The sequence below is a fragment of the Sceloporus occidentalis genome, unplaced genomic scaffold (genome assembly GCF_023333645.1).
Source record: "Sceloporus occidentalis isolate IW3139 unplaced genomic scaffold, rSceOcc1.0.p SCAF_149, whole genome shotgun sequence".
NCBI lineage: Eukaryota > Metazoa > Chordata > Lepidosauria > Squamata > Phrynosomatidae > Sceloporus > Sceloporus occidentalis.
Genome location: NW_028317129.1, coordinates 1,539,268 through 1,608,305, shown reverse-complemented (window position 1 = coordinate 1,608,305; position 69,038 = coordinate 1,539,268). Strand labels below are relative to the sequence as shown.

General features: G+C 43.7%; 2 protein-coding genes across 4 annotated transcripts; one reads left to right on the top strand and one right to left on the bottom strand.

The window, feature by feature from the left end:
* Window positions 1–8,528: 8,528 nt before the first annotated feature.
* On the top strand, window positions 8,529–38,118 carry LOC149280693 (H(+)/Cl(-) exchange transporter 3-like). Of its 3 annotated transcripts, none has more exons than XM_089500167.1 (12): window positions 8,529–8,688; window positions 21,225–21,382; window positions 23,497–23,596; window positions 24,390–24,577; window positions 25,198–25,320; window positions 27,356–27,562; window positions 28,238–28,318; window positions 28,408–28,953; window positions 29,411–29,597; window positions 32,720–33,118; window positions 33,289–33,505; window positions 38,028–38,118. In XM_089500167.1, the coding sequence occupies exons 1-12, from the start codon at window positions 8,529–8,531 to the stop codon at window positions 38,116–38,118; spliced, it is 2,457 nt and encodes an 818-aa protein (XP_089356293.1). The 3 variants fall into 3 exon arrangements, with proteins under 3 accessions (XP_089356293.1, XP_089356295.1, XP_089356294.1); XM_089500168.1 differs by lacking the exon at window positions 8,529–8,688 and adding an exon at window positions 15,926–16,004; XM_089500169.1 differs by lacking the exon at window positions 28,238–28,318.
* Window positions 38,119–46,050: 7,932 nt separating this feature from the next.
* Window positions 46,051–50,535, bottom strand: LOC149280692 (histone PARylation factor 1-like). Its single transcript, XM_089500161.1, has 8 exons — window positions 50,494–50,535; window positions 49,344–49,509; window positions 48,912–49,092; window positions 48,420–48,518; window positions 48,076–48,226; window positions 47,559–47,646; window positions 47,098–47,270; window positions 46,051–46,182 (listed from the first exon to the last, which is right to left on the bottom strand). The coding sequence occupies exons 1-8, from the start codon at window positions 50,533–50,535 to the stop codon at window positions 46,051–46,053; spliced, it is 1,032 nt and encodes a 343-aa protein (XP_089356287.1).
* Window positions 50,536–69,038: the final 18,503 nt, after the last annotated feature.

Here is a 69,038-nt window from a genome sequence, read left to right as displayed (position 1 = left end):
CCGCATAGGCCCAGTCAGTCCGGTCCTGACTGGGCCTATTTTAAGGTAGGGGCCTGGAGCTGCAGTTTCATCAGCCCCTAAATCAATCCGGCCCTGCCGCGGGCCCGGTCGCAGTTGCTGCTTGCTCCGGCAACAAGGTAAGTAGGGTGAGGGAGGGGGGTGCAGTGAGAAGGGGCAGAGGGGGTACATATTGAGAAGTGGGGAAGGGGGTACATAGTGAAAAGGGGGTACATAGTGAGAAGGGGTAGATAAGATGGGGAGAGGGGGTAGTGTGAATGCGTATGAGAATGAATGAATACATGTGTGGATGAATTGTGTGAATGCGTATAACAATTAATGAATTCATGTGTGGATGAATTGCTTGAATGATTTGTGAGACTGCATTAATGAATGTGTTAATGATTTGTGTGAATGAGTAAATGCAAAGATGGTACATGAAGGGTGGGCTTTAACAATAAATAAATTAAAATGGGCTGCTCAGGCTTAAATGCCCGGGCCTATTTTTTGTCCCAGTCCGGGCCTGCTCCCCATCATGTGAACAGCACGCAGATATCATTTATTTACACGTTGCCGATCATGTATACATTTCAGGCTGTTTTGTGTGAACGGGGCGGCTGCGGTGTCCTGTCCTGAAACATGTAAAATGAAATCCTCAATGTAAGCCCCTGTAGATCTCACATACGATGTATGTACATATATATACGTACGTATTTAATACCGTTTAATTTAGAGATGTCTGGGCTTAAAAACAGTTATATTAGTACAGTATATTATTTGTCATTTACTAAAATATAATATAATATAAAGTTTAAAATTAACTGACTTCGTCAGTATAATTTAACTTTTTATGTCAATCAAAACAACTTTTTTTTAATGTCAAACACTATGTTTAGGATAATGTAATCACAGCAGAGATGCCGAACAGCCAGACTGACAGCTCTGGCCGTAACACTCGTGATAATGCGCTAGTGTGTGATAGTCAGACGTGACAGTCAGCTGCTCATAATAATGGGTCCTTCCCTAGTAACGCCCCCTACTCCCTAGCAACAGCTTCAGCACCTACCCGGAAGCAGTCCCCGAATGCGCGCCTCCTCCGCAAGCAGGTAGGCAACAGCCCTCACTTTCGTAATATATTTTCAAAGTGAGGCTGCGCCCTCCACTAAACCCAAGCGAATTTCTAGCGTAGTACGGGTCTGCTGAGCGGAGCTGCCATTATACCCCTCCTCTGCCGCCTAGTGCCCCAAGAGAGGAGAGGGAGGATGCAGAGTCGCCTCCCCGGGGATCAAGCCGTGCGTCGGGCCACTCGGGACAGGTAGGAGGAAATGCTGGGGCCTGGATAATACCTGGGATGTACTGCATGCCATGAGGGATGTTTGTACACAATAAGATGGGGGAGGGGGAGTATGGGAGATGGAGTTGGGAGGAGAATTTGAGCTTCTGTCCCTCCCCTCCATCCACTTGTCACCCCATGTCTAGAGAGGAGCAGTTGGTCGCAGCCTACTCAAGGCTTGTATATTTTCTTTGCGTGTTATCGCCATAATATAAATAACTTTTTCTACAGGGAGTGTAATTCAGTGCTACAGCAAATAACATATCTGGGGCTTATTCACTAAATGGAGATTTCAACTCCTTGACTTGATTACGTACCCCCCATTTAAATATAAACTGGTTTAATTTAGATTCCCAGACATTATACATTTATTTCATTTGAAACCATAGAAACATAGTAAAATACATTTTTGTTTCAGCAATTTTCTTAAAATTTCTTCCACGTGGTAGGTGCCACCGATGAACCAGTTAATGCTCAACAAGATCCCCTGATTAGAGGTATATCCCACATACATATATTATAAAGGGCCACATCCATCTCTTACATAGCACCCTATAGGGGGTAATATTTTTAATACTTTGGGGTTTGGGGGTAGTGGATGTGGGGTTATAACGGTAATGTTAGGGCAGTTGGCCGTAAGGGGCTTCTTTTCCAGTCCGTACATCCCAGGTACAAGGGCATATTGAATTGTACAAGACACCATATTGTCTACAAGAATAAGGAAAAATATAACTTTAGCCGTTTCTGTAATATTTGGCATGGACTTGTCTTCATCGCACTATTCAGCATTTCGCGTCACAATTCTTTTCTGAGCGCTACGTCTGTGACATCCATTGCTGCGCATATTGTCAGGGATCAGGCTTTTTCCTGCATGCTGACCCGCTGATCACACTACAGATCAGCTGGCAGCATCTGTAGTTGGCACTGTAAGGGTTAAATGTGGAAGGTGCTAATAATGCACTAACCAGGTAACTAAGGCAGTGGTAAAGCACCTGCTGGATTGTGTATGGCTGCGCATAGCCATTGAACACTAGCAATTCATTAAAGCGCTGTGAAAAAGTATTTGCCCCTTCCTGATTTCTTCTATTGTTGCATTTTTGTCACATTTGAATGTTTTAGACCTTCTAACTAATTTTTAACCCCTTTGTGACAATGGCTGAATTTATTTTTTGTACCCTTCGTGACAATGGCTTTTTTTTTTTTTTTAACCTTTTTTAATTTTCTTCTTTCCAATTTTCTGAACCCACACAAGTTATATATTTTTATTTTTTTTGCTGGACAAGGATGGCTTTCTTTAGATGTCATTATGTTGATTGCATCATATAATTAAATATTAAAAAAAATTCTTACTTGAAAAATCTTTTACTCATTTATACAAGCTAATGAGAAAACCTGCTAAATATATTTTATTTGTCCTGAGTTTAGAGATACCCAATGTTTTTATGTTGTTTTGCTTTTTTCTTCGGGTATGAATTTACAGGTCCCGGTATATGTCAGACACCATAATATGTGTTCAGCAGCATCTCCCGAGTACAGTGACGTGCATGGGTTTGTCAGGTACTTTGGAAGAGCCGGTGTTCTCAGGAGGGTCTGGAGAATAAAGTCATGACTTGCTAGGCATGTCAATTTTGTTACACCCCCAGTCATGATTACTGCCAGCTCATTTCAATTTAGACATCAATTAAATAGACCCTGTCTCACAAAGTGAAAACAGGTCCCGAAAGGCATCACATGATGCTGCGGTCTAAACAAATTCAAGAACATTTGGGAAACGGTTGACATCTATCAGCATGGAAAGGGTTGCAAAGCCATTTTTAAAGCAACAGTAATGAATCTTCCCATGAGTCGCCGTCCTACCAAAACTCCTCACAAAACAACCCAGACTAACATGTGAAGAACTGCAGGCCTCACCTGCCGCACATTTGCCAAAAATTACACTTTGAGGATAACATTCTGTGAACTGATGAGTCAAAAGTGGAACTTTGTGTAAGACGTGGGTCTTGTTACATCTGGTGTAAAGCCAACACCTCAATAAGATCAGACCAGCAGTCAACAAAATTGTGGTAGTGCGGTGGTCTGGTTCCTTTTCTGCTTCAGGACCTGGGAGACTTAGAAACCATTAGAAAATCCATAAGGAGAAGGCCTGCCTGGCAATCGGTTTGTGACCTGGTGCTCCAGCCCAGTTGGGTTATCCAGCAGGACAATGATCCGAAGCAAACAAGCAAGTCTCCCTCTCAATGGTCTTGAAGTGGCCGAGTCACAGAGATGCCGTGGCATGACCTTAAAACTGCAGTTCATCCTTGAAAACCCTCCAATGTGGCTGAATTAAAACAATCCTGCCAAGAAGAGCAGCCAATATTCCTCCACAGCCATGTTGCCGGTTATCGGTACAGCTAGTTATTAGCTTTAGGGGCAATTACTCTAACACAGTGATTAACGGTTTACTTTCAACAAATGAAATAATCACGTAAAAGCTGCATTTTGGGTTAACTCGTTTGTTTTTTTTTGTTGTGTATCAAAGTTAGTTGGGTGACTTGAGACTTTTGAATGTGAAAAATTCGGAAAAGTAGAATAAATCGGGAAGTGGTTAATGCTTTTTCACAGCGCTGTACAACCTCATTAGTCCTCTGTAAAGCTACAGTCACCGGGTGGGTAATTTAAACGTGATATGGCGGCTGCGCATGTGACTTATGACAAGTAAAAAGGTAAATAATATTTAACGTTTTTAAAATGAAAGAATAGGATTGGTGATCATCTATAAATTGACTGTCCCCCTTAAGATTTAAAATGTTTTATTTTTACTTGAAATTCGGTGCAAACTCCTAAATTCTAGTTTGCTTTAAAAAGATACATGTATCCGTTCTATTGAGCTAATTCTAAATGAATCACGGGTTCAGGTAATCCACGCAGCTAAAGAGCTTAATCCTTGTATTGGAAACGGCAGAGAAACGGTCTCTGCTAGTGGTAAATATTCTCCCGGCGTTCTTCGTTTCCCGCGATCCCGCTAATGCCCTGTATCGCCAGCCGTACAAAACTTAAAGAGGTCCTTTGTCTTCTGCAATGACACGGCTGTTCATATGATCTTCAAGTCTCGCCTGCATCATAAGACCGAAGAGCAGCTTTGCCTCTGCGCTGTCTTTTCACTCGAAAGCCGGAGAAACTAGTCGCCCGACACTGAGAGAGGACCGGGATACGCAAGGGAAGCTTATTTAAAATGTAATTCTATATAGAATTGTTGATCCACGTCTGTAATGTTTAAGCTTTGGATAACGGCTGAAATCTCTACAGAAAGGAGAATTATACTTATGCTGCTTATCGTGCTATGCAATGTTTGGTTACTATCATAGCAGCGACCAGCCTTTTCTCTGTGCTTCCTGCAAATAAATGAAAGGGATACGCGTTGGATTATCGAAGAGTAGCGGAGTACAAGGCTGCAAATGGGTGTAAAGTATGATATTTTAAGACTAAGTGAAAAATACATTGCACAGGGTTTGAGTGAAACATTTGTTGTTCGCAAGGAAATCACTAGTAGGTTTTAACATTTTCTGTGTCGGGTTACTTCAAATGAAACACTTATTTTTTCCTACATTTTTCCTGATTTTTGGGAACTGTGTTAACAGTACTGGAAAAAATGTGTAAAAGTGAGGCACGTTGGCTTTCTGTTCGTGCCGGACTGCTTCCATCAACCAGTTATTTAATAAAACAACAAAACAAATAGCGTTATCTGTATACATGATTATAGGAGATGATTAAACAGCCAACATCTGTTGGGAAATGCATTAATGTATTTAAGTTTTAATGATGTCCCAAGCAGTAGCGTACCTAGCGGGGGGCGGTCCGCACCGGGTGCCGCTCATCGGGGGGGGTGCCAACTTGCCGGCACCCCTCCGGAGACGGACAGCAATGTCCGCCGCTGGAGGAGCAGGCTCGCAAGGGAGCGGTATCGGAGGTCTTTTACAGACCTCCGGCTCCCTTGAGTGATTTTAAGCCGGGTTCAACCCTTGAACCCGGCTTAAAATCACTCAAGGGAGCCGGAGGTCTGTTAAAGACCTCCGATATCGCTCCCTTGCGATCTGCGCGGCAACAGCTGCTGTGCGCCGGGATTTGTTGTCAGATCCCGGCGCACAACACTGAAGCCGCGCCCACTGAACCGGAAGAAGACAGAAGAACTGAAGAAGAGGAGCGAAGAGGAGGAAAAGAAGCTGTAAGGAGAAAAGAGGAAAGGTAGGAAAGCATTCAGTGAGTGAGAGTGGATTGGTGTGTGTGTGTGCGGATTGGTGTGTGTGCGGATTGGTAAGTGTGTGAGAGTGATGGGTGTTATGCTGTACCATTTCCAATGTATTTTTCATTATATAATTATGCTCTAGTACATCATAACTCCCATCACTCTATACTGTTCCATACAGTGGCAGAGCTGGGAGACAGAGGCCTTGCACCCCCACCGCAGGACACCTGAAAGGTAAGTGAAGTTCAAAGGGGGAGAGGGTAGATCGTTAGGAGGGGGTAGATAGGGAGAAGGGAGTGAGGCAGGGGGATAGAGGGTAGATAGGGAGAAGGGAGTGAGACGGGGTAGGTAGGACAAAAGGGAGTGAGAAGGGGTAGATAGGGCAATCATACTCCTATCATGCCAAGTCTGCGAGTACATCCTGGAATCTGGCTATGCCTGGGCATGACAGGAATGTGATTGCTGTTAACAATTATATATATATATATATATTAATATTGTTGTTTAATTATTTTGGTGTGTTACTTACTTTAAATAAAAGTGTTAGATTTTTTTTTTATGGTGTGGGGGGGTCATATTCGGTTTCGGCCAGGTAAATGCTGCATTTTCGGTTTCAGTCCAGAATTCGTTTTGGTGCATCCCTACTACTAATGAAGTGGTAGGCCTACACCACATCAATGTTTGGCTTGGTATATAGTGATAGGAGTTATGCTGCACTATTGTCAATGTCTGGCTCAATGTATAGTGATAGGGATTACGCTGTACCACCGTCAATGTGTGCCTCAGTATATAGTGATAGGTGTTATGTTGTACCACTGTCATTGTCTGCCTCAGTATATAGTGGTAGGTGTTATGCTGTACCACCATCAATGTCTGCCTCTGTATTAGGGCTGCAACTAACGATTTTTTTAATAATCGATTAGTTGGCCGATTATTTTTTCGATTAATCGGATAAAAAAAATAAAAAAAAAATTCAATTTAAAATAATGTAATAAAAAACGTACAATTTACACTTTCATCTCTTTATCACAATGGCCTCTCTCTATTCACCTTCTTATTTTACTGACATAATAATAAAAGCTACAAGAACCCAAACACAGTGTTTCTCAAACTAGGTTTTAATACAAAGTTATTAGTAAATATTAATTCATATGTTAACTATTTTTCATATTTAATAAAAACTATGAGAAAAAAGCCTTGTTTAAATTTTTTTTATTTACCAAACTGCCCCCGGTTATGCACATCTGACCCCCAGCTTGCCACTCTGCCCCCATATATGCCTTATACCTCTTATAGACAGTGATATGCAACTGAGCCCCCTGATATACCTTTTACCCCCAGATATGTTTTATGCCCCCCTGATATGCCTTATACCCCCTATATGCCCTGAAATTCATAATACCCCCCATACACCACTCTGGCTCCTCCCCCTCCCATACACCACTCTGGCTCCTCCCCCTCCCATACACCACTCTGGCTCCTCCCCCTCCCATACACCACTCTGGCTCCTCCCCCTCCCATACACCACTCTGGCTCCTCCCACCTCCCATACACCACTTTGGCTCCCCCCCTCCCATACTCCACTCTGCCTCCTCCCCCCTCCCATATACCACTTTGCCCCCTCCCATACTCCACTCTGGCTCCTCCCCCTCCCATACACCACTCTGCCTCCTCCCCCTCCCATACATCCCTTTGCCTCCCCCCCCTCCCATACACCCCTCTGACTCCTCCCCCTCCTATACACCGCTCTGCCTCTCTACCCGGCTCCGTTACTGACAGGAACTTTCACTGCAGCTTCATAGAAGCCTCAGCGTAAGTGAAGGTGAGTAACGGAGGCTGTCTGTGCGATGCAGACCCCCACCGGCTGACAGAGAGGATGATCCTCTGTCAGCCGGTGGGGGTGTAAACGATGCGCACAGACAGCCTCCGTTACTGCCCTTCACTTACGCTGAGGCTTCTATGAAGTCAGTAACGGAACCGGGTAGAGAGGCAGAGTGATGTATGGGAGGGGGGAGCAGTCAGAGGGGTGTATGGGAGGGGGGAGAGACGGAAGTGAGAGACCGGCCGACAGTGAGGGGAATCCAGGTCCCCTGCAGCGTTGCGGGGGATCTGGATTCTAGTGTTATAATCCGATCTCTGTTTGAAGTCGGATTATAATTTTTCTAATCGATAAAAATTGATTCGATTAATCGATAATGAAAATCGTTGACAACGATTTTCATCATCGATTATTATCGATTTTATCGATTAGTTGTTTCAGCCCTACTCTGTAAATAATGATAACAGTAAGTGTTATGCTGTACCACCTTCAGTGTCTGCGCCGGTATATAATGGTAGAAGCTATGCAGTTTTAAAGTGTGTGTGTGTGGGGGGGGTGCCACATACAGGATCCGCCCCAGGTGCCAAATACTCTTGGTACGCCCCTGGTCCCAAGGGAATCCCCCCCCCCCTTTATACATAGGTCCACTTTCCTCGAAGAGCCTCACTGAGGCACTGCCACTCAGCAGCACAGTGTGTGTGCAAGCCGGCCGCCTAATAAAATTAAAGCGCCCGGCGTGCACACACGGCGGCCTTGCCACCTCGCCTCGAGGCCTCACTGCGTGAACGTTGGTCTGCCAGCCCACTGCGGGACGCACATTGAATTCCGGCAGGCCGCACGTTGGACGCTCCTGACCTAAGCGCCAGGACAAAATTCTCCGTCGCCCTGGCGCCTGGGATTTGTTGAGCCCTGAGTAGAGCTGATTAAGAAGTATTATTGGAAATCCAAGATCATCAACCATTCATGCATGCGGTGCCATAATGTACGAATATGCAAATTCACTATTGGGTCCGTCAACTCTGAGTAGAAACCCTTCCCCAAAAAATTCACTGGGGACGTAGAGTGAATTCAACAGCCGTATTCTTCTTGCCTTTTTCTTCTCATTCATGTTAATGAACGTTTGAATTCAATCACACAGGTCATCAAGCAGCTAAATGGAGTCTGAGCAGCTATTTCAGCACAGTTATTATCGGAACAGTTACAACAGTATTACCAGCGCAAGCAGTGATGAAGAGCTTCTAGATGGAGCCGGGGGAATGATGGACTTCCATACACTGGAAGATGACCACTTGTTGGATGGTGATGCGTCAATGGGTGAGCCTGCTTTTATAATTCGCCCTTATGGAAAGGGTTTTGTTTCCAAGACGTGTACCCGTCAAATGTTCATCTCAGCCCGGATAGGCGTATGGATGTTCTGGCAGAAAGTCCAAGTACTGAGTCCTTTTCAGCAGGAATAATGGGCAGATTACACTGACCAAATATTTTGCTTCTAAGTTCGAGTTGTTCTGGAAAATGTGTTAGGTTTGCAAAAATACTTCAAAGCTTCATAACTGTGAAACATACAATAATATGTATAAAATAAAAATAGTATTTGCCAATATATGTAATTGTTTTCTGATATATAACTTAGCGTTGATCTCCCGGAGGCAGAGCTCTGTGGCTGGCGCATGTAATCAATTTTTTGTCCTGAAGGTCTCTGCTTGTCCTAACAAATGCTGCCTGAACCTATTTAGTTAACAATAGAGGGGAGAAAATATAATTAATTGTGCAGATACCTAGAACAGGACGTTTAAGATGGCTAGTAACGTGCTATGCACAATTCTGGTACTTACTACCATCATCCCTAAACCGAACCTGGGGGCTCTCTGGTTCCCAGGCATCACCAGAATCCGCGGGGTCCCGCCACAGCCCACTCCCTGCCCATTTCCCCTTTAAATGGGGATGTTGCCCTCAGACGTCAGCAGGCAGTCCAAGCCGCGTCCAGCGAGGGTAGGCTGTAGGTAGCCGGAGGCCGCAGGGTCCCGGGCATGTCCCTAAGTACATGTTTGTGTAGGCAAAATGCAGCACTATGGAGCTTGACTCTGTCGGAAATATTTTAGTTACGTGGATGTGTGATAGAAAATGTAAGTTTGAATACAGAGTTAGAGCAGGTGAAATATGTTAAATATTGCGCATCTGAAACCATGTTCTAATGTACTTATAAGAACGTTTCGGAGGCACCTTAGCCATATTATTGTCTGGAAGGTATTGGACGAAGGTACCGGGATGGACTTTGTGTTCACGGTTTCATGCCTTGTAACCGACAAATGTTTTTCTTCTGCTGACGGACACGTCCTGCTGCTGATGTGGCCTTCTAACAGTGCAGATACCGGGTACGGCTTCTCTTCCTGCTCGCTGAGCTTTTAGCCGTGTGTTATTAGGCTAGATGGCTTTAGAGATGGAATTTGTTTAATGTTTTGTAATTCAAGCGATGCCCCAGCCATCATATCTACTTTAATGCGATATAGACTTGCGCGTTCAGATTTGTGCAAATTGACCAAGTCTTGAAATATTCTGCGATTCGTACGCCCCCCCACCCCCCAAATTGGACACAGAGCAGAAAGCTCTGAATTTCCACATTTGCTCTCATTCAGGTTCGCTGTAACAGTCTCTAAATTATTCTCTACCTTCTCTGCCGACCACTTCCGCTATCTGCCTCCGATCGGGGAGGACGTCACCACAGAGCCGCCATTTTGGCGGATGTTTCCGGGTTATGTCCGCGGAGATGTGGGCGACGAAAGATGATTAAGGGTTGAAGGGAGAAAATATCAGAAGATGTGGAAGTGGTCGGCAGAGAAGGTAGGGAAAAATGTAGAGTGTGTGAATGAGAATGAGGGCAACGAATCTCATTCCCGAATTAATAATGCCCCTGAATAGGCAAGGAATGAAAAATGTTGCTCGAAATGGAATGGCCTGAAAAACTTGTGTGAATTTGCCGATTTGCGCATGTTTAATGCATAGGATACGTGTGATACATCCATATATTAATGCATAGGTGCTTGGGGCCAGCACCCACGAATGCGCCTGGTGGATTCATCTAAGGCCTGTTTAGTTTGTGGCCGGTAACATTGGATTTCTGAATATTGAATACGTTTAGCGTGCGCCCATTATTATTATCGTTATTATTATTATTATCACAGACTGTGTGCATTAGAAATACAACGTTCCCATTTAAGCAAATTAACCCCTTAACGACAATTGCCGGTCCTGGCACGACACGGAAAAGCATGTGCTTTACGACAATTGACGTGCCAGGACCGGCACGTCTTTAAACGGGTGCAGAAAGCGATCTGTTTTCGCTTTCTGCACCCAAAAAACGTTGCTGAATGCCTCGACCTCGAGGCATTCAGCAACGCCGCTATCGGAACGAAGGGGCCATCTCTGGCCCCTCCACGGGGCGTCAACATCCGCCATACTTTGTATGGCGGCGGACGCCCGTATTAAAAGCGTTTAGGAGGCGATCGACGATCGCCTCCTAAACTTAAATGGTGTCGCTGGAATGCCTCGATCAGGAGGCATCCAGCGACACCAAACACTTACCTTTCGATGGGCTGTGACCGCTCCGGAGAGCGGTCACAGCCGCAGCTGCCGATGATCTTCGCCATCAAGCAAGATGGCCGCTGCCCTGTAACAGGAACAAACAAATTTTAAAAGTTCGCTAGACAGTCCAGACCATCTAGAGAACTTTGGCTCCACTTGCAGGTTGAATACAGGTACTGCATTCACCATGCAAGTCAATGGAAGCCAGCTTTCTAATCACAGTGTGATTAGTAAAAATAAATTAAAAAATAAAATAAAATTTATAATAATTAGAAAAAAAATAGTAAAAAACTAGTAAAATGTAAAAATCATTTCCCACTGATGTCACTATCAGGGGAACCTCCAAGTTGAAAAAAAATGTTAAAAATATATATATATAAAAAATATATTTTTGTGAGCAAGTCCTAAAATTAGCATATTAGCTTAAAACAATTCTCGCATGGAAAGAGTTAAAATACTGGCATATTAAATGCCCGTGAGGTGTCTACTTTTAAAAAAGGTATGATTTGATGGGGTAAATTGAATTGGCCGGGTTCAACAAGGTCCCAATTAACACGGGGGGAAGGATGGCCACACATCTAATTTCCAATTAGAAAAATGCACACGTACCAAATGTGGCCTTTTAGTTCCCACAAAAATGACAAACCCATGCATGTGGGGTACCACTGTACTCAGGAGATGTTGCTGAACACATTATGGGGTGTCGTGTGACAGCGGCATATACCAGGAGCTGTAAATTCATACATAAAGTAGGTGTGTGTGGGAAAAATACACACACAAAAATACTACTGCAAACTTTGAAAACATGCTGGTGGTAAAATGTGTGCATGCAAAGAGTTAAAATACCAGCATTTAAAATACCCTGTGGTGTCTAGTTTTGAAAAATATATGGTTTTGTTGGGCACACTGAAATGGCCCGGCTCAAAGATGTACCAAATAGGGCATGGGCAGTGGATCCCCAAATGCCAAAGTTCAACATTGAAAAATGCGCATGCCCCAAATGTGGCCCTTTTGCCCCCAAACAGCCAGGCAAAATCATTCATGTGAGGTATCGCTGTACTCAGGAGATGTTGCTGAACACATATTGGGGTGTTTTATGATAGTGACATAAACGAGAACCTTTTAATTCATACCTGAAGTAAAATGTGTGTGAAAAAACAAATGCAAAAAAATAACTACCACAAAGTTTGATAAAGGCTGATGGTAGAATTAGTGCTTGGAAAGGGTTAAAATACTAGCATTTGGAATACCCTGGGCTGTCTAGTTTTCAAAAATATATGATTTGATGGGGTAAATTGCATTGGCCGGGTTCAAAGATACCCTAAATGGCACATGGGGGGAAGAATTACCAGATTTGGAAAAAATGGCTTTGAAATAGCAAAACGCTACCTGTACTTATTGCCCCATAATGGGTAGAAAAAAGCAAAAAAACATAAAAACATTGGGTATTTCTAAACTCAGGACAAATAGTAGAATCTATTTAGCAGGTTTTTTCATTACCTTTTATAGATGAGTAAAAGATTTTTCAACTAAAAGTTAGAAAGTCATTTTTTTCTAAATTTTTCACCATATTTTATACTTTTTTTAGTAGTAAATAATATGATACAATCAAAACAATGTCATCTAAAGAAAGCCCTTCTTGTCCTGGAAAAAACAATATCTAATGTGTGTGGGTTCAGTAAACGGGAAAGAAGAAAATTACAACTAAACACGAGCAGCGCAGAAATGTTAAAACGGCCATTGTCACGAAGGGTACAAAAAGTAAAATCAGCTTTTGTTTGCACTACCCCTCAAAGGTTTGGGGTCGCTTAGAAATCTCCTTGTTTTGTAGGAAAAGCAAATTGTAGCGATAGATGATGAAGCCGTAGATCGCAGCGCGGTGTCTGCACGGAATCCCTTTCTCGCCCCGTTTCTTTGTGTAAATAGGTGCGGTTGTTTTCCAGCGGCTCACATCCTGCTTTGCTGACAGTTCTGCGTTTTCCATCCTTACGTACACCTTGAATGTTTTCCGCTGACTGTGTTTCTTGTCTCGGTTAAACTCCCTCCCTCCTGTTCTGTACAGCCAGGGGCCGCGGTGGTACATTTTACGGAGTATTTAGAATGTGGAGCTCCCACCTTTTTATGTGTCTTATTTGTATTGTCGGCAGGATATGTATCAAGGTGGATCTGGTAGGTCCCTTAGCTACCCATCCCCCCCATGTTGTGTGTTGCGTCCCCTAGGCTGACCTTGCACACTAAGGTACCCCCTTTTGACACCATTTGTGGCATACGTGTTTACGTGATTATGTTGTGCGCTCTGGTGTGGTAATTCTTGGAACACCGTTAGAACCCCTCCTGATTCAAGCAAATTACAAACGAATGATTTCTCTGCAGGACATCTGAAATGCTTCCCATAACTGCATTAGAAGAAACTTGTTGCTAATATTGTCATTTTACATCCGTATGAATGGACTGCGTCGTCATCATTACAAGCGACATAAAAACTTTAATACTCGTGCTATATATAAAAAAAAAAAAAAAAAAAAAGTATAAATAAGATTTGCTTTTTGTTACATCGGGTAATGCTGTCATGACATCACAATAAGTTCATCTGGATAGTGTGTTGTCATCCAGTTCCATTCTTCCCTGGAAAAAGACCTTGGGTGTTCATCATTCAGCACCAGAAACAAAAACTGTGCCGTTCTGTTACTGCATGTATGTACTAGTGAATGTGAATATTTATTACCGTATTTGCTCGATTATAAGACGACCCCCCAAAATCTGAATATCCATTTATGAATTTAAGACGACCCTATAGGAAAAGAGTTTTACCAGTAAATGTTAATTCATGTAAACTTTATGAACAATTGTTTTGTTAATAAAAGCTACAATTGAGAAAAATATATTTTTTTTATTTCCTTTTTTTTCAACCTGCCCCCTCCCAGTTATGCACATCTGCCCCCAGGCTTGCCACTCTGCCCCAGAAATGCCTTATACCCCATATATGCCATTTAACCCTCTAAATGCCACTGTGCCCCATTATACACCTTTTAACCCTCTATATGCCACTGTGCCCCATGATATGCCTTTTGACCCCCCATGTGCCACTCTGCCTCCAGAAATGCCTTATATCCCGATATGCCACTCTGGCATTTAGGGGGTTAAAAGGCATATTATGGGGTAGAGTGGCATATAGGGAGGTATAGGGCATTTCTGGAGGCAGAGTGGCATTAAGGGGGTTAAAAGGCATTTCACAGAGCACTCTGCTTCCAGAAATGCCTTATGCCCCCCATTTAACACTCCCCCTCCCTCCTCCAAACTTACCGTTGCTTCTGAGTCCCCCGATGCTTAGTCCGGGCAGCGTGTATTCGCGTAGACAACTTCCGCTCTACGCGAATCGCGTAGAGCTCTACACGCTGCCCGGACTAAGCACAGGGGACTCAGAAGCACCGGTAAGTTGAGGGGGGGGCATAGCACAGGAGGATCCAGGTCCCCCTCATCCGAGTCCCCGGTGCTTAGTCCGGGCAGCGTGTAGAGCTCTACGCGAACCAATAAGTGGTGGTGGGGGGAGGGGCATAACACAGGAGGATCCAGGTCCCCTGTATTGCTGCAGGGGATCTGGATCTTAGTCTCATAGTCAGACCTATTTGAGGTCTGATTATAAGACTACCCCGATTATAAGACGAGGGGTATTTTTCAGAGCATTTGCTCTGGAAAAAACCTCGTCTTATAATTGAGCAAATACGGTATATTCCAGTGACTTAATGTTTTTTTTTCTGTTTTAATAAAAGATCTGAAATGCCAGCATTACCAATGTGCCTGCAAAATGTTTAACTAGTAAACGGTGGGTGGGATTTTTATATATAATTTAAACATGCATGGGGCAGGCATAAAGCAGGACAAAGACTTTACATCAGGAAGCTCGGACAGACTAGATGAGCCGAATGGTTCTTCTCTGTCGTCAAAGTCGATGTTTCCGTTTAGTAAATCATGATGCAGGGGATGAAAATTTTGGCTAAGACTCCATCTTTTTCTCACGCATTATATTAAGGAAAGATTGATATCTGGACCAGATAAGCCAAGAAGAAAAAAAAAACCCATATCTAATTGAAATCGGACACCCTCTGGCCACATGGACATAAAAGACGCGAGGTGTTAATAAACCAGCAACCCCAGAACGCTGGCTGCTTCTGGCTATAGTTTAAGTGACCTCCGTCACCCAGCTGTAATGTGTGTGTATGTGTGTGTATATTATATATCCCCCCCCCCCCCCCGAAGCAAAGAATAAACTGTTAAAAACCCACTGTAAATTTTCACGAATAGAATTGCATGCATACCAACATAACGTGATTTTGTATCATTGTTCTCAAATATTCAAGTAAATTCCTTCTAGGACACAATGTTTTACCAACCATCCTACGAAAACTTTCAATCTATACGGTTTTGGGCAATAATCCAAACATTAACCCGCTTGGTATTTTTTATTATTAATATGAAATGTACATAATCCTACAGTTAACAGTAACCGTTTCTCGCTTGTTTAACTTGTAAGTGTATTTTGCATACTGGTCAGTATAGAGGGGAAACGTGTAGAGGAATTTATTAAGTGTATGTGTGTATATGTATGTATATGTGTGCGTGTGTTTAAGCCGGCACATAGTGTTGCCTGCACTGCTTCGAGCAGCGTAAGGTATGTCATGTATTTGGCGGGGGCTTCGGTCTGTATAGCGTGCGAGTCATGTTTAAAGCCTGGTAGCCGGTTGTGCTGTTCCCCTGACTCGCAGCTAGTCTGCAGCCAAGAGCCGGCGTCGGTGCGATCGCCTCCTCTGATGACATCACGGAGTGTGGAGGAAGGCAGTCGCTGCAGGGAGGCAGCAGCACTCACTGCTAGCTCTCATCAAACATGGCAGCTTCCCAGGCTGCAGCTGCTGCATGAGCCATGCCCTGGTGTCTCTCCTAATCGAGCTGCCCCGTTCCCCATCGCTGCCCCTTCATGGATAAACCAGCGGATCCCTATTTACCCTACGATGGGGGAGGAGACGGCATTCCTCTGCGGGAGCTGCATAAAAGAGGTTTGTAAAGGGGCTTTATTCCATTACGTTACCTAACGTGGGCTCGCTGCAACACGCAGGTCGTGATCTCCCTTATCCTCTTCAGACGCCGCATCTCAATGGGTTGGGAATGTTTCACCCTTTCATGGCCGATGTCTTTTGTAAATTGTGTCGGATCACAGTAGCCTGCGGAGTCCATTTGCATTGGAACCGACAAGACGGTGTCCCTGCGCCCTCCCCCGTCTCCCCTGCAGGAGATCTCTGTAACGCGCATGCAGATATTAAAGGCATTATGGATTGGTTTATCCGAACGATCGCACTAGATGTATGTTCCTTATGTTATAGCAAGCTCTGGCAGGGAGTGGCGTTTCGTAAGGCAGGGTATGCTGTTTACTCGTTGGATACAGAAAAGAGCTTTTATTTTTCCCCCTGCGACAAGGTTATTGTGCAACACACTGCTGGCGTCCCAGCGCATGCACAGAGACTACCTCTGTGTCAGTAAAGCCTCTGAATTCACGCTGTTCATCGGGCATTTCAAATGTTGGTTTTCCTCCTTTTCTGGTCGTTCCAGTTTAGCTATACATTTACGACACGGCCCTATATGCCTGCAGGATATGCGCAGCTTCACCTCTTCCTACTGTAGCGTGTCCCAGAAGCCGGTTTCTTACCTGTGCTCTTATACCGTCCTCTCCCACCACTGTGAATGCTTTACAATGCGGATAACTTTACACCCTAATCCCCGCTGCGTACCCTCTATTCCCTCTGCGTACCCTCGCTCCTTGTCAGACTATCTAAATGGAGAATAGTCATCCTGACGTGTCTGCAATGGGGGCGAGGATGCTTTCACCTGGCCGTGGTTTGTGCACTGACTCCAGTGATACCATCACACCTGCTCCATGTCTAATGACTACCGCTGACCGATAAATCCCGACGCGGAGCAGCTGCCACTAAACATGGAGGATCGACATACCCAGCACTCTGTAATCCAGGCGAGGATCGGGGCTGGTCTACAGTATTATTGTATAATTTCTGTGTATTAGTTATGTAGCCCGGCGTGCTGCTTATAACAGAGACTGAACCAGAAAAAAAACCTGTACGGCCGGCTCGAGGGGTTTTTCTTCGTTGGAGGAATGTACAGAGGAAACGTACAAACGCATCCTGATGAGATTAGTATACAGCAAAGCCTAGCTATCAGATTCTATTGTCTTTAGTTCTTATTTGGTTCTCTCCTTCGGCGTATGTGTGTTACACAGCGAGGTGACACCTATTGAATCAACGTGAAAGAAAACTGTAACGTCAAATTTTAGAGACCTCCGTGGTCTTTTCTTCCAGTTTTGTTTCCAGTAAAGCACCGCAGTGCTCTGGCTTGGAATGGTCAATTGATTGTTAAACATTTTGTAGGCTTAACCCTTTAACTGGTAGTGGTGTGCAGTACATTTGCCTTTGGCTTTCAAGGGTTAAACGCATAGTCCTGCACTATTAGGTACGGAGTAAATAAAGGCGATGTTTGTTTATTTCTCCCCCACGCTGTGTGCATATACGCTGGGGGCATACTTCTTCAAGATCTGAAGACCACTGCTTGGAGGCAACCCAATAGCCGGCAGGCGTGTGAACCCAGTAGCCCGTTCCACAGGTTCAGGACGTGGATTCTTTTATGACGTTACTATGGAATGACAGGTTTTCCAGCATGCGCAGACTCACGTGCCTGACCCTCCTACACCTGCCTGTAATCTCGCTTGCTGCACGCCACAGGGAGCTTCGTCAATGTTTCTGCTCACTATATATATATATCTATATATATATAAATATATTATATTATATGGATTATTGCACTCACAGTGAATAGTGTAAGGCTTTTGGAGCTGGGCTAACAGGAAGATGAATGAATGTTAAGGTGACCTACTGGCCAAACTAACAATCAAAGCTTTAGAACAAAAGGCAACAGACATACAGTGCGAGTCATTGTGTAACGCACACAAAGACTGCCCATCTTGCAGCTGACACAGATTAAGTACACCTCCGGAATCCTGCCCCCCTTCTAAAAATGATTTGGATGTGGGAAATGGAGAAAAGCTTCATAAGCAGTTTATCCTGTGAACAGTGTGTGTTCCTGTTTGGGTTGCACAACGTTATATTTTGTTTGCACAGAGAGTTATTCTGTACGTTGGCAGATTAAGATACACATGGAGTGCCACAACTTTTTGTTAGCCAATGGTGTGTTTGGCAACAGCGATAAAACCGTTTTATCGGTATCCCTGTACTTTGTGGCCAAAATGGCCATTTTTTTAAAAAAAAATTTTTTTTATTTCCAGGACACGTCTAATTGCTGCCGGTTACTGAGCATCACCTATTATGCTTCATCGCAGTGTGCCGGAGTACATTTTTTTTGTATTTATTTAATACATTTTATGTTTATTGCTACTTTACCAAAAATACAGTGTCAATCAGACAGAATCCCTCCTTCTAGATTTTCCCACATCATGTTTGGTGACGTTTCCTCTTCCAGTGTGGGTGCTGGAACTTTGCCCTGGATAGAGCATAGGTAATGATTAACACTTGTTTTATTGTCATTTGTTTGCTCAAGTGCAAAGATTCTTGAAGATAATGGTATCGCTGTGCGTATATACCGCAGGTATCAATGACCTGCACCATTAATATTTTGCAAAGTCACCAGTCTTAGAACAGCGTTGGTAAAACCTCACCATATCCGTGCCTCTCCCGTGACAATGTGCAGAGTGAAGTTTCTCTAACGGTTCTGATGACTGTAGATGGCATCAGCTGCCTTTCCTGTCTTGTACTTCTGGTTTAGGCTGACCGTTAGAGGATCACTTGCTGAGAAATGTGTCTATTTGGCAAACCCTTCCACGCCCCGCACACAGATAATGTTCTGACTAAGACGTTGTGACCCTCTTATCAGTATACTTTATTACAGCATCTGCTGCTGGTTCCACGTAGTCATTCACTACATGACAAGTAACACGTGATTGATTCTAATGTCGTTCCACAGTGACGCTTCATTGGTACTGGACACGGTACCATAAAGTATTGCCTTCCATACTGTACTCCTCAGACAGGCAGCCATCGCCTTACCATCTGATGCCTAAAGGGGGGCTTTGGCGGTCCCTTAGCATTAGTTGCGTACGGTCAGCCAGGATCCATTACCTAGACCCAGAGCCTCTGTTACTAACGGAGCCAGCATGTGAAAAGTCCACATTGCATGAACAATAGTACTGTTTGTTCTGGTTAATTTGTATTTAGATTGTATTTAGGAAGAATGACGGGCTGTGGCAAGAAGTGAAAGTAACAGACTAATGCAACAACAGTAGTGTGTGTGTGTGTGTGTGTGTGTATCCGTGTGTGTATCCCTTCAAATTACTGGATTTGGCTGTTTAGCCACACCTATTGCAGAGAGTTGTGTAAAATGAAATGTATAGCCATGCAGAGCTCAATGACTTTTAACGCGACGCTGTTGTAGGATGGTTAGTTCACCAAATCTTGGCCCTGGTCCATTGTAAGCCCAGCCATTCTTCAGCAAGGCGGTGGGCCGCGCAGGCTCACAGGACAGTAGCAGCACATGGCGATGAAGCCTATGGTGTGTAAAATAAATAAATAAATAATCCCCATCCTTGATTGTTAGGAGTTCAGCGAAGTGGGTTGTCCCAGCCAATACCTGCAACCGCGTCGGTGGTGTAAGCTTTACCAGCATTGGATGCTGGATCAGTGGAAATGTTCTCCGGAGTCATCGCTGTTTTAGAAGTCTGATAGGTGACACGGAGTGGGAAAGATATCTGGCTGCGTAATGCCTCCAAAGTTTGGCGGGGGAGGAATTATTTGTGCTCTTACTCAAGGAGGAAAGCTTCAGATTGGTGGGGGTTTGAGAGGGACTTAAACGTTACCTTTTCAGCAGAGATAGGCTAGTGCCCTCCTCGCTTACACTTCAGGGTGACTAATAAAAATGTTTGCACTCATCACTCCCTGGCTCCTGGGATTTATCCAACCAGCTTCGTATCTTTGAGATTTTTATAATGGAGGCTTGTAAGACACAGAAGGAAACCTAATTTTAGAGTCTTATCTTTATGTTCTGGACCAACTATTCAGTGGATATCTAAAAAAAAAAATTCCAAAATACTTCCTCTGCATGAGGCTTTGTCCGTTATCAAATGTCATGGAAATAACCCTGAGAGGAAACCCAATCTGTCCCAAGCAGAAAGCTCCTTCCTTTCATGCCAGAAGCTTGTACGTGATTTTAACCACCAGAAACGACGTTTCCAATCCCCATACAATGTCTCATTTCAGAGATATCCTTGATGGATGGTGGACAGCATATCGTGATTTACATCCCTTTGTTAAGGACTTTACTGTTGTTTTTATGCTGTGGCTTGAAGTTGGGTATGTAACGTCGTCTTATAGATTCCTATGGGACATTCTCGCCACTTCCCCTTGGGTGCTGCAAATCAGGACGGCTATTGAGTGGGAAACGGGTGGATCGACGACTAGTGCTGCCTTACCAGATGAGCCACCTTGCGGCACTCGGCGACATGGTGAGGGGGCCACGTGGAAGCCATGTTTGAGGTTAAGCTATTCATAAATGCCAAACTATATATCCGATCACATAATATAATAGTAAAAGTCACTTTTTATTTTAACTGTGACAAACTAAATATTTTTCTGAAAAGCTGTGACACCCGCATTAGTAAATGTATCCTATGTAGTGGTGCATATATGTAGGTTCCATATGAAGCCCATGTAGATGTGCCGCATAACTTGGAACAGGCACCTATACAAAGGAATTCAATTCTTGAATCATGCTAAAGAAACACAATCTATGGAAATGTTTCACTGCTTATTCACTAGTATGAAATCTTTAGCGCTTTTGGTGAATCCGCTGTTGTCGGGACTGTTGTCGTTCTTGTTAAGGGTCATATATATGCAAGACGTGTAACTGCGGTATGAACCCTGCTCTCAGTAGATGCCGCAGGGGGAAGAGTTAAGTGGGACAAATAACCTTTAGTAACTAAACGCCTGTACCAATATACATGCCGTAAAAACGCAAAATGTGTGCCAACATGCACTAAATGTTGCTCCTCTGATTCAATAGAGAGTTAAGTTATTTTTAGCATGAATTGAATGAATTAACTTTATTTTCAGAACCTTTGGGTTTTCTCCTATCTGCTTTCCCTTTGTTAATGTTGGATATTTTAGTTTATTTTTACTAATTTTCCCTTTTTTCTTTTCTTCCAGGAACTCATTACACAATGACAAACGGAGGAGCCATCAATAGCACCACTCATTTGCTGGATCTTTTAGATGAGCCAATCCCCGGGGTTGGAACATACGATGATTTCCATACGATCGACTGGGTGCGGGAAAAATGTAAAGACAGAGAGCGTCACAGACGGGTAAGGAATCAATTCAAAGAACACGTGGACGTATGTTACGACAGTGTTAAGGTTCCCTAATAAAATGGATATTTAAAATTACTTTAATGTAGGCTCTGGCTGACCATTGAACAAATGGTCAGTGGACCTGTGCCCTATTATTTGTCTTATATAGCGCCATCATTCCACAGCACTGTACAATGGCATGTTTTTGGCATTTGTGCAGCTCTAGTGCTTTTGTGTGTGTGAATACTCTGCGCCGCACATCGCAAAAAGTGTAAGAGTGTAGTGTGCTTCCACATACACTGTATGGACAACAGTATTGGGACACTTGACCATTACACCAACTGGGACTTTTATGATATCACATTCTGGTTGGTCTGCCCTTTTTAGCTGTAACAGCTTCTACTCTGCTGAGAAGGCTTTCTACAAGATTTTGGAGCGTTTCTGTGAGAATGTTTGCCCATTCATCCAGTAGAGCATTTGTGAGGCCAGACACTGATGTTGGACGAGAAGGCCCGGCTCGCAATCTCTGTTCCAGTTCCTCCTAAAGGTGTTCAATGAGGTTGAGGTGAGGGTCAGTCAAGCTCCTCCACACCAAACTCATCCAACCATGTCTTTATGGACCTTGCTTTGTGCGCTGGGGCACAGGCATGCTGGAATAGAACAGGATCTTCCCCAAACTGTTCCCACAAAGTTGGAAGTATAGCATTGTCCCAAATGTCTTGGTATGCTGATGGGGATGTCAAGAGAATACATTGTATAAGTCTCTAAACGGGTGGCTTTTTAGTGTTTACAGATGGAAAAATTTCTAAGAAGGGAATATCCATTTGAGTCTTTAGTTGGGGAAAAAACAAGCAGGGTGCTGGGTGGCGAAAGGCATTAGTAGCAGGAAGTTGGAGGTGGTTCAGCCCCCTTACCTGCGTCTGGTCAGCCCTCACTGAGAGGCGGGCTACAAAAGTTTTAAATTATCAGGAGAGACTAAGCAAACTTGATGGGAAATAATATTTGCATGGTTCAGTCATAAAGCTATGCTGAATTGAGGCCAGGACGAGACAAGACCACGGATCTATTAATATCCGGGTCTCTGCATCAGGTATGTTTCTCTTACCTTACATTACCTCTAAGCCTTGTACCCTATAGTTTCAGATTATGACCTCTTGCTCCTCCTTTCAAATAAGTCTGCCTCCTAAATCACTTTCTGTATTTAAAGTTTTCTATTGCACCCCCTGTATTCTTCTATCCTCCTAGCTATACATATGGAGATCCCTTAGTCTTTCCTGTTCATTTTTATCTTGAAAACCACTTACCGTTTTCTGTAGCTCTCCTCTGAACGCTCTCCAAAGTGTAAATATCCTTTTGGAGATGGGATCTGCTTCCTGCTATTAATGCCTCTCGCTGTACAACCCAGCACCCTGCTGCTTTCTCCGACACTTTGTTGCATTTACCTTTTAAGTCATCAGGAAGAATAATTCCCAAGTCCATCTCTTCCATTGTCACTGACAGAACAGTGTCCCCGGTGCTATATTGAGATTTGTACGTCCCAAGTGCATTATTTGTCACTTATCAACATCATAAGCCATTTGAGTTGTTCCATGAGGAATGTCTACCCTGTTGCAGAACTTTGTGTGATCTGCAAAAATACATCCCATACCATTATACCTTCTGGAATATGACTAATAAAAATATTAAACAGTACGGGTAGTAATACTGATCCCTGAAGTACCCGATAGTGACGAGTCCTTCCTCCGAATATTTACACCGGTAAATTTCTGCCTCCTTTTACGCAACCGTTGCCTTGTTCCTTCAACTATTCTGATATCCAAACCCAAACAATGCCGTTTATTCCCAAGCCTTGTATGATGGACCAAGTCAAATGCCTGAAATCCAAACGGGCTAGATCTGATGTTCCTCCCGGGTCTGTTAGTTTCATTACCCAGTAAAATAAAAATAAAACGGAAGAAGTGGTGACGATCGAGGAGGGATGTTTGTTTGGGCACAGAGAAGAGGTCTGCAGTCTTGAGTTGCGATACAAGTCTTCAGTCTTCCCTTTGCAAAATCTGTCATTTGAAAGCTGTGCGGCGGAGGTGCTGAATTATGGTATAAACCATTCATGATTTTTTTTCCCCTCCCAGATAAATAGCAAGAAAAAGGAATCTGCATGGGAGTTAACCAAAAGTCTGTATGATGCCTGGTCCGGGTGGCTGGTCGTTACGCTCACGGGTTTGGCATCAGGTAAATGAATGCTTGGAGGGAGAGGCGTCTGAATGTGGGCACCGCCGCCATGTCTATCATTTCATCGTTTCCACATCTCTAGATTGGCGCTTAACATGGATCATAGGATCGCTCATATAAATGCTAACGGTTCATTTATAGCTTGAGGCCTAATTAATATTGCCGCCTGGCTGATGTGTTGTGGCTGTAAAAGGTGATAATGACTGCCGTGTACTCTAGTTATCCATCTGCAGGATCCAGTGCGGTTTATCTGCACCTTCCAAGATTATAGTAATGATCGGCCGGTCTGAGGATTCTTGAATTGAAAGCTTATCTAGGCCCCCGCACCAAGTCCTAATAGCGGGTTTTAGTTAGCCGTTGTTCTAACTAAGCCGGGTGCTGAATGACAGCCGCCCCTATCTAGTATCTAGTCTTCTGACTTTCACTATGGAAGGAGATTGTTGCTGGTTCTTTAGGGCATCTCCCTAATATATACAATCTCTAGCCCCCCCCTAACCTCTGTTACGTCCAAAGCAATTGGGGGGTACTGAAACTCCCCCAAATATTCTAAAATGGCAGGTATGCTTAACTAAAAGTATACATTATAAAACCACATGAAATGAATATTGCATTTTTTTATGCTGCTGTCCCTTTAATGTTGCCTCTATGGTTTGCACTCCACGCATACCATGGAATAGTTTTATATTGTAACTTTTAATCCCGTGCTGATTAAGCCGGCCAGAGAATTTGTCCTTGGCATTAATCTGGCCGCCGGTAAAAGCATTGACGGTCCCTCTGTGTTTTGTGGCCGCAGGTGCCCTGGCTGGCCTGATAGATATCGCCGCAGACTGGATGGCCGATCTGAAGGAAGGGATTTGCATGAGTGCGTTCTGGTTTAATCACGAGCAGTGCTGCTGGGGATCAAACGACGCGACGTTCGAGGAGAGAGACAAGTGTCCGCAGTGGAAAACGTGGGCCGATCTCATAATAGGCCAAGCGGAAGTAAGTGACCTCCCCTCCCCCGCCACAGAAACTTGGTTGTCAAACACTTGGCAGTTGATTGGCCCTGTGGGTCCGGGCTCAGCGAATACATTGAACTGGAAACCCTTTCAATGAGCTTCTTTAACTTTGGTCCCAGCTTAAAGGGTGGTGGTATTATTATTTATTATTTTTATTTTTTTAATTTTCTTTTAGTAAATATAGTTTTAATAGGAACATGAAGCTGTCCTAATCCATAATCCTTTGACTGTGTAAACCTTCACCAGCAACGTCATTAACACTCTAAGAATTGAAGCAAGCTGCTTTTTGTTTTTCTGAAGTCTGCTTGAATCATCCTCGTGTTGCGTGTTTCCCTTCACAAGGTTTAACTGCTTTACCTTGTGGGATTTATTCACTAAGGGGAGAAGCTGTACTTTCAGCTCCTTCACTACTCGTTCTGAAGAGGTCCAGTGTGAAGGGATGAGCTTGGCCCTTGGTAGTGGGAAGTGACGTCCGAGCTGAAAGCATATCTTTTCTACAAACTCCACAGTCGCCTGTTCGTTTTGTGATTAGATCTCTCTGTTCGATGTGCAAATCACAGAAATATCTAAAGCGCGTCTCTTCTCTGCCTCCTTGTCTTCCAGGGTCCCGGCTCGTATATAATGAATTATATCATGTACATATTCTGGGCGTTGAGTTTTGCTTTTCTGGCTGTCTCTCTGGTAAAAGTGTTTGCTCCGTACGCGTGCGGCTCAGGAATCCCAGAGGTGAGTTTTCTTGCAATCATCGTTCTTGGTAAATGCAGAATAAAATATTTTGCACATTTATACACACCGAACAAAAGAAGAAACCGCATCAGATGCAGGAGAGTACTTGGCGTTCCTCCCAACGCACAGATTGTGCTTATAGAATTTATTGATGCGGGTTATAAAATTAACTCATTGAGTGCCGGCATGTAGTTTTGTTTCAATTGCTGCCTGCATTGTGAAATGGTTCATTCAACATCTATAAGAATAACTATACATTAAGAAGGGCAGATTTCTTTATGCCAATGCTAATGAAGTCTGCTCATCCATAAATTAAAATCATTCCGTGTCTGGCTCAGTCTTAATCAGCCAGCCTTTCTCTTGTTTACTACCGGGAGTATGGTGAGGAGTCAGGGGTTGTTTGTCTTGTAGATTGGGGGCAAGAACACCTAGAACACATGATATAAAACTAGACCTGTTTTAATAAAAGAAAATACTTCTCTTTAATCTGATAGTAGTATAGCTGCTAGAACACACACAGACGGCTAATATGCAGCTGCCATATTTTTGTGGTTGATTTAGCTATGATAAGTAGGGTAGTCGATCCAAATTCTCCAAAATCTATTAATGTAAGTGTGTGTTGAGTATGGAAATATTTCATATTGAAGAATTACTATATCTTTTATTTGTTCATGATTCCTGGTACAAACCAAACAATAAATAAGCCACAAAGTACATATTTCTGGAAAGTAAATAACCCGTGGTATTTCATGAGAGCTTTTACATGTCATGGAGCCATTTAGGCATCAATCTTTGCTTAGGCTTTGTGTCCAAAACTGCTCTCGTTATGTGATGGTGCTAAAAACCATCCCCCAGATATATTGAGCTGCCCCTCCAGATTAGAGATACCCCACTTGTATAGGTTAGTGTATAATTTTTTGAATCTACGTGGCACGCTACATGACACAGTGATTTAATCACACAACAGCACACAGAGATTGAAAGGTTAAATGACAGAATATACTATACAAACTGGGTTTAGATTTAAAAAAATAAAGCTACATCTTTGCCAGCGTGCCAGCCTCTTGCTCTTCTCGTGCACCTGCTTTTGTGAGCTAAAACGCCCATCACTCTTATTAATCTGGCTGGGTGTGATGGGAGTTTTAATCCACAGATGACGATCTAAAAAATACAAATGTTTATAAAATGTGCGTGTTTGGTGTATTACTTGTGATTTGATGGGGGTGGGTATTGTGGCGTAATCCCTGCTGTCGTTCCCATACTGTATAGCTGATATTTACTATAGCAATGCCCAATATAACTTGTTATATCGCTATCTTTCCCATGTAAGCAGTTCTTTAGAGACAGGAGTCCGTTATCCTTCTCTACCATACGGCTCGTTACTGTACAATATTTTATGCCAAATCCCTTCATTTCATCTCTTATATAATCCACACACATGGGTTCAGTAAGGAAAACCTCTCTGTTTTGGTTTGCATCTACGTACAAAAACCAGAAACTTTTGTAGTTACGTCCTGTGAAATGGCATAGGAATATAATATAATATATAATATAATAACCAAAAGTATTGTCCATCTGTCATTGGAACCTCGCTCCGATCTCCTTTTTTTTTTTTTTTTTTTTTTTTTTTTTTTTTTAACTTTGCCTGTTTGTTCTATAAATGACAGTATTCATCTCATTTTGTGCCTTTGCTGAGGTTATCTAAAAAACTCGGTGGGTAAACCAGGGCCACATAAGCGCAGTTCCCGGCTATAAACTGCCAGCTTAATTGGGGTGGAAGTACTTCTATTTAGCAACATTCAGAAACCATGATTTATATATCGTACTCCCGACGCACCTTCCCCAATTGATGAGCTCAACATTGCGAGTGGACCATCTGGGGAGCTTTTGTGAAAGACAGACGCAGGCTTTCGGTCTTTCCGCTTTGATTGTTCTTTTTTTGCTATCCACAAATTGTTTAGTAAGAACTACCTCCGTATAAAAGAAAAGCAAAGGGATCTTATTATATGAGTACATTTTGTTCCCCTGTTTATAGATCAAAACCATTCTGAGTGGATTTATCATCAGAGGGTATCTGGGCAAATGGACCTTAATGATCAAAACCGTCACGCTGGTTCTAGCCGTGGCCTCGGGTCTAAGTCTGGGGAAGGAAGGTCCCTTGGTACACGTCGCCTGCTGCTGTGGAAATATCTTCTCCTACCTCTTTCCCAAGTACAGCACAAATGAGGCAAAGAAAAGGGAGGTGAGTTTTCTGGAGAACACAATCGGTCTGATACATGGAGTGCTGGATCCTCTTAATGGCCAACACTAAGTGAAGACGCAAATACCCAACGGCTTTGTCATGCCAATGATATTTTAGGCCTCTATGCCTTTTTATGAAGCAAAGAATCCCATCACCAAGCAAAGTATGTTGGTAACTGGCTTTAAAGTCAAATGCCACGATCAGACATCTCAAATATTTAAAGAAATCATTCTTACGGCCTTTGTAAAAAGATACGTTTGGGGTGGGAAATTAATGGGTTTGTTAGTTTTCCACTTTTTGAAAAAATCATCTGTCTTCATGTAGAAAAATCCCCTACAGATGGACAAAGTTATAGGTAGTTTTATTTATTTTAAGTTGTGACAATGAAATGGGACAGTGTAGGACACTTATTATGACGGATGGTGATTATCAATGCAGTGTGTATCTTACAGCAGGGACATTGGGGACAGTCATGTTAGTTTCAGGGATCTTCTCTTGGACCATCAGCACTTCTGAGAGCAAGAAGAGACTTGGGGTCCCAAAGGCCTTCTTTACAATATAATGCCTCGAGTACTTTACACATAATGCTTCAATCTGGATGCATCTACTGTATTACCTGTTTAACATGACTGTGCTCTAGGATATTTTGTTAAAAAGCTGTGTTTTGTTGCGCAGGTCTTGTCGGCTGCCTCGGCAGCGGGGGTGTCTGTAGCGTTTGGCGCTCCGATAGGTGGGGTTCTTTTTAGTTTGGAGGAGGTAAGAACATCTTTTATTTAACGTTTTTCTTCTCACCCTTTCCTTGCAATATACTTACTTACTAAAAATCTTGCGGTTCCTCTCTCTAGGTGAGTTACTACTTTCCTCTGAAGACCTTATGGAGATCTTTCTTTGCAGCCCTGGTAGCCGCTTTCATTTTAAGGTCAATCAATCCCTTCGGGAACAGCCGTCTTGTCCTCTTCTACGTGGAGTATCACACTCCTTGGTACCTTTTTGAACTCATCCCGTTCATTCTCCTGGGTGTGTTTGGAGGATTGTGGGGAGCCTTTTTCATCCGCGCAAACATCGCCTGGTGCCGGCGTCGGAAGACGACAAAATTCGGGAAATATCCTGTCCTGGAGGTCATTGTTGTGACGGTCATCACTGCGATCATTGCTTTTCCCAACCCGTACACGCGCTTCAACACCAGCCAGCTGATCAAGGAGCTGTTCACGGACTGTGGGCCTCTGGAGTCGTCCACGCTGTGCGACTACAAAAATGACATGAATTCCAGCAAAATCGTGGATGGCATTGCAGACCGCCCTGCGGGCAACGGGGTGTATTCGGCCATATGGCAGCTGTGCTTGGCTCTTGTGTTTAAAATTATCATGACTGTCTTCACTTTTGGCATTAAGGTAAAACATTTTTTTTTTCTTCTCTACACCACATCTTGTGTATCAATATATTATTTATACTATTATACTAAATAATAAAGTACCTAAAGATTTCCGTGTAGGCATAATGGTAACGTTAGGAAGACCTTAAGTATTGATTAAATAATTATAGTTCATTTAGAATGTATTTTTTTTTCTTCTTGAAGAAATTTTTTTTTTCCAATAAATCACAAGATCATGTTTATTCTTTTATTCGTGAATAATATCAATATTTGATCACTAGCGATTTGAAATAAAAAAGATACAAGCTAGCAGTTACATTTTAGATCATGTAGCTAGCGCAGCTTTTACTAATTCGACATCTAAAATGTTTTGGGTTTTTTTCCCTGTAAATTCCTGATGTCTAAGAATTCTTGTTATGCTCATGTATTTCTTCTATTATATATTTTTTCTTTTTCTTTAATAACGGAATATTTAGGTTCCTTCTGGCTTGTTTATCCCCAGCATGGCCGTCGGGGCCATAGCAGGAAGGATAGTAGGCATTGCCGTGGAGCAGATGGCCGCTTATCACCACGACTGGTTTATCTTTAAGCAGTGGTGTGAAGTCGGAGCAGACTGTATAACGCCCGGTCTGTATGCCATGGTTGGTGCCGCCGCTTGTCTGGGTAAGTTGGGTGCATTATTTAATCCGTTCTCCATTCCAGGACATGGCATATGTCTCTTATTTTGGGCTATATGCAAATAATTCTCCGTAATTGTAGTTTATTGGTATATCCTTCCTAACCTGGCCATGCGATTCCATATAATTCAAAGCATGTGAACAGAACAACATTGTGTATCTCCAGTGCAAATGGGATACATTTTTGCAAATTGTGTTATATTTGCACAAAGCTATACAAATTGATTAAAAACAAATTCACACAATCTAGGCAATTGTTTTGAAGGTAGGAATTACCAAGTGAAAGGGGATACTTATTGATTTAAAGGCACTGTAGCTAAAAACCTAATCCTGCTTTGAAATGGAATACCTCGGCCTTTTAGCGCTACGTTAAGCACATTGTCGCTTTTCACAAAGGATTTTTCTGTCTTGCGTAAAAAGTAATTGCCGTAAAAGACTATTTATCACTTAAAATAGAACTTTGCAGGTTTTCCCACTTGAGCAATTTAGTCATGCTGGTAAAATGTTTACTAAAGCAGGGGAGCTGCAGTTTCAAACACTTTGTGTCTAATGACAAAGTTCAGGAGGCTGCAGGAAATCCAGTGCATGTCTCTTCATACATAATGTCACTAAAATACATCGCAAGCTATCAAAATTAGTAATGTCTCTTCTTCTTTAGGCAGATTTTACCTGTATTATATTTATGCAAGTTAACCAATAAAGGCATCATCTTTACCTAAAAAGCCGTCATCTTAACTTCATATTAATTTCAATGATTGTGTCACAACCGAAAAGATAAATAGCCTATTATTTTATTAAGTTTTTTTTTTTTTGTTTGTTTTTTTCTTACCCCCTTTTCATTTGTTACAAATTTTAGATTGTAAGCTTGCAAGCAGCGCCCTCTTTACCTAATCTATCGGTCTGTCAGTTCTAGTTTTATCGGACCCCTCGAATTTATGCATTTTATCCAAAATGAAAGAAAAAAAGAAAATGGTAAAATCATTTTACAACCTGATGATCCGCCAATATTGTAGTTTAATTACCCTAAAAAGACAAACACAAAGTATATATGGTGTAACGCTGTATTAGTATTGGAGTGGGAAATGGTATGTGTGCGTCCCATCTGTACGGTAGATCTCTCATCCAGACGCGTCACGGCCCCAGTTACACATAGTAGCGGTCTTATCGTTTCCAAAGTATCTTGTGTATACTTTGCTGTTCATTGGCTGCTCTACATATATGAGCATAACTAGAAAAATTAAATGGTCAAATTTTTATACTTCATAGGGCTGCACTGCATATTTAATGACTATAAATATTATAAATAATCTGTCTAAAAATGTCTTTATATAAAAATTTTATTACATCTAAAGAATACAAATAAACTATACTTTTCTAAGACGTATATAAATGCGAGATAATACATTTTATATATATATATATTTGTGTATATATACACACACACACACACACACAATAAGAAACGTAGCTGTCTGAATATTTTTCTGCTTTTTATCCCTGAGAAATGAATTAAGTAGATAATGTAAGACAAGGAGAAGAACATAATTGCCTCCTTAGCCTCCTTCTTCCATATTTAATTTGTTGCGAGCTGCACTTTTAAGCGCGCAGATCGGTGGAATAGTAAGTTAAATCGACTTCTAGTGCCATGTATGGAAGTTATTGAGCTAAAAAATCCAAAAAAGCAAAATGTCTGCATAAGAATGTGAGCGTTACCGGCATTATCAGCCGTCGCTCTGTTTCTGTCTTTTGTCCCTTTAAATTTTACTTTTATTCTCATATTCCGTAATCCTTTTATCCGCACATTCCTCCTACCCCTGAAGGAACAGAGGGGACTTTATTCAGCCAAAATCTCATTTGCTAAACTTGAAAAGCACCAAAGTCCACACAATTTATTTTGCTTCAGATGCACTCTATTCAGTTAAACGTACCGTATTGGCTCGGATATAGGCCGCCCCGTATATATAGGCCGTACCCTAAAAGTTTGGTGCTTTTTTAAAGAGTTTTTTTAATAGACATGCTGCCACTCTGTCCCCCCCCCCCCCGAGATATGCTGCCACTCTGTCCCCCCCCCCCCGAGATATGCTGCCACTCTGTCCCCCCCCCCGAGATATGCTGCCACTCTGTCCTCCCCGAGATATGCTGCCACTCTGTCCCCCCCCCGAGATATGCTGCCACTGTCCCCCCCCCCCGAGATATGCTGCCACTGTCCGCCCCCCCCCCCCCCCCCCGACTTACCAGAGCAGACTCCCCGGTGTCTTGCGGGGCCGGCGGGGGACATCTACGCAATAGGCGTATACAACTTCCGGTGCCGGGACTCAGCGGATGTGCCGGCACCGGAAGTTGTATACGCGTATTGCTTAGATGACGTCCCCCGCCGTCCCCGCAAGACACCCGGGAGTCTCCTCTGGTAAGTCTTGGGGGCAGAGGTAAAACGCATCGTGCGGACGTTCACCGGCTGCGGCGATGCGCATAAACAACCTCCGCTGCCGGCACGTCTGCACGATGCGCTTAAACCATCTCCCTTGCCGGCACCCCACCCCCCCGTGGGAATTCCCGGCAAGGGAGATTGTTAAAGAACATCGTGCAGACGTGCCGGCAGCGGAGGTTGTTTAACCGCATTGCCGCAGCCGGTGACCTCCCGCACGATGCGCTTAGACAACCTCCCGTGCCGGCACCCCCCCCCCGTGGAAAGTGCTGGCAGGGGAGGCTGTCTGAGCGTATCGGGGAGTAGGATGTAGGTCTCCTGCACCGCTGCGGGGGATCTGTATCCTAACCCCGCTGCCTGCCCGTCGCCCGGGACTGCATGTCCCGGGCGTCGGGCGCTAGACCCCGAATATAGGCCGCACCCCCACTTTAAAGACTTAAAGTGGGGGAAAAAAGGGCGGCCTATATTCGAGCCAATACGGTATATATTTTATTACGCCGGTCTTGTGCCGGATCATGGAAGGTGGGGGGAGGGACTGCCAGCTCTCATTTAAAATGACAGGACAAAAATGTCCTCCACAGGCAAAGGAAACAAGTGTCTTTTAAGTTCCAGAAATGTTCCTCCCACATTCAACGTTCATAGCACCAATATACTCTCTCCTTTTGTTTTTTGTGCATACATAGGTGGCGTAACTAGGATGACCGTCTCGCTGGTCGTCATAGTATTCGAACTAACCGGGGGTCTGGAATACATTGTTCCTCTCATGGCTGCTGTGATGACAAGTAAGTGGGTGGGAGACGCCTTTGGAAGGGAAGGCATCTACGAATCGCACATACGGCTCAATGGATACCCCTTCCTGGACGCCAAGGAGGAATTCACGCACACCACTTTGGCTCGAGATGTGATGAGGCCCAGGAGGAGTGACCCCCCGTTGGCAGTTCTTACTCAAGATAACATGACTGTAGATGACATTGAGTGTTTGATCAATGACACCAGCTATAACGGCTTCCCGGTCATCATGTCTAAAGAATCGCAAAGGCTTGTGGGATTTGCATTGAGAAGGGATTTAACACTAGCAATAGGTAAGCTACCAGTCACTGAGTGATAAATAGCATCCAAATAATGCACGCAAAGTGTAGCTGCGGCAAATAGATGCCTCGTGTCCAGCTATTAAATGCTACAGCTTCCAGGGTTAGAATACTTGGTCCCTAACCTCTGTTCTGTGTTGTGTTAAATGTGTTTTTTCCCTCAGAAAATGCAAGAAAAAAGCAGGAAGGTATTGTTGGCAGCTCCCGGGTATGTTTTGCCCAGCACACGCCATCTCTCCCTGCAGAAAGCCCTCGACCCCTGAAGCTTCGCAGCATCCTGGACATGAGCCCGTTCACCGTGACTGACCACACGCCCATGGAAATAGTGGTTGACATCTTCAGGAAGCTGGGCCTCAGACAGTGCCTTGTGACACACAACGGGTGAGCGGACATCGGCTTCTTCTGCGTTTAAACGATCAATCGTGCTTTAGTATTAATGGATAAGTTGCCCCTCCTCATACTAAAAGGTTTCAACATGGCAAAAATGATACGATTTTTATTAAACGGCCTGGGGTTTCCCAGCCTTGCTTCACTTGCCATTTTGTCCTGTATTAAGCGGGTACTCCTTTTTAGCAGCTTTATGTGATGTGATTAACGTGATTGTCTGCGCCGAGCCGGTATCATCCCGGTACCAGCAGAACTACCTTCCACCCTCTGCTAAATCCTTCAGCACCATTCATTATTCTCGTCTTTTATTTGAAGTTCCCAGCTGTGTAACATTGTCTGAAGTTGAGTCCCCGCATGGCTTTGTCCCCTTTCACTACCAATAATTCTGCTTTGTTGCTGACCTTTGCTATGGGTCATCTACTAATAAATCCCCCACCCGCTGTATGCCTGTTTGTAGGTAATATTACATGCTTTTATTGGCATATAAAATGATTTAGGGCGCATATTTAGTTGACCTTTCAATCCAGCCTCTGATTACTAATCATGAGATATGAGGTTTGCAGACACTCACACTATTGCCAGAACAGAGTGTTAATAAACACATTCATGGGACTGCGTAGGACCAGCCTTCTTCAAGCTATATCGTAAAGTCTCGGGTATAATGAACCAGTGTAATTTTACACCCCACTAATGTATGGAAATGTTACTTCTGGTTTAAGATGTGCACCATGATACAGCCAACATATGATACGCACCCCACGTGACCCTTTCCCCTCTCCTTGCTGCTGTGTTGTTACTTTACTCCCTCGTGGTTCATTTTATTTGACCATTTACCTTTTTCTATTCCGCCTCCCCTGTTTGTGGTCCTGTATGTCTTCTCTTTGCCAAATCCATTATCTCCTATTTACCTTTCGTGGGATGTTTTCTCCTGTTTGTGGCTCTCCCCTGCTACTCTTGTTCCTTTCCTCACCATTTATGATGCAGGAAGTGATGCATGCATGCAGGTGTTATTACTGACCAACAAGTCATGGTCAGCGTGCATGAAGCTCTTCGCTGACTTTGCAGCCACCAGCCTGTGTTGGGTGTCATTTCTTTCATTCTTTTCATTCTTTCTTTCTTCTAAAACAAAACTAAAAACCTATGTATTATACCTGAGACTTTACATTCATACCCCCACCACTATTTAGGTATCTAAGGGCTCATTTATAAAACAGGCCATTTCTGAAGGTATCAACCTATAGCTTATAATGAAATACCACGACACTAACGCTGATTGGAAATGGGTTCAATCGTCACTCACAAGGCTAGGCGGGATGAAGATGAATTGAATCGTAGGCATAGAATCCGTACAATAAAACCAAACTCAGCGCTAGGTGTGATAATTTATCAGCAGATGATTGTGTAGTTAGTGTGAAGTTGCCGTTTCATTTCATGAACCATTTCTAGAAGATAAGCATGAAGTAGCACTTGATGACATGGAACTTAGCGCTCATCTTTGTGTTGCTTCTGTTTTATAACCTATAGCTTGTGTCTTATAACCACAACCTCCACTCCTGCTAGGATGGATTTGTATTATAGATATAGATATATATATATATATCTCATAAATAAATCCCATGTTTGTGTCGGCCGTTACGCTCATCCCCTCATAACATTCGTTATTTTATGTTGGCTCATGCTTTTTGTTTTCTCCATTTGTAGTTCAAACTCAGTTATTAGCATAACATGATCTGTTTCAGGACTGTCTTGGGGATCATCACAAAGAAGAACATATTAGAACACCTCGAGCATCTAAAGCAGCACGTGGAACCCTTGGTGATTAGACAAACCACCTTTAATCTCTAGTCTCCTTTTAGAGGGCAGGAAGCATGAAACTTGTGAACTGTTCAGAATCATCAAGTGTCCTGAACATCTTCTGCCATAAAAAGCTGCACTTGATACTTAGGGGAGACCTCAGGCTTTCCCAGCATCGATGGCCTTAAAAATATCTTAGCATAAGAAGGAGTTACAGTGTCTTCTATACTGGAAAGGTTACATAATATTTACAGAGTAGCAATTGGCCACTGTAAACGTTTGATGATCCAGCTAGCAAGCGTTGGGTCTCCTGGCCCTCTGGGAAGCTGGTACATACATACCCACTAGACTGGGTTTCTTCTATACCAGCAACTCTAAACTCCTGTACATTTTACATTATTCCATGATTTATATCTAATGGGCCGATATCCTGGCTCGTTCTTAAGTTTGAAATGAAAAATGATGGGACCTTGGTCTTTCACTCGGCCAAACTCGGCATTGCTGGCCTATACAGCCACCTATACAGCCACTTCAGTGTCCCAATAGTAATTGGCGTTAGATATTTACCAATATGTACTCCATCTTTTCAATGATTAAATGCAGCAATGACTCTTGGTTAGGAAATGGCACATGACTGAACCATAACATTTTGTGTTGTGTTTTTGCACCATTACGTTTCCTCTGACCACGACCTCCGCCTCTGGCTGTGCCATTCAGAGGTGAACCAGTCATCTACCCATGTAGTCCAGTGCCATGTATGTTAATGAGCATACATGTTGTAAGAGTTTGTTTCAAGATGAGGGATATAATCGTAAATGTGCACATTTTAGAAATTGGGAAGAAGGGAGAAAATGGTGGAGAAATCTGTATTATGCAGATGATTTCTGTAGTCCGGGGCTTCACAGCATCAGTTCTCGCATACCCCATCATTGCATCAGACCGAGTCCAATTGCCCCATAGGAGTCTTTTAAATTAAAGACCCGCTGTGCGCGTGCCACCAAAAGCAAGAAACCTGCTTTTCTGGTAGTGCTTGAGGTCTGCCTGTACCTGTGCAAAGTACAGAGGTCTTATCTGCCAGCGCTGGTCACGTTCAGATTTAATGATGCCCCAAAATACAAAGACAGCAGTTTCTACTGCAAAAATGGCTGAGTTTGCCCTGCATGTGTCGTCCTTATCGTTTGTCACTGCAAGCCGTATTCTGAGGGCAGACGTGAACCCCCATCCACATCTCCTGAGGGTAATGGGTGCTGTTTTTATTAACTCCATAATCACCAGTGTCATGTAACACACGGGGCAAAAACTCACTGCATTCCTACAGTAGGTTGGGGGTCAGATTCCTCGCACACCCTCAGCCGTTGGCATGTTATATTCCCATATATTATATATATATATATATATATATATATATATATATATATATATATATATATATATACATGTCCCAGATAAATGCTTTCTTGTATGTGTAAACGATACAAAAAAAAAAAACATTCAGGGAACACGATGAGATATTTTGGTGCAAACTAGTAAATATAATGGGGTCTCCATTGCAAACACTTGGAACGCGCTGATCCACTTTGCACCATGTTGATACCCTTTATTTAGATTTCCCCCAAAATTTCAGTGCATGATCGCATTTCAATAATTCTAGGGAAGCAAGTATTGGCTCGGAAATGGCAGTAGTAGACCACTGAATTTTTTGTTTGCCAAATTCCAGTGTATAGAAGGCTTTAGCTTTTATTTTATGAAATGCTGTAAAAAATTTCCATCCCGCATATACCTGCTTCGGCAAACCCTGCTTATTGCATTTCTGCTAATCATTCACAAGATATTCATGCCTCCTCTCAAACAAAACTGACACCGCTAACCGGAATAAGATAACATCTGCTTGATTAACTCCATCTAGAATATATTATCCTGTTTTTTATTTCACAATTCCTTAAAAAGAATACTCCCAATTTCCTATATTTTAGTAGGAGTGATTTACCGGCAGTCTGCTCCGCTCATCGTTGGACTTCCAATTGTAAACTTTCAATGCGCAACTCGCATGGCAAGAATTCAATGAGATTGAGTAAAAAACAGGATACATATCACTTTCATTCAGTCTTTCACTTTCCCCCCAAGCCACGCAGCTTCTACTGGGAATGTATCACCATGGATAACATATACGGTGGTGGAATTTTGTGTTTCGTTGCTGAACTATAAACCGTGGTTTCTTTGGATTCATGGCAACATAACAGACTGGCGCTTGGGTCTGAGAAATCACACGGCCCACCTTAAAGCAGGACGTATACTAAGCGTTCTGTGTTACATCGTCAATGTTGATCCAGTAGGCTTTTCGAAGAGTTTGCATCTTATTAACTGTATGGAAATTGCATCGCAAAACCAACTGAGGCTGAAGCAATGGAGGTTTCAGGGACCTAATCTGCTAATCCACCTCTTGATCGCTGTGATCTTTGCGGCTGATTGGGCCTGTCGCATTTCTCCAGCAAATTTGACTTCCTATATCAATCAAAATCAGGGGATTGGTGGTGGTTCTCTCCTCGCTCAGCACAAATAATCCACTTATTTATGGTGTTTAGTACAGCTGTTGCGCAGCCTGCCGCCAGCTTGCTAAAGCTGGTCGGAACTGAAGTGCAACAGCTGGACAGCCTCACTGTCTAGAAAAGCAACCTAGCTGTTTTTTGGTGTTAACAAATTCTTCTACCTGTTCTCTTCTCAGGCGCCTCCTTGGCATTATCACAAAAAAAGATATCCTCCGTCATATGGCCCAGATGGCAAACCACGACCCAGAGTCAATAATGTTCAATTGAATACAGTCTATGAAGAAGATCCGGAGGAGACTGGAGAAGAGGCCTTTTTGTTGACTAACTCTGTGTCCTGATCTGGATATTTTGTTTTTGCAAACTGGAAGCATTATAAAGTTTTTATTTTAAATGGCATTCTTGCCTCCTTTGTTGTAAGACGTCACTGGAAGGTTCAGAGCTTTGTGGCACCAACGTGGAATAGTGTCACCGCTGACGCTGTATGAGTCGGGCAGTGTAGAAGCCTGGGAAGGTGCCTTCATGACCAGCAAGTGTGTTACAGGAGTACTTTGAAACTAATTCCCTTAAATATATAGGGGATACCCTGAACTGAGCCATCGGTTATTCAAGACTTGCTATAAGTTTTACCACTGGAAGAATAATAATATGATGTTTATGCTGTCACCTGTCTGATTATTACACCCTTTTTGTACATTCCAGGACAAAATCAATTTCTCTTTATTCCCCACCTCTCTTTCACTAATCCCAAGAAGACTCATCGAGGAGACGCTTAAAGCAGTAAAGTCTCATATTGAGATGTATCGTGCTTTTCGTAAGTATCATCAAACACAAGAATGCCTTTTCTTGTGCCGTACCGTTAGCTTGGCGAAAGTGCAACTTGTTTTTGCTGATGTTCAGATGACGCTTTTCTCAGCTCAACAAATTGCAAAATGGGGTCTGCTTCAGAGTTCAGTGGCACAAAGCGGCTTAGGCAGTTTTGTTTTTATTGTACCTGTTTCACTTACTAGAAATTTGCAGTGTTAAGACTACTATCAGACCTACAGATTAGCCTTGTCAAGACATTTCCCATACTCTTTTACCATCGTGTACCGGTGGGGATTATCCCTCGCCTCTTGGTGGTTGCTGTCTGAACTTGAGCTCCCCAATCTTTTGTCGTGAATGGACTCTGTAGAATATATTATAAATCTCACAACCAAAACTGTATAGCGGGATAACGCTGATGATCTTATTCTACTTGACCTTAAAATCGGCCATGATGTTTTCAGGGAACAGGATAATCCTATTGAAGGCATTTGAGGAGATGATTAGATCTTTAACTTGCACTAAAATGTACATCTCCACCCAGAGTGATTATGTCTATAGCATTGGGCCGCATTCTGAGCGAAAGAGTTTAATGTGACATTGAAACATTGTTTTAGATGCGCCCCCCCCCCTGTTTTAAAATATCTGCAGAACATCTTCCATGTGTAGGTTCTGTATTTACTGTTCGACCCGTTACAAAGAGATCTTTATTCTCCGTTTGCTTGACTGGGATGTATTAAGCGTGGGTTTGAGACATATATATATATATATATATATATATATATATATATATATATATATATATATATATATATATAATTTTGTTCTTGCCCTCTCACTGTCCCTTGTTTCATATTAATATGGAATGCGTTTGAATGAGCTCTTTGCCTTGTGAAAGCAACAAGACACGAGAGGCAGTGAATGGGATCAGCATAAAAGGAGGCTTCTGAAACGTATCCAATACACCAGTGACACTACAAAACACTACATTGATTAGATGGGCACCGTGTTTTCTCCGGCAGTTGTTGGACCGCGGTTCCCATGATGCCCGCAGGAGCATAGCAGGCCTATGATGCATTACCAGTCTGTGGCCCGTGATAAAGCAGCCACTGGAGGTAGCCTGATGGCCGGCCCTGCTCTATACCGTACTGCTTGCCTCTTGTAGATGCCAGCATGGTAAGGGTTAAATAGGCTGGCTTGCTCCTGATGATGATTTTTTTTTTTTGTCGTCTGAGGAAATTGTTTTGAAGTATTCTAATGTATGAGGAAAGGTGTAAAAATAGTTTTTCTAACACAATTCAATACGCGGTCATGGCGCACAAAGTTCTGAAGTGGCAATACACACTGATCAGCACATGTTAAAGTCTCATTTAAAGCCAGCGTTTATATGAGAAACTGAATGCTTAGCGGCTCCACTCCAGCCTCCCTGCTGATGCCTCCTTTAGTGGATTTACCCGCCGGTTATACGGACCAGGCACCTTTTGAGTTCAAAAACGTAGAAAACCTTTTTATCAACCTCCTGATCCAGCCGCTCAAACACCATATTGGACAAATCTCGCTTTCAAATATCTGGTGTTGCTTTCAGATGAGCCAAGATTGGCCTGTAGTCTCTAAATCCAACATTTTAGCCGCTAGTGTTGGGTACCACGTTAACAACGTACTATGCATTATGCAGGGTCAACTCAGCCCTTCACCTGGAGACACCTGAAGATTAGATTTTTGTTACCACCTCCTGCTTCTCCAAAGAACGCCATGAATGTCCACCCTCCTTATCCGGGTGGCTCTCTGGGACCGATTTAATCTTACAGTAGGTTCATCATAATCACAAATATGAAATACTTTTTATGATTTCTAAGTCTTAACTGTTGCTTTCGGTATGTTGCGTGAGAAACATCCTAGAAAACATTTTGACTACAATGCTATGAAAAAGCCGATTACCCGAAATAATCCTGTGCTTTGCCTGTTCACAGATGACACGTTTAATCTTCAAACTAGCAACGCATGAGTGTAAAAATCAATGGATTTTCTGTAAACTCCTAACGTGTGAACGAATTCCCTGTCTATTAAACGGAATATACTGTTTTGTTATGTACTACTGGGCAGCCTTACAGTACTTACAAAAGAATCTCTGGGGTGTTGGCTTCTCATTGCCGTCATAAGTCCAATGCATAGTTCTTTGGTTGATGTTGCCTAGAACTGTATTTAATATTGATCTAAATGTTTTATTTATACTAGTATGTTAGAGCTCCTTATTACAGTATGACATTCTGATGACTGTAATGTTTGAACATACAGATATTAAAGTCCTGTATAATGAAGCTGGCAGTTTGATTTGTGTTATGCCTCCATAATAACAAACACCACCGCAACCCAAGGTATCTCATGGCAGCCTATGAAAGATGGGCAAGAACAAAGGTGAGCTTGGCACGTAAATAATTGATTTATAGGATTACAAAGAAAAATCACAAGAGTCCCTGGTTAGTCTTACGGTGGAATTGTGTCTGATGGTTTCCAGGAGGCAGGTTTATATAGTTGACGTTAGGTGTGCTGGTCTTAGGTGATGCCTCTTGTCGCATCCTGATCTTGTTTTTCCAGCATGAAGCAGCATATTTTAGGTGGATGATCGGATGTTCCAAACACTGATGGTTAAGAAGGAATTCTCTAAGAAACATCAACGCTAACTTACTTTATATTCCAAGATGTCTGAATGTACGCCGATCAGCCATAACATTATGATCACCTACCTAATATTGTGTAAGTCCCCTGTTTGCTGCCAAAACGGCCCTGACCCATCAAGGCATGGACTCCACTAGACCTCGGCAGATGTGCTGTGGTAGCTGGCACCAAGTTGTTAGCTTCAGATCCTTTAAGTACTATGTTGTGTGGTGAGGCCTTCACGGATGCATCCTGGTGCCATGTGTTCTCCAGGTAAGCGACGCACCCGGCCGCTTTCTGCCCATTTTAGGCCCTTTCAGCAGTGGACGGGGGTCAGTGGCTACGCAGCCCCATACGCAACAAACTGAGATGCACTGTGTGTTCTGAGGTTAACCAGTGTTAACTTTTCAGTGACTTGAGCCATAGCAGCTTGTCCATGGGATTTGACCACATAGGCAAGCCTTTACCCCCACCAGCATCAATGAGCCTTGGCCACCCCCGACCCTGGTTCACCGCTTTTCCTTCCTTGGATCACTTGTGATAGGCATTGACCACTACAGACTAGGAACGCTCAGATGTTAGGGCCGGTGTATACTGCTAACAGAAAAGTTCAGAGAAATGGATTGGACCTGCCACCGGCTCTCCATACCATCAGGACAACAGGGGTTGTGTCAGGGGCCTTTGCAGAGCATTGGGAGACTGTAGTTGCAATGACAAAAGCCAAACTGTTGCCATGGAAATTGCAATCATAACCAAAAGTAATTAATGTCAGTAGTGCTCCATTTGTAGAACTTTTCATCATTTGGTTTCATTACTGACCCTGAAAGCCGCTCTAAACTGTCCTTTAATCTGCACTTTCCCTGAGGTAGAAGTTGTAGCAGCCTTCCTCTTCCATGGTCTGACAATTCTTGCTGCTGGGAAAGTGAAACTAATGGGAGCATGTTCTGCAGCCACCGATGATGATCTCACAGCCAGTGCTAAAACTGACTGACAGTAACTCCATCACATGAAGGGAGATGGGTTTGGCCAAAAACATATCTTATATGTAAACTAGCTGTGTGTGTGTGTGTGGGGGGGGGTGCTAGTCACCATCACAACTACACTGTGACCATCACACCTGCATCAGCTTGTTGGACAAAAACCATGCTCATTAATTGGAAACTGCCCCCCTCGGCATGCATCTCTGTAAAGGGATACGTGAATGCCCCTGGCCAAAAAATGCTTGGTTAAAATGAAAAATCTATCTGGGGTCTGACACTGGTCAACGCTGCATGACGGCTTTAGAATCCCCTTCCTTACGATAATGCACCTTGTGCTCATGATGCTGATAACGGTGGAGGTGTGGGGGGAGGGGGCTGGTTTCTTGTCCAAAAATACTGTTTCAACCATTAAAAATATATTTAACCCCTTAAGTACTAGGGTAACTGTACAATGTTTCCAAAAAATATTTTTTTTTTGTTTTGCTATGTCTTTATCAACTGATTTCCCACAAATGCCACTTTTTTGTTTTTCTTTTCAGAAGTAGGGCTTTCTTTTGAATTTTATATATAATCATGTAGCAAGATAAAAACCTAAAAAAAGTGGGAAAATTTCAAAAAGCCACATTTTTCACTTTCACCTACAGCAAAACCCTACACAACTAGTGCAAATGGGGAGGGGCAACAACGTTTTAGGTATTTGTCCCACTTTTGGTAACACCTCACACGTCTGATATGTGCATCAACATTATTGCCCCAACTATAGGCTGCAGGTTTAGTTTAGTGCTGTTTTAACCCCTTGATGCCAATTGCCGGTCCAGGCACGTCACGGAAAAACAAGTCGTTTACGACAAATGACGTGCCAGGACCGTCATTTGTTAAAATGGCGTTGCTGTAATGCCTCGACCTCGTGGCATTCAGCAACGCCACGATCGGCACCAGGGGCCATGTCTGGCCCCTCCCCGGGGCGTCAACATCCATAATGTATGGTCGCCCGTTTTAAAAGCGTTTAGGAGGTGATCAACGATCACCTCCTAAACTTAAATGGTGTCGCTGGAATGCCTTGATCAGGAGGCATCCAGCGACACCAAACACTTACCCCATGATGGACTGTGACCGCTCTGGAGAGCGGTCACAGCCGCAGCTGCACGCAGTCTTCACCATCCGCAAGATAAAAAAAAAACAAAGATGCAAAAGTTCACTAGAAGGTCTCCAGACCCTCTAGAGAACTCTGGCTCCACTTGCAGGTTGAATACAGGTACTGCATTCAACCATGCAAGTCAATGGAGCCCAGCTTTCTAATCACAGTGTGATTAGTAAAAATAAATAAAATACAATTAGAAAAAAATAGTAAAAAAACCAGTAAAATGTAAAAATAATTTCCCTCTGATGTCACTATCATGGGAACCTTCAAGTTGAAAAAAAGTTAAAAATGTTTTAAAAAAGGCAAAAAAAAATGTAAAATATATATATATATATATATATATTTTTTTTTGTGAGCAAGTCCTAAAATTAGCACATTAGCTTAAAACAATTCTCGCATGGAAAGAGTTAAAATACTGGCATATTAAATGCCCATGGGGTGTCTACTTTTAAAAAATGTATGATTTGATGGGGTAAATTGAATTGGCCGGGTTCAACAATGTCCCAATTAACACGGGGGGGAAGGATGGCCACACATCTAATTTCCAATTAGAAAAATGCACACGTACCAAATGTGGCCTTTTAGTTCCCCCAAAAAATGGCAAACCCATGCATGTGGGTATCACTGTACTCAGGAGATGTTGCTGAACACATATTGGGGTGTCGTGTGACAGCGGCATATACCAGGAGCTGTAAATTCATACATAACATAGGTGTGTGGGGGAAAAATACACACAAAAGAATACTACTGCAAACTTTGAAAAAATTCTGGTGGTAAAATGTGTGCATGCAAAGAGTTAAAATACCAGCATTTAAAATACCCTGGGGTGTCTAGTTTTCAAAAATATATGGTTTTGTTGGGCACACTGAAATGGCCCGGCTCAAAGATGTACCAAATAGGGCATGGGCAGTGGATCCCCAAATATTGGGGTGTTTTGTGATAGGGACATATAAGAGAACCTTTTAATTCATACCTGAAGTAAAATGTGTGTGACAAAACAAATGCAAAAAAAAAAAAAAAAAAGACTACCACAAAGTTTGACAATGACTGGTAGTAGATATGGTGCATAGAAAGAGTTAAAATACTAGCATTTGAGATACCCTGGGGTGTCTAGTTTTCAAAAATACATGGCTTTATTGGGCACACTGAAATGGCCCGGCTCAAAGATGTACCAAATAGGGCATGGGCAGTGGATCCCCAAATGCCAAAGTTCAACATTGAAAATGTGCATGCCCCAAATGTGGCCCTTTTGCCCCCAAACAGCCAGGCAAAATCATTCATGTGAGGTATCGCTGTACTCAGGAGATGTTGCTAAACACATATTGGGGTGTTTTATGATAGTGACATATACCAGAACCTGTTTATTCATACCTGAATTAAAATGTGTGTGAAAAAACAAATGCAAAAAAAAATACTACCATAAAGTTTGACAAAGGCTGATGGTAGAATTAGTGCTTGGAAAGGGTTAAAATACTAGCATTTGGAATACCCTGGGCTGTCTAGTTTTCAAAAATATATGACTTGATGGGGTAAATTGCATTGGCCGGCTTCAAAGATACCCGAAATGGCACATGGGTGGAAGAATTACCAGATTTGGAAAAAATGGCTTTGAAATAGCAAAACGCTACCTGTACTTTTTGCCCCATAATGTGTAGAAAAAAGCAAAAAAGCATAAAAACATTGGGTATTTCTAAACTCAGGACAAATAGTAGAATCTATTTAGCAGGTTTTTTCATTACCTTTTATAGATGAGTAAAAGATTTTTCAACTAAAAGTTAGTTTTTTTCTAAATTTTTCACCATATTTTATACTTTTTTTAATAGTAAATAATATGATACAATCAAAACAATGTCATCTAAAGAAAGCCCTTCTTGTCCTGAAAAAAACAATATCTAATGTGTGTGGGTTCAGTAAACGGGAAAGAAGAAAATTACAGCTAAACACGAGCAGCGCAGAAATGTTAAAACGGCCATTGTCACGAAGGGTACAAAAAGTAAAATCAGCCTTTGTCACGAAGGGGTTAAAGAACGTTTACTTTGCTCAGCTGCGCCTCTCTTGCCACTTCTGTCTTATTTGTCTTTCTCCCCAGTACTGGCTCCGTTGACCAGGGTTCTTGGAGCTCTTCTGCAAAAGGGGCACACATCCTCTCCCCTGATTGGAGGAACAGGGTGTGTTCTGTGGCTCCACCCTCTTACAGAAGAGCCATGAACCTTAGTGTGTCGGGTACGGGTAGCGGTTAGGCAAGTGCATATACTACGTTAGCGTAATGATCAATTAAGTCAGAGGCTATCGATCGGGTCATTAGTGATCAAAAGCAATATTCACTTAAGTGACATTGATCAGTGAGACTGTTGTACTCTGTTTTGTCATGGAGTACTTGGTACGGTATGTTAAGGGGTTAAAGACTAATTATTAGAGGAACTATGAGAACTCTGATCCAAGGCATGCATGTTTTATATTTGTACAATTGTTGGACATTAACACACAATTTTGCAATTTGTTTTGTTTTTTCCATGAGGCAAAAGAACAGAAAAGCGCATTTTATTACAAAACTATTTTTATGAAACATAGGATACAATAAAGAGAAAAACAAACTGAACAATACTCAAGGGCACAGCTGGATTAGGTAGCAAGCTGGTTCACATTGTCTCGGCTCCGGCTTAATAGATGACATTCAATTATTTCTGCAAATAGATTCCTTTTCAAGAGTTTGTACGCAAGAGGCAGCAGCTGGCCAGCAACTTTGTGAAAGTACTAGAAAACAAATGAGAAAAGTTGGGAAGCCTTTATCATGGTAAAGTCTGCACAATATTTAAGGGCACATCCTTTGCACGGCTACTAGCAGAGAAATTACACCAGGCGCCATTCCACAAAATGTACTTTTCATCCGCAAACCCAGTTACGTTCCTACACAGCGTGCAGCACCCATCAGCTTTACGTCAACCGGTTAGTATGAAGAGATACAGAGGGTTCCTGCCAGCGTTACGTGGTAGAAGTACAAGGCGAAAGTTTCTACACACCATTAAAGGGATGTATATAATGTACAGCTACATACACATCACACAAGTTTTCCAATATGTACTAACAAAACGTAAGGCCACCTGAACTACAGCTATTTAGTTATTATTAATGCTCGATGTCATCCGTGTCATCCGAGTAATCAATTGATTTTTTTTGCTCCCAGTTTAAGGCAGAATATAGTAAAAGTTCTTTTAAGTCTTGAAAGGAGTGGCATATTTTACCATCTACTCAATGCGAGCACCTTCTCCCGAATGCCATTTGAAATACTACCATTTGGTTGTCGGTATATACAAGGTAGAAACCTTCTTATAACCTCAAAGGATATACTACTGAAGTATGCTACATTTTCACACATTTCAGTACCGTTCAAATCTAGAAGAAACACTCCCACTGAAATTGTACACCAACATGTGAAGTTTCTAATGCACTTAATATAACTGCAATCGCATTGTATGAACACGTTACATGGTGCCTTCAGCTTGTTCTATTTTACACATCTGAGCTGCAGGAGTTTACAGCAAAGCTGCTGGTTACATTGTACAGAGCACATGGCACAATAATCACTAAAGACAAAGGAAGCTCATTTAATGAATGATTTGTCTCATCTCATTCAGGCCGACTCTCCCTTACACAGCAATGGCAACTTACGTGTGATCCATAACAGAAGAGGTCAATACCCAGCTCATATCCCATGCCGTAATCGCATTCATCATTCGCAAACTGAACAAAAGTGATCATCTCTTGAATGGGTGCAAAGGCTTTCATTCTCTTCTCATCATTTGCTGCTTCCACAATATTTTTACAAATCCGCTTAAGGTTACCTACAGAGGAAAAGAGAAATCCGAACAGGTGTCAAGGTAGCATTTTTCCTGGTAAAAACGTACTCTATGACAACAGGGTTTGTTCTGTAAAGAGATTTGACCGGAGAGTCGTAGTTTAATTATAAAGGATTTCTCAGCATAAAGCGTTGGGCTGGAATCTGTGTAATGTGTCATTCCATGTGTAAGGAGACTAAGGGAATATCGCTGATTTAACCATAGCTCTTCCTGCATTGAGATCGGCCCTTCATAATGTATAATGAAATCAAGGAGTCGAAATCAGAAACTTACTATCCGTTTCAGGAAGCTCTCGGTAGCCAACATCATTCTTGTCCACTGGGACCACGAGGCCTGCCCCATGGAATGACTTTGATACAACCTGAAAGTAACAGAAGCATTAAAGTTCCCTTAAAGCAGAGGAGTACATTTTTACACATTTTTACACAAAACTATTTGGATTAATAACAAAAATGCATCTCTACAGGATTTTTTTTTCTACTACCGCAAACAAGCCTAAGCCTCAGGATTTACAGAAAATACATTGAGAACTGTATTAGACATTTTCATGGTTTCTCTTATTAAAGGAATAAAAATGGCTCTGAATGTAAGCCATGGATTTCCTTTGGCATTTCAAACGAATATGTAAGAACATTTGGGAGTAGAGTTCATTTTCGTTACTTCACCTTTACCAGGCGAAACCGTAATGGATCACTGAACCTATTTGCATGAGGTTGGGGCAGCAATGTATAAACTTCTTAAAAGCAACAAGTTTTTTTACCGACAGTAAATAAGTTATTAACAGGCATACTTTCTTATCTCTCTTTTTCATTGCAGCAGATTTTTGTTCTAATGAATACCCGAGGGCTTCTGCTGCCGCCATCAACTTCTCTACCAAGTCTTTTACAGGGGTTGACGTTCTCTTATCTGTGACTTCTTTCAGCTTCTTAGATGCAAACTGTCTGAGAAAAAGGAATAATGTTGAATGTATATATGGAATTCAATACATATATTAATCACTCCCAATACTGTGCCTTGCCAACAGCCATACACTGTTGAGTTAAAATAATGTGTCAAGGATTATGACCGGATGCACAATGCCAAGTGATAAAGGGACAGTTTAAATAAATACACACTAAGAAAAAAACAACTTACTTGACAGCAGAAAATATGTTATCGCCGAGCTGAGTAATGAGACACCCTTTACTTGCTTCATTAGCACCAACAAACACCGGGAGCTCTTCAGGAGAGTCCCTGGGAAAACAATATGTTTCAATTTCAAACACGTAATGACGCCTTATTCATATTTTTCTTTATTTTAACAAAAAGCTGCAACTAGGGAATAAAGCATCCTAATGAAAAGGCTGAGTATCATAGTAAATACCTTTACTCTAGCATACAGTATAGCAGTAACATGCTGCTAGTAAAGCAGAAAGGATCAGATATTTTAAATTAGTAAAACACACACGCATATATATATATATACACACACACACACAAAGCCAGGTTTTCATTACACCATCATATGGGGAATGGGTGCATTCATCCTAAGGCCACTAAATTTTGTTCAATTTGTCTGTTGTTGCAGGGCCAGCACCACAGACTGGGAGTAACCAAGTTTGCTGCAATAAAAAGTTTACATCTTACCTAAAATAGCCCATGTGAAACTGTGTTCTCCCCTCCTCTACCAGAACAGTCTGGAACTCGGGTGGATCATAGAAAAACCTCCAGTGCAGGTTGTAGTTAACGTCTGTCTTTTTCTTATGTTCGCCAGAAAGAATGTCATACGGACCAACCAGCTGCAGGCCAAGGCTAGACACCAGTGCATCTGAAACAAATAATGTATTCTAACTAATAGAATATATAATATTCTGACTAATAAAATTATTTGCTGGGTCCAGAACGTTATTGGAAGTTTGGCTCGGGGAGGTCAGTATTCAGTCGTGTCAGTGAGGTTGACTTTGTCAGTTTAGCCAAGTGTACATAAGTGAACTCAGCTCAGCTTTACATAAAATTTATCTTTAAAACACAGCGGCCCAAACTTTAAAAATCAATAGTGGAAAAAAAAAAGCATTTTACCACAGGGAGCTTCAGGGTTAACCTCTGCACAAAATGTCCAAAAATGGTAGAAGTCTTCTGGCATGGCGAGTCGGTACAGACTTTCTACGTCTTGCCGTGCAGCGACAGGCACGTCTGCTTGGTCCGAGCGTCGCTTCTTAACTTCATGTTTCACAATATCTTCGGTCTGACGGAAAGAAAAACATTTCTAAGATATTCACATACCAACAAGTTACAAAGCGATGATGTATCTAAAAAATGTCAGCTATAAAAGAAATTATGCACACCTATATACTAATTTTATTATAAATGTACTGCTTGAAAAGAATTAGAGAGACAAACACTAATAAAAGTTTTTCAATCCAATGGCACTTATTCTTCAGTAAAAAAGTGAAGATTAAAACACTATTTTTGTTAAGGAGGCGGTTTTGAGATAGAACCCTGCTCCCCCCCCGATTATTTTTGCCGTCGGCTAGAAGCAGCGGCAGGAACGCACGGCCATTGAAATCAAAGGGGCTTCTGCCCATGGGTATGGGGGTCTCGACATTGACATCCACCAAGACAGCGATCTAGCTGACTGGCTCTAAGTACATCATCTCCAAGAAGATGAGTGGGACACCGCTAAAAGCAGGACCATGCAGCGACTATATCCATCATATATGCCATACATTACACCCTGGGAGGGCATCAACATTTATTATTATGTTTTATTTATACAGCGCTTAAGACGATACATATATTCAAGGGGTATTACAAGATGAGAACTGACAGAATAAGACAAACCGATACATTAGGTGGAGCAAGGTCTTGGGTATATAAACAACGTAAAGTGTAGCGGGGGTCGATCTACTAAAGGGGGAGTTGGAAGCTCACGATTATGAAGGGCCAACACTGGAATGCTACTCCAGCAAGGGCTGACCTGGCCCTTTATAACGTTTATCTCACTGATTTTACTATACATTATACAGGGCCAGCCGAGTTCTTCCTGCAGCTGAAGCACACTGTGGTAGGAGATTCATAATGTATAGTGAAGTCAAAGAGCTGAAACACAAATCGCCAGCAAAATGTCCATTTAGTGAATAAACCCCTTTGGTTAGTAGAAGAGCACTCGACATGGGTTATCTGAAAAATTATCGGGACTTTTTGAGACCGCACTCCCCCAGGTCCTCACCTGCTGCCCGGTTCGCGGTTTCCTTTTCCCGCCTCCCACCATGACAGGCTCCCTGCTTGGCGCGCGTTTTGCTCTAGACGTCATCCTCTCCTGCCAACTACTTCAACCTGAACCCCGCGCACCACGTCGCACAAAAATGACGTAAACGTGCAGGGTCGCGTTATGTTATGATGTTTCCCTATCGCGGCCATCTTTGTTGGGCCATTAGTAATGAAACAGTTGACCTTCGTGATTATAATTTACGTTTGTTCTCAGCGCCGAAGACGCTTTAGAGATTGTAGCATCCCTAAATTATGTTGTTATTGACATTTTTTTCGTGCGGAGATATACCAGTGTAAAGCGTAATATAATTTCCGACACCAAATACACCCGACATTCCATTTATGTTTATTGTCCTCTAGATTCAACAATGTATTTAATGCCTAAAATGTACAAATCCTGTGATTTCTTGCCATGATTACATATGGTGCACCGGGCTTCAGAGATAAGGGTGACGTCATCTAGTCTCGTTGCCGCAGTGTGTTTTACTCTTTTCGGCCAGAAGATGGCGCACTGGTTTAGGATGTAAATTGGTTCCAGCAACATTCTAAACTGTAAACTGGGCTAAACTGTATATTACGCTATGACTGCGAAGGGGCGCTAAATTATATATATATATATCTATAGCTATATATATATATATATATATATTATGGATATATAAACGAAATGGAATATATTTAGAAAGAGCAGTTCTTAAAAGAGATAACTATTGAGTGGTCAACTTCTCTGGTACACTTTATAAATATGGCGCTGAGGAAGCCTGCAAACTTTGTATAGTAGTTATGGGACAATACTGGGAGTGGGTGGCTGAGGTGTAATACCCAGCATTCGCTTTATGCGGAGTTCTTACACACGCGGCTATAGTGACATCGTGTCCTGCTGATGACTATGTATGTCACTGCGTAATGTAATTACGTAATAGATCGTTATGTACATTGTGTGATTTCTAAAGCCATAGTATACTATTTCTATAGAATATATTGGGACGGTATAGCACTGGGATCAATTCCAACATTCAAGGCATCTGTAAAAAGGAACATCAGGAGAGTATAAGAGTAACAAAGAGGGTGGCATTAGCAAAATGGACAACTACTGTAAAAGGGCGGAGCCTCAGCACACATCCTCTCTGCCAATTGGAGGAACAGAGGAGAGGCTGTCCCTGTGGTGCACATTGTGCTCCGCGCTTTTGCGGAGGTACTCCGAGAGGCCAGAATATTTCAGACGGATTCATGGAGAAAGAGAAGCGTTAGTGCATCGCTCTTTCCCCATATATCTGTCTGTAATATCCTGGCCTCTTACATCCGCAAAAGGGCGGAGCCAGGGCATGCACCACAGGGACAGCCTCTCCTCTGTTCCTCCAATCAGGAGAGAGAGGGTGCGCAGGGGCTCCTTTTGCAGAAGTACCTGGATAACAGAGGTGATACCAGGAAGAATGATAGGCTTAGGTTCCAAAATGCAGCCATTTACATCAGGGTTCTTACATTGGAGGAGGGATGCCCCTGCAGTTTGTGTTATGCTATTCCAGACTAGTTTGGTTACTACACTACTAGGTCATGTAACATCGCTCCATTGCTGCCTCCCCATGCTGGTCCAATATTGTTCACAAAGGGCCGGTCTCACCTGGAACCAACCTATTACAGGTGAGACCCCCTCCCCGTTGTGAACAATTTTGGACTGGCCAAAGCCAGCCAGACCCTGGTTAGTGGTAATTACCATTAAACGGTAACTGTGTAAACTATACCTTACATTTATTTTTACTGCGCCTGCGGATTGTGTAGTGCTATTACAATAGGGGGACAGTGGAAAGTAATGATAACAATAAAACTGCCATTATACATTTGTCAATAAGATTAACACACATTAAGACATAATGGCAAAAAGTAGGGGAAAGCCCTGCAAGCTCTTATAGTAATAGTCCATTTCATACAGTTTCACCATGCAAATATTTTATTTATTCGTCTAGGAAGTGATTAGTAACGAGTGTTTTCAGAAGATAATAATCCATGCAGATGTAAGGTAAAGGTTGCAGTGCCAGGAGAGCAGGCTGCTACTGTATTTATAGAATGGAACATTGAGCAGCCTGCTGTGCTGTACCCCAGGGAGCTCCCATAATTAATTTTACATCAAGGAGAAATACTGCCCAACCACTTTCTCCAAGAGAAGGTTTTCATAACATTGCAACCCATTTAACCGCACCGCAATGAATATTAATTCTGAGCTCGAATTCACTGCTCCGAAACTCTATGCCAGAAGGTTTGATGAGTAAATGCTTTTTCTTGCGAGTAGTTACAAATCGGATAATTAATTTCTCATTGCCTTTAAATATATGTATTTAAAACGCTCTTGGAGATCAGTGAAAGGGAGTTCAATAACAGTTCAATGAAAGAATTAGAGGGGGGGGGGATACACAAAAGGGAACAATCACATTTTATTTGTGAACTTATCCGAATTATTGTGTCCATCGATAAGTTCCAGTTGTGTGATGGCATGCAGTACAAGGTACTTGTCTGACCCCAAATTGCCAACAGTGGAGGTCATAACCCCTTATTTGCCAGTTTGCTACAAATAGAATGATGGGTAGTAGTGTCATGGAGCTGAAATGTATAATGTTGATTATGGTTGTTGCTAGACTTGTGCATTCGTCTTCGGGCGAACATGAAAACGAGCACGAAGAGGCCGTTTTTTTGTTCGTTCCGAAGGAACGTAGAACAGAATACAGTGCCGGCAAACCGTAGGCGAAGACGAAGACTCACAATCACGAAGAATCGAAGATTCTTCGTGATCGTCTTCGTTTTTGCCGCGCAACCGCCAAAATTTCAAACAGGAGTGAGCTGATCCTCGTCTGTCCAATCAGCTCACTCTTGTGACGTAACGCTAAGGGTCTCGTCCAATGCCTGTGCTGCTGTTTTTTGAATTCTGAAGGCGCCTTTATAAGACCAGAGCTTGCCTGAGAGATCCATTCATTTTTCGCTGTGACTGCTTTGGCAACACTGCTGTGCTGCATCCGAGCGTTACAGAGAGAGATTGTTCTGTTCTGTGTGAGACTGGTAAGCCTTAGCCTGCCATTTCTCACTGTGTACTTCATCCTCACTTCAGTGCTACTTAATTAATATATTTAATAATAATAATTTGATTAATTTAATTTTTTTAAAATTAATTTGTCATCAACTTTAGTGTAAGTGCTGTTGAGTTGACAGTGCACCCAGTGCCTCAGTGGCACTGGGGTGCCCTTGCCCTGGGCTGGCACTAGTGCCTATTGCCTGTCCTGCTTAAATAAATTAAATAGAATTTATAAATTACAATTTAATAGAATCTATAATTTAATAGTTCATTATAATATTATATATATATATATATATATTTGTCAGTCATATATATATATATATACTATAGTATACTAGTGTAGAGTGTACTGTAGACATTCATCTACTAGTGTCTAATTTAAAATCAGTAATATTAATTAATATAATTAATAATTGAATTCATTATAAAATTATATATATATTTGTCAGTTATAGTTAGTAATAGTATACTAGTGTAGAGTGTACTGTAGACATTCAGAACATCTACTAGTGTCTAATCTAAAATCAGTAATATCAATAATTCTCTAATTCTTTCTTATCTTAATAGTTAATTAAATTAGCTATAAATAAAAGTAATAATATTAATTAATTACTACTAGCGTATAGTTCAGCTAATCTTATTAGTACTGGTGCTGCAGCTCTATAGTTTGTGCTTTGTTTTAGCAACAGTAAGAGACCAAGTCAATTTTTCTTAATTAATCTTTCATTTTATTTCATTTGTTTTGCTCACCTCAGTCCATCAGTGAAGTGAACTTGTTGGGCTAGTGAGTGCAGCCGCATAAGTGCTGTGTTTTTTTTTGATCAGCAAGCAGTGACGTTAACTGTTTTGCAAAGATTTTCTCATTTATTTTACATTTTATTTCAATTTTATTAAAAGTACCCTTAGTGTTTTGCTCACCTCAGTCCATCAGTGAAGTGAACTTGTTGGGCTAGTGAGTGCAGCAAGCAGTGAAGATAACTGTTTTGCTGTGACATTTTATTTTATTTCTAATTCTTTTCAAGAAAAATTGACTGTGACGAGCTGTACTAAGCAAAGCTTCAAGCTACTAGCTGTAGTACTAAAATAATTCTAATCTTCTTTAATCTTAATCTATAATATATTATAAATAATAATATTCTAATTCATAATCTATAATATAAGTAATTCTAATTCTAAATTCTAATTCATAATCTATATGCTTCTATCTATAATACATAATATATAAGTAAATTAGTTCTAATCTATTAATATTATATAACTTAATATTAATTAATAAATCATATACTGAATCTGATTTAACCTCACTTTAGCTTAGTGGGTTTGAGAGCGTCTGCCTAGAGGTAGACTTATAGTAAGGAAATATAGCTTTAGGCTAGCATAGTGGTAGGCTAAGCTCTTAGGTCCGTGTAAATTCAAATTAAAAATAAAATACTGCTAGTTATTAAATAGTTAATCTTGAGTTAATAATTTCAATAACTTTAGGATTTTGGCAGATTGCACACAGCACAGTGCAGTAGTGCATAGTTTTACTTTTTAAGCAGTAGCACTGAAGAGAACTTCCTCTAATTTTTTTGTCTTTAATTCGTTTTTCCTTTTTTTTATTTTTATTTTTTTTTTTTTTTTTTTATAGTTTTTTAAACACTACACTACACTACACTACACTACACTACACACACAACACAACATTTGAAATGGATTCTCCTTTTGGGACTAAGGAGGGACAAGCTCCATCTACCACCACCACCACCACCACCAGCACCACCACCAGCACCACCACCAGCTCTAAGATGCAGCCTTTGCGTCAGTCTAGTCGGCCAAGTAGGCCAAGCTCTCGCTTATCATTTGGGGAAGCATTGCTTGAAGGATCATCAAGTAAAGGAAAGGCACCAAAAGCAGGCAGTAGTAGTGCGGCTAGGCCCACAAGCTCTATGGTTTTTTACGGAAAGCCTAAAGCACCAGAAGCACGTTCAAAGTTAAAGGGTAGCACAAGTAGTACCAGCCCAGTGACTAAAAAGAAGTGCCTTTTGCCCCAAGCAGCATCTTCCCCATCCACCAGCAGCATGCAAGGTACCAAGCAGAGCCAAATTAGCAGCAAGACTCAGAGGGGTCCCAAACCAAAGCGATCTCATTCCTTTGTAGGGAAAACCACCACCACCACCACCCCCGCCTCTACCACCACTAGTGCTGCGCCTACTGTTCCCACTGGTACCGCCACGCCATGTCCTCCTAGTACCTCTAGCAAGCCACCAAGTCCTTACAAAATTTTTGTAAAGACAGTTAGAGAGAGGGCTACACATAGTGGAACTCCACCTAGCGAGGTAGCAGAGGAGCCTGAGACTGAGAGGCCAAGTGCAGAGTCTATTCTTCCTGCTCGCACTACTACTAGTCACGAGTCTCACGACGATATCAGTCTTAGCTCCAGCCTAGCAGGAATTCCATTCGATCTGGCTAATGAAGAGCTAGACTATGAGCCAGAGGAAGTAGAGGAGATGAGTGGTCAGGAATCAGATTCCTCAGGGAGCAGTGTCCAAATGACTAGTGCACAATTTTCCCCTGAGCCTCCACCTTCTCCGCTACGATCATCACCATCACCACCACCAGCAGCAGCAGCAAAACCTAGCAAATCTAAAGCAATTAGCAGTCCCACTATGGCCAGTACTGTTACCACCAGTCCCACCACCACTAGTTCTGCCTCTGTTCATCCACCCCGAGCAGTAAGAGCAGCACCCAAGGCACACTCCAAGGCTATGCGCGCCCCAATTTGGGAGCACTTTGAAAATGTTGAAGAAGGGAGCTATGGAAAGTGCAAACATTGTGGGAAGCTAATAAGCAGAGGGAAAGTGTCTGGCCATTTTACCAGTGCTAGCATGAAGCATCACCTCAGCACTCAACACAACGCTGTGCTATTGGGGAAAGATGCAGAGGTAAAACTTAGTGCAGGCAGCATAGCTGGTGGCCGTGGAAAAACCCCAACAGCTTCTTCTTCTGAGCCAATAGCAGCAGCAGCAGCAGCAGCAACTAGTGCTGGCAGCCAGAGACCAAGGCAGGTTGGAGCACTGCATGCCCAGCCCACTCTGGAAGAATTTGGGGCATTCCACTCCAAGAGAACGATGCCCAAACAGCAGGCCAATAAAGTAACGCGACTTATTGGTCAGTTCATTGCTGTTGGAGGGGCATCCTTCTCCATGATTGAAGGGGAGCCTTTCAAACAATTGATGGCGGCTGTGGCTCCACAATACACAGTTCCGTCACGTTCCACTTTCAGCAGGAACATTGTCCCCTCGCTGTATCGGTCCTGTGTTGCAGCAGTGAAAGAGGAGCTTTCCAAGGCTGCTGGTCAGTGTGTTCATTTCACTACAGATTTGTGGAGTGCACCTAGCGCCCAGCATGCCTTTCTTTCTTTGACAGCACACTGGTGGCAGCCCGGTGTGTCTAAGGAAGTTGCTGCAGCAGGCTACCGATCATTCCTTCTCCATGCAGAAGTGATGGATGAAAAGCACACTTCCCAAAATATTCTGCATGCGATTAGGAAAATGTTTAGCCTTTGGGTGGGAGCAGAGGCGGGCACCAATGTTGAAGTTGGTTTTGTGGTAACTGACGGAGGTGCCAATATGGTGAAAGCGCTGCGAGATGGTCATATTGTTGGTGTGCGCTGTGCAGCCCACATCATCCATCTTGTAGTGAAGGCAGCAATGTCAGAAGGAACTAATGTGGCAGCAGTAGTTCTGTCCCGCTGCAGAAAGATCGCTGGGCACTTTCACCATAGTGTTAAGGCTAGCCAACTTTTGAGGGAAGAGCAAGAGAGGTCAGGTCTTCCCGTACACTGCCTACGTCAGGATGTCAGTACACGGTGGAACTCCACGTTAGACATGCTAGAGAGGATTTTGGAGCAGCAGAGGGCAATCCATAATCTTGCCTCAGAGCACAATATTGGGATTACCTCTCCATTGAATAGGGAGGATTGGACAGTGATCGCCCAGCTAGTGGCAGTCCTTAAACCATTCAGGGATGCCACAGAAAATTTAAGCTCAAACACTGCCAGTCTGGCCCAGGTAATCCCTGTGTTCTCCCATCTAGGCAGCAAGATGGATGTGTTCCTTGGAAACCGTGAGGCTGTTCAAGGTGGCACTCTACATCCTGACGTAGCAGCCATAGTCAGGAAGCTGAAGGATCTGCTAAAAGTACACCTTCGCAAGCGAATGGAAGAGAGTCCCGAAATGATGCTAGCGTGCCTTTGTGATCCAAGAATTAAGGGAAAGCTAGCTTTGAAATTCAATGTTCTCAGTAGCTACCGGGAGCAATTGGTCAACAAGGTGCGTGACTGGCAGCGTAAAATGGGAATGCTGTCCGAGGAGGGTGAGGTGCAGGAGGAGGAAGAGATGATGTGGTCTGCTACCCCTAGCAGCAGCATCAGCAGCAGTGCCACAAGCAGCACAACACAGCTGAGTGGAGCAGCTGCGTTTTGGGAAGAGGCACTTGGCAGTATAGTTGGACCATCTGACAGAGCTAGCAGCAGAAAGGAGAGTAGTGCTGCTGAAATGGTCAAACTTTACCTCTGTGAAGTTCCTTCTGCTCCTAATGTTGATCCTCTTAGCTACTGGGATGAAAAGAAGAGTGTGTGGCCTGCACTCTCATGGGTTGCGCAGCAGCTTCTATCATGTCCGCCAACCACTGTTCAAAGTGAGCGCGTGTTTTCTATGACTGGAAACATACTGAGTCCACAGCGCTCACGCATGGCACCTCATCTGATGGAGCAGATTGCCTTTCTTAAATTCAATCTGCCCAAATTGGGTTACCCAGCTCTTAGCTTGGAAAGTTAAATTTTTTCTCTCTAATGTTTAAGGTAGTTTCTCCCCCTGGTTGCACTTGCTGCGGTGTGGCAATGCCTGCTACCTCCGCTGGTGTAGCCAATTTACGCTAGGGCCTAGTGTCTGAGCTCTGTAAGTCCGCTCCCAAACGCCTAGGACTGACAGTCTTTGGATGCTTTGCCCTGGGGTGAAACAGGTGAGTGGGTCGTCAATTGCCCACTCATTCACCTTTTTCCGTTTCCAACGCTGCTGCTGGTGGTGGTGCCAGTATCTTTTGCCAGTTCGCTTCCTGGCTGAAATCATGCCTCAGATGTCCCTAATGGAAAGGGTAGTTTCTCCCCCCTGGTTGCACTTGCTGCGGTGTGGCAACGCCTGCTACCTCCGCCGGTGTAGCTAGCTTATGCTAGGGCCTTCTGTCTGAGTTCTGTAGGTCTGCTCCCAAACGCCAAGGACTGACAGTGCTTGGATGCTTTGCCCTGGGGTGAAACAGGTGAGCGGGTCGTCAATTGCCCACTCATTCGCCTTTCCCAATTCTGCTGCTGCTGGTGGTGGTGCCAGTGTCTCTCTTCAATGCCAGTTCGCTTCCTGGCTAGTGTCATGCCTCGAATGTCCCTGATGGTAAGGGTAGTTTCTCCCCCCTGGTTGCACTTGCTGCGGTGTGGCAACGCCTGCTACCTCCGCCGGTGTAGCCAGCTTACGCTAGGGCCTTGTGTCTGAGTTCTGTAGGTCTGCTCCCAAACGCCAAGGACTGACAGTGCTTGGATGCTTTGCCCTGGGGTGAAACAGGTGAGCGGGTCGTCAATTGCCCACTCATTCGCCTTTCCCAATTCTGCTGCTGCTGGTGGTGGTGCCAGTGTCTCTCTTCAATGCCAGTTCGCTTCCTGGCTAGTGTCATGCCTCGAATGTCCCTGATGGTAAGGGTAGTTTCTCCCCCCTGGTTGCACTTGTTGCGGTGTGGCAACGCCTGCTACCTCCGCCGGTGTAGCCAGCTTACGCTAGGGCCTTGTGTCTGAGTTCTGGAAGTCCGCTCCCAAACGCCAAGGACTGACAGTTTTTGGATGCTTTGCCCTGGGGTGAAACAGGTGAGCGGGTCGTCAATTGCCCACTCATTCGCCTTTTCCAATGCTGCTGCTGCTGCTGCTGGTGGTGGTGCCAGTGTCTCTTCTCTGCCAGTTCGCTTCCTGGCTAGTGTCATGCCTCAAATGTCCCTTATGGTAAGGGCAGTTTCTCCCCCCTGGTTGCACTTGTTGCGGTGTGGCAACGCCTGCTACCTCCGCCGGTGTAGCCAGCTTACGCTAGGGCCTTGTGTCTGAGTTCTGGAAGTCCGCTCCCAAACGCCAAGGACTGACAGTTTTTGGATGCTTTGCTCTGGGGTGAAACAGGTGAGTGGGTCGCCAATTGCCCACTCATTCGCCTTTCCCAATTCTGCTGCTGCTGCTGGTGGTGGTGCCAGTGTCTCTTCGATGCCAGTTCGCTTCCTGGCTAGTGTCATGAATCAAATGTCCCTAATGGTAAGGGCAGTTTCTCCCCCCTGGCTGCCTCTGTCTGCGGTGTGGCAACGCCTGCTACCTCCGCCGGAGTGGCCAGCTTACGCTAGGGCCTTGTGTCTGAGCTCTGGAAGTCTGCTGCCAAACGTCTAAGACTGACAGTGAATTGCCCACTCATTCGCCTTTCCCATTTTTCAATGCTGCTGCTGGTGGTGGTGGTGGTGCCAGCATCTCTTCTCTGCCAGTTCGCTTCCTGGCTAGAGTCATGCCCAAAATGTCCCTAATTGTAAGGGCAGTTTCTCCCCCCTGGCTGCCTCTGTCTGCGGTGTGGCAACGCCTGCTACCTCCGCCGGAGTGGCCAGCTTACGCTAGGGCCTTGTGTCTGAGCTCTGGAAGTCTGCTGCCAAACGTCTAAGACTGACAGTGTTTGGGTGCTTTGCCCTGGGGTGAAACAGGTGAGTGGGTCGCCAATTGCCCACTCATTCGCCTTTTCAATGCTGCTGCTGGTGGTGGTGCCAGCATCTCTTCTCTGCCAGTTCGCTTCCTGGCTAGAGTCATGCCCAAAATGTCCCTAATGGTAAGGGCAGTTTCTCCCCCCTGGCTGCCTCTGTTTGCGGTGTGGCAACGCCTGCTACCTCCGCCGGAGTGGCCAGCTTACGCTAGGGCCTTGTGTCTGAGCTCTGGAAGTCTGCTGCCAAACGTCTAAGACTGACAGTGTTTGGGTGCTTTGCCCTGGGGTGAAACAGGTGAGTGGGTCGCCAATTGCCCACTCATTCGCCTTTTCAATGCTGCTGCTGGTGGTGGTGCCAGCATCTCTTCTCTGCCAGTTCGCTTCCTGGCTAGTGTCATGCCTCAAATGTCCCTAATTGTAAGGGCAGTTTCTCCCCCCTGGCTGCCTCTGTCTGCGGTGTGGCAACGCCTGCTACCTCCGCCGGAGTGGCCAGCTTACGCTAGGGCCTTGTGTCTGAGCTCTGGAAGTCTGCTGCCAAACGTCTAAGACTGACAGTGTTTGGGTGCTTTGCCCTGGGGTGAAACAGGTGAGCGGGTCGCCAATTGCCCTCTCATTCGCCTTTCCAATTTTTCAATGCTGCTGGTGGTGGTGGTGGTGGTGGTGGTGCCAGCATCTCTTCTCTGCCAGTTCGCTTCCTGGCTAGAGTCATGCCCAAAATGTCCCTAATTGTAAGGGCAGTTTCTCCCCCCTGGCTGCCTCTGTCTGCGGTGTGGCAACGCCTGCTACCTCCGCCGGAGTGGCCAGCTTACGCTAGGGCCTTGTGTCTGAGCTCTGGAAGTCTGCTGCCAAACGTCTAAGACTGACAGTGTTTGGGTGCTTTGCCCTGGGGTGAAACAGGTGAGTGGGTCGCCAATTGCCCACTCATTCGCCTTTTCAATGCTGCTGCTGGTGGTGGTGCCAGCATCTCTTCTCTGCCAGTTCGCTTCCTGGCTAGTGTCATGCCTCAAATGTCCCTAATTGTAAGGGCAGTTTCTCCCCCCTGGCTGCCTCTGTCTGCGGTGTGGCAACGCCTGCTACCTCCGCCGGAGTGGCCAGCTTACGCTAGGGCCTTGTGTCTGAGCTCTGGAAGTCTGCTGCCAAACGTCTAAGACTGACAGTGTTTGGGTGCTTTGCCCTGGGGTGAAACAGGTGAGTGGGTCGCCAATTGCCCACTCATTCGCCTTTTCAATGCTGCTGCTGGTGGTGGTGCCAGCATCTCTTCTCTGCCAGTTCGCTTCCTGGCTAGTGTCATGCCTCAAATGTCCCTAATTGTAAGGGCAGTTTCTCCCCCCTGGCTGCCTCTGTCTGCGGTGTGGCAACGCCTGCTACCTCCGCCGGAGTGGCCAGCTTACGCTAGGGCCTTGTGTCTGAGCTCTGGAAGTCTGCTGCCAAACGTCTAAGACTGACAGTGTTTGGGTGCTTTGCCCTGGGGTGAAACAGGTGAGTGGGTCGCCAATTGCCCACTCATTCGCCTTTTCAATGCTGCTGCTGGTGGTGGTGCCAGCATCTCTTCTCTGCCAGTTCGCTTCCTGGCTAGAGTCATGCCCAAAATGTCCCTAATGGTAAGGGCAGTTTCTCCCCCCTGGCTGCCTCTGTTTGCGGTGTGGCAACGCCTGCTACCTCCGCCGGAGTGGCCAGCTTACGCTAGGGCCTTGTGTCTGAGCTCTGGAAGTCTGCTGCCAAACGTCTAAGACTGACAGTGTTTGGGTGCTTTGCCCTGGGGTGAAACAGGTGAGCGGGTCGCCAATTGCCCACTCATTTGCCTTTCCCATTTCCTTTTCCATTTCATTATTTTCCTTCTGATACACAACCAACCAAACATAACACACACAATAACACATATAACACATATAACACACAGTGACATCACACATAACACACATACACACACACTTACAATGCACAAAACACAAGGACCTTTTCCTTGGTATTTGCCCTGGCCTTCACTCACTAATAGCATTACATTAACACTATAACTCACACTTCACCCTATAACATTTTTCCATCCACATACCTGCCAACAGACCCAACTTTTTCAGGGACAGTCCTGCTTTTTTCCAGTCCTGTCCCATCTAATTTAGCTAAACTAGGTATGCAAAATGCAAATACACATAGGTAGTTATAGCTCGGTAGGTAACGCTACTATAAACATTTAATAAATATAATCAAGTACTAAATAATAAATCTAACTTTAAAATACATTTAAATAAACCCCTATTTTTTTTAAAAAAAAAACATTAAAATTAAATTATTATTATTTAGACATAATCCATCTTTAACCAAACCAGTGCACTGCTACTAATCTTAAACATAACTGTACATTAACCCTAAGCTATTTTTTAGTTCTTGTCCAACATTTTTCCATCAGCATACCTGCCAACACACCCAAGATTTTGGTGGACAGTCCTGCTATTTTCCAGTCCTGTCCAATAAGTAAGTTGGGTTGTTGCAAAGTATGCCATTGTAAATAGGTAGCAAATGTTAGGCATGTAAAGTGGTCCAAAATCAATTTAAAAATGTTAAATATTCCCTATTCTTTTATTAAACATCTATGGACAGTACACCTCGGTATGTGTGTGCAACTCTATTGGTCGTTTCGGCAGGGGGCTCGCCTGCCATCAACGAATGAAGTGCATTCTGCAGTTCTGCAATTCACTCGTTGATGCCAGACCAGCCCCCTGCCGAAACGACCAATAGAGCTGCACACACGTACCTTCACGGCAGCTGCTGCTGCTGTGATGTGTTATTAACCCCGTATTAACCCCTTCTAGGCAACCAGGAGGAAAACGAAGATTAAACGAGCACGAAGAATGTCCGCGAATATTCGCCCGAAGAGAAGACAGGAACGGGCGAATATTCGCGGAATACGAAGATTTTTTTTTCCCCGAAGACGAGCACGAAGACGAACACGAAGAGCCCCCTGGTGCCCAAGTCTAGTTGTTGCCACGTCTACGTCGTTTTGGCTTTTATAAAAAGTCACTGTTGGAACAGCTGCAGGTTTCTATGGACTCAGATAAGACTATTGATACTGCAATGCATGGCTGCAGCATTATGCCAAACACATGTTCTCCCACTCATATCATTGTATCCGATGGTTTCTGGGCAGCTGCAATTTATTTGTGAATAGCAGGTATTATAATAGCTAATATTAAAATAATAATATATTGTAAAGTGCAAAATTATAGTGGCACTGCAGGTATTTTGAGGCAAGTTCTTTCTTTTTTAATTTCACGTTCTTGGTTCCAACACAGTAGGGATTTGACTTTATATTCATACTCAGTAGTCAATTGGATAAGCTGACACCTGTTGTGGGGAGTTAACAAAGGCACCAAAATGAAGACTCATCTCACTTGATGATTAGTCACAAAGACTGTGTACTTCAGAGATCATGTATGTTATAATGCAAGTCATTTGAATAGCAACGTGTATTTTTCTGCTAATAATACAAATGTTTTTAATGAAGTTGACGTTCTGGGACTTGTTTGAACCACAATATCAAGAAAACAAAATCATGAAAAAGGATGTAGTGACATAGGAAAAATTATTGGGGGTCTCCCCTCCAAGACTTACAATGGGGGTTCCCAAGCTCCTCCTGCTAACACACTGTAACATACTAACACACCGTAACATACTTACACACAGTAACATACACCGATTGATTGTGTGGATAGCATAACATTAATTCTTTATCACGATTTAGGCCTGAATTAAGGGTGTCAAATTTTGTCACGAGTTTCTCCCTGTGTCCTGAAATTATTTCTGGACTTAGTGATTTGTTTTAATATAATTTTGTATTCATGGTGGTAGGGACTTTTTTTTTTTTTTTTTTTTTTTTTTTTTGTAAATTAGCTTTTATTATTTTACAACAAATCAAACACAACAGAAGGAAAATAGGAGGGAACAAAATAGGGGGGGGGGGGACATTCCTGCGAAAAGTAGCAATAAGTCAGAAGATCCCGACACAGCAGGATAATGCAAATAACAATGACAGCATATATGACATCATAGCCCCAACAGAGCGTACAGCCGACCCAGCACCCGCAGCCCGGAAGGGGGGGCACCAGGAACAAATGAAGGAAAATCAGCCAAATAGAAGCCGAGAAGAGGGGTCCGCCAGGAACTGGGACCAGTAGAACCAGGTACGCCCATGCCGCTCGCTAAGACTATCAGACCTGGCCACGAGTTCCTCCATTTCACGAACCTGTTCAACCCGCCATACCCACTCACGTAGAGAGGGCGGGGATGTCGCACCCCAATGAAGGGGAATCAAAGCTTTAGCTTCATTCAACAGGTGTCGAACCACTGAGCGCCGATACACTAAGACGGGTTGGGAGGTAAGATGCAGCAAATAGTTAGCAGGGGCGAAAGGGGGTGGGGAGTCGGTGAAGCGAGGAAGGACATCACGGATAGCGGCCCAAAAAGGGACAATCAAAGAACAATCCCACCAGATATGAAGCACTGACCCCACCGACTGCCCACATCGCCAACAGACATTGGGACACTCAGGAAACATAGCATGTAACCTAACCGGTGTGCGGTACCAACGCGATAAAAACTTGAAGGACATCTCCTGTGATCTAGAATTTAGGGAACAGCCGTGTGTCAAAGTAAAAATCTTACCCCACTGCGCTGCAGTCAAAGTAACAGTAAGCTCTGATTCCCATTTAGCCACATAATCAGGTAACGGGGCATCGTCGGCGCCCAGCAGGAGCTGATAGAGCAGGGAGATACCATGGGGAGGTAAAGCATCCCTAGAGTGCAAAGCCTCAAAGGGTGTAAGATCCCGAAAAAGGCGATGCTTCTGAGGGATAGACGCAACAAAATCGCGCAACTGCAAGTATTGGAGAACCTGAAGAGCGGTGGGGGCAACCCCGGGGAGAAGGCTAGATAGAGGCCGAAGCTCACGACCCAGCATAAAGGAGCACAACGAGGGGGAGTCCTGGGATGGCGACCCCAAAAAGGCACCCCCAGACACACCTGGGGGAAAATCCGGATTACCACGAAGCGGAGTCATGGGTGACGGGGAAGTCAGCAACTGGCACCTGCGAGAGACAGAGTGTAACACCCGTAAGGTAGCCAATACAAAGGGATTACCCCCGACCTGCTTCAACGCCACCGAAGGAGCCAACCAGGTAAGTACCCTGAGCGGTACCAAACAAGCACACGCTTCCAAAGGCACCCACAATTTATGAGAAGGGCGATACGTCCATTCCAAAGACCGTAAAAGATGGCAAGCAAAATAATAAGAACGGAGGCAAGGCAACCCCAAACCACCCCGCACCTTAGGTCTCTGCAACACCGCCAGGGCCAGTCTAGGGGACTTCTTAGCCCAAATAAAGGACAGGAACATCGAGCGCACCGTCGAGAAAAAGATCCTCGGCAGAACAATAGGCAGCGCCTGCAACAGAAACAATATGCGGGGAAGGACGTTCATCTTAATGGCATTCACCCTACCAACCCAGGACACAACCAAGGAGCCCCACGTGCGAAGGTCGCCGCGAATGGCATCAAGCAGAGGGGGGAAATTAAACCGATACAGAAGAGATAAGTCCGCAGTCAACCAGATCCCCAGGTGACGCAGCGCTTGAGAGCACCAACGGAAGGGAAAGGAGGAGGTCAAAGAGTCCACCTCCGCCCTAGGCAAGGAAATATTTAATATCTCAGATTTCGCCAAATTGATTTTCAGATTAGAAAAACTACCATAAAGCCGAAATTCCTCAAGGAGCACGGGGAGCGAAACATGGGGAGTCCCGAGTGCAAACAACATATCATCTGCAAAAGCCACCGTTTTGTGTTGGACACCATCACATAGAACCCCAGAAATATCCGGGTTAGTACGCACCGCCTCCAAAAAGGGTTCCAGGGAGAGGACAAAGAGCAATGGGGAGAGTGGACAGCCCTGCCTAGTACCGTTGGAAATAGGAAACGAGGGGGAAAGAGCACCATTAAGGCGAACCCTGGCAGAAGGCCCAGAGTATAAAGCTGAGACCCAACCCATCATATGAGGACCAAGACCCACCCCCCGAAGCACCGCCAGCATGAACGACCAATCAAGGCGGTCAAAAGCCTTCTCGGCATCCGTAGAAAGCAAAATAGACCTGACCCCTGAGCGCCCAGCCAAATGGATAAGATTCAAAGCACGGATAGTCCCATCCCTGCATTCCCTACCAGGCACAAATCCCGACTGGTCAGAATGAATCAAAGCCGGGAGAAAGCGCCCCAAACGCAAAGCCAAAATTTTGGAGAATAATTTGATATCCACATTCAGCAGGGAAATAGGCCGATAGCTACCGCAGAGATCCGCGTCCCTCCCCTCCTTCGGTATCACAGCTATCGTAGCCGCCAAGGTATGGGGATGAAAGCTGTCACCCTTCAAGATAGAATTAAACACCGAGACCAACTGGGGACCCAAAATATCGAAAAACTTTTTATAATAGGCCAGGGAGAGACCGTCCGGACCCAGGCATTTACCAGACTTAGAAAGCGTAATCGCCCCCGACAACTCCTCCAGAGAAATCGGAACCTCCAACTGCGCAGAATCCGACTGGGACAGACAACGGGGTAAGTACCGGTTTAAGTATTGTGCAATAGCCAATCTACGAGCCTCCACATCTCCAGAGGAGGTGCGTGAAGGGGAGCTATTGTAGAGGGTAGAATAGAAGGTCACAAATTCCTGAGCTATTTCCGACGGAAGGTATCGCAGGACACCCCCAGAGGAACGAATTCTGGGTATATAGGAAAGTTGTCTCCTCTTACGTAAAGCGCGGGCCAAGTATTTCCCCGGCTTATTCCCGTGTTCATAAAAGAGGGCCCTCAGACGAACAAAAGATCTCTGGGCCTGGGCAGTGAGGATAGAAGCGAGTTCCTTACGAAGCGCAAGCAGACGCGCAAAGTCAGCAGCCACCATCGTGTCCTTATGAACCCTCTCCAACCTCTCTATCTCTAAGTATAAAGCGCTAAGTTGTTGAGCATGAGCCCTCTTCTTAGCAGCCCCCAATCTAATAAGCTGACCACGGACAACACATTTATGTGCTTCCCAAATCGTAGGAAGAGGCAGATCTGGAGTCACATTAGACAAGAAGTAGTCGCGTAAGGTCTCAGCAGTAGCCTCCGAGGCAATGGCATCAGTAAGCAATGACTCATTCAGCCGCCAAGAGCTCTGGGTAGGTCGAGTCAGGGGGGATGTAAGCGTCAGGGACATGGGGGCATGGTCAGACCACGTAATGGCCCCATAGCGGGCATCCAGCAGGAGAGGGAGATTATAGTGAGTAATAAATAAACAGTCAATGCGGGAGTATCTGTCGTGTGGAATAGAGTAAAAGCTAAAATCCTTAGCAGAAGGATGAAGGGCCCTCCAACAATCCACCAACTGCTCAGATGTGAGCAAAGAATGGATACGTTTTAAAACATGAGAAGGGGTCTGAGACACCCCCGCCGACGTGTCCAAACGAGGAGACAGAGCAACATTGAGATCCCCACCGAAAACCAACAGCCCCTCCTGAAAGCAACGCAACACACGAAATGTTTTAGAAAGCCACAAATGCTGTCTGATATTAGGGACATAAACGTTAGCAAACGTGTACCAGGCATCAGCAAGCTTACCCTTCACAAAAAGGAATCTACCCTCCGGGTCCGCTAAATGAGTGACGTCAGTAAGCGAGATATGGCGAGAAAACAAAATAGCAACCCCTTTCGATTTAGAGTCCGGATTGTTACTGAAATAGGCAACAGGGTAATCCCTCGACCGCAGGTGAGGCTGAGACCCATCCCGAAAATGAGTCTCCTGAATAAACGCAACAGAGGCACGTTGACGCCTCAAATCCCTAAGCAGAATGGAACGTTTCTCAGGAACATTAAGCCCCTTGGCATTGATCGAGAGCACAACAAGATCAGCGGGACGAGAAGTCATATTGCAGGAAGGAACGAATGAGAGGGAAATCACCCCTGAAAGCAGGAATCAGGAGCCCCCCGGGAAGGGGAGAAGGAAGAAGGAAAAGAAAAAGGAGAGAAACAAACAGCAAAGAAAAAGGAAGGGAAAGGGAAAAAACACACACCAGGAGAAGACGAAAACAAGGAAAGGGGTAAGGACGAAACGACCCACCCCCAAACAGACCCACAAAGAAACAAACAGGGAAGGGACAAACACCAGAAGAGGAAGACGAAGACAAGGAAAAGAAGAAGGCACACCGGGACAAACAAACGAAGAAACAGGGAGTGGGGGAAAAAACAATCCCCACACTCCAAACAAATACCTATGGCGTCCGCCGGAAGAGGGTACACTGGAAGGCCCAGGAACAACAGGACCTCAGCATCCACCAGCACTACACGACGCCTATGGTAAGAGGCGGAGTGACAACCGAAAAAGAATCCGGCCAAAACAAAACAAAAACCGGAAAAAAAAAAAAAAAAAAAAAAAACCACCTAAAAGAACGTGAGACCCACCATCGGTCCCCGGCATATCAGGTAGCTCAGAGCAGCAGCAATGCGAACCACCCCCCCATAACAAGCTGACCCCCTACAGTCCAATGAGGGCACAAAAGGCAGACGGCGAGAGTGGCACATCTCCCAAAAAACGAAATATAGGGCCCAAGAACTAAGAGAGAAGCAAAACCCCGAAGAACCGAGAAATGATCCAGCACAGAACCCAGCCCTCGC

Coding starts and splice junctions, on each gene's coding strand:
- LOC149280693 (XM_089500167.1), top strand. CDS start 8,529: ATGGAGTCTGAGCAGCTATTTCAGCACAGTTATTATCGGAACAGTTAC. Junction 25,321..27,355: donor GCGGCTCAGGAATCCCAGAG/GTGAGTTTTCTT, acceptor CCCTGTTTATAG/ATCAAAACCATTCTGAGTGG. Junction 33,506..38,027: donor TGCCTTGTGACACACAACGG/GTGAGCGGACAT, acceptor TTCTCTTCTCAG/GCGCCTCCTTGGCATTATCA.
- LOC149280692 (XM_089500161.1), bottom strand. CDS start 50,535: ATGGTGGGAGGCGGGAAAAGGAAACCGCGAACCGGGCAGCAG. Junction 49,510..50,493: donor AACCGCGAACCGGGCAGCAG/GTGAGGACCTGG, acceptor TCTTTCCGTCAG/ACCGAAGATATTGTGAAACA. Junction 47,647..48,075: donor TGAAAAAGAGAGATAAGAAA/GTATGCCTGTTA, acceptor TGTTACTTTCAG/GTTGTATCAAAGTCATTCCA.